Here is a 72,089-nt window from a genome sequence, read left to right as displayed (position 1 = left end):
CTGCCTCGATCAAGTCGGAAAAGGAGGAGGTATGAGCCAAGAGGTGTGAGTGTCAGCACCCCATTTTGGCTCATCATTCCAAACAACGATATTAGTAATGATCCAAACCATGACTTGAGCAGGAATACAGAAAAAGGCTCGACAGAGTAAGAAATCACTATTCATCATCAAGTTAGCCAAATCAAGTGGATGACATGCGCAAGCAACAGAAGGACTCCAGGGGTCACCAAAAGGCAATAGAGTGACTAGAGAGATCAACATTGTCCAAAACCAACATTTTCAGTATATCACATGGACAGTCTTATTTTCTGATAGTTCGCTCAACCAAAGAAAGATAGCCAATATTGGACTCCAAAAATCCACTCCAATGCCAAACAGATGAAAAGTTTCTTCAAACACATTTTGCGAATCATCTGCTCTATACAGAACAACTTTCTGTATACAGACAACTTTTCAGTGGAAGTCCAAAACTGCCGGTTTCCCGGAGAAAAGTTAATTCCAAATGTCAGATATGGCCATGGCCCACAAGCATACAGAGCATGAGCAGTGCTTCAGATTGTCTCTTGGAAGCCACACGGACACTTCAAATGACTTCCAAGTGACAAAACAGGCATACCTCTCTTCAGAAATGCATAACCGGAGACTGGTGTGACGGAATTACAGCAAACGAAGTTCATACTGCATTGCCCTGAAAACTCTAGCGGACATATGCAATTGGGCAAAACAGATAGTAGAACCCTTCTCAGTTTCCCGAGTAACCTTTGAAGAGCAAAAAGGGTCGTTTTCAACGAAAATTCATATTCGGAGGTCCTTTTTATGAAAACTTGACACTGGATGCCTGCCTTACACAGTGCTACACACCCTAAGGCTCAACCTGAAATCGTCGGACTGAACTGCACAACCCGTCCAAGCCCCCTGAGCAGTGCTTTAAGGGTCTCAGACACATTTTTCTAATCCTTAGAGGTCCATTTTCAGCAAATGGAGATCATAGTGGTTTCCGGGTCGCTCGAGCAACTTAGAAAGCAATCTGAGAAATTTGAATTTGGCCTCCTAGGACGTCTTTGGCATCACATTTACAGTACCGGCCTAAGGGTCAACTATTCACATTGATTGACAAAGCACGTCAAAATGATCAACATGACGCATGGATGCAAGATATGCTGTCAAAAGTGGTTAACTTTGCTCTGGTCAACTGAAATGGGCGAAACCGACTTCTGAGCCTCGTACGCCCTCGAGACATTCTTCCATGAAAAGTGGCAATTTTGGGCTCATTAAAACCGTTTTCTCGCGTATATCGACAATTAGACGTTCAATTTCAACTACGAGCTTCGAATGCGCGACCAATCAAGACCCGATCTTCGTTCCGACTTTTCCTCTTGGGCTGTGGGACCCATGAGCTACCCAAGGGCAGCCGCCCCTTGCCCCAAAAATTTTGGCTTCTTCTTCTTCAATGCAAGAAGCCAACTTGCTCTCTTTAGCCAAAATATCTTGAGAAAGTTGAAGACAACACTTCTTCTTCATCAATGCCCTTGTCATCTCTTCATCAATGCTATCCTATCCCCATTCAATCAAAATCCCTCCTTAATCTCTTCTTCAAAACCGCCCAAGCCTAAGCAAAGGGGTTAAGAGCACTTTTCTTCACTAATTTTGTCATTAGCCTCACATATATATTGCATATTTGTCATTAACTTGGTTTTTCCATTTGAAGTCTTTAAGTTGTTGTTTTAGGTCATTTTCGTGAAGATAACTCATTACCGTGCTCTCGGGTGAACAGTACCTGAGCACAGCTGTGCGCCCTGCACGCTCCCGTTCATCCGCCTGCGCTCCACGAGTCCGCCCGCGCGCCCAGCACGTTCGACTGTTCGCTCCTTCCAAGTGCATCCAAGCACTTTCCTTCGTGCACAACCGAGTCACCCGACTCTCCAACCCTTCCCCAACTCTTTCCTCGTATCCCGAGGCTAGGTAAAACATTCTCGACCTAGAGGAGTTAGGGTTTTTTACATGTATTGCATGTTTATGGAGCTATACGGTGTATCAAGCATGCTCACTTGCAAGATTACATTTTTATGCACTTTCCATGTTATATCATGCACGTTTATCCTTGATTTACGTGTTAGCATGTCGGGAAACGCTTAGATCGTAGTTGGGAAGAACATCCCGACCCGGGAAAGGCAAAGAGCTCACGGGTTGCAATCCTAGAGAGGTGACCGAATGCTCTTTTGCTTTTTTTGGGCAAGGAACGATCTTCTAGACTCGATCCAAGTTCGATTCCCCAGCTTCATCGTGTTTTCTCATGGGCATGAAATCGGTATTGTTTTATCGATTCCTTAAATAATATGTTTGTGCATGTTTGCATGTTTAAATGTGTTATTTAAATCATGGCAATATCGACTTTCGTTTAATCATGTCATTTATCGTGTTTGTTGCTTGAGCATGCGAGAAATAATTCAAAACGAGATGGGGAAACCTTGTGGAACCCTATTTGGGCCACGAGACCTCTCGGATTTCTCCAAGGAGAAGTGGCCGAGAGCCTCATAGACTCATACGGGTTGAATGAGGCTTCCTCTCCTTGTTTTGAGTTCGTTCTCGGATTTCGTGCAATTCGCAATTTCAATAACATCGCAAACTTCGCATTGAAACTTCTCTTTTAAGCAATATGCATGGATTTACAATTCGGAGACCCTTTCGGGTCTATTAGGATTCGAAGATGTGTTTGGTCTTTCTTGACTGAATCATCCTCGATCTTTCTAGACCCGTCTTGGTCACCGATGCGCGAATTGTTTTCATAATTAATGCATTCAACAATAACCTTAAGCATTAATTTCACGAACGGGTTAATCAGGACGCTTACATGGTTAATTCACTCAATCTTAGCAACTTTGCACGAACTTGACATTAATTTCTAACTCGCATCGACGAATTACAAAATGGTGTTAGTTCCCTTTTCAAAACCCTCATATTTTCAAATCCATATTGTGTTGATTCCCTTTTCTAAAAACAAATCTTCAAATCAAGGGCAAGAACATCATTTTATGATTTGGCGCCATCCTAGCATAGTTAGGATGCTAGTCGGGCATTTTGTATCAAAACATGATTACCTGACTAATCTCTTCATTTGATCTAACTAAACGCTAGAAATGGTTAGGTGGAACTCTAGGCTCCAAATCTAGAGTCAAAATATGAGTTGGGTTAATTCAGTGGTAATTCGGTGACACGATACAGAACCACTGTAAAAACAATCCACAAAACACGAGACTTGATTACGGACATCCGATATATTAGGTTCTCAAACCAAAGCCGAATGCTAAAATATTAGCACGCGCTTGGTTGTCTAAGGTAGGATTTGCATGCCAAAATACCCCGGATTAACAACTTGTTAAAACACGTACCTTTGACAATAACAAGTACCTTGTCTGTTATTAACATGTTGCGTGTTATCTTATGCGATTGTTTGTCATGCGGGTCGAGCCTGACCCATAGGACGCATTACACTCAAGGTTCAACGCCCTAACTATCGATCACAGGGTCCAACGCCCTAATCATCACTCACAGGGTCCAATGCCTTATTCAGTGAGAGCGCATATCGAGTTTCAGTTCTTCGGTTTTTCCCTAAACTCTCGGTGAGTTGGAGCGGAATAATAACCGAACGCGAGTCGACTGGAATTCGACCATTTGAAATTTGTATTTATTGTTTTCGAAAGCATTGTAAGGATTTTATTTTGTACATTCATTCTGTAAGAATTCCAGTCGGTGAGCGAACGGTCCAAGAGTCGAATTGATCGAATCGGTCTAATGCTTGCCCAAAGGAAAGTAAATCCAAGATCTCGTGGTTCTGGTTCACGTAGGAATTCAACCTCCGTGGTTTGATGAACTGTAACGCAAGATTGTGAACCACTTCCCCGACACACGGGTTTACTTCTCTCTCGGTTTCTTGGCAGACATCATTTAATTCATCGAATTTTCGGTGTCAAAATGTGCGAGCCGAGTGCAACTTAACTCATGCCGTAAATAATAAAACATGCAAGCCTAGCAAGCTAGAGTACCAAAAGGGCGTGCGGGATATAGGCCCACACGTAACATAAACCCCCGAACTCGGACTTTCCGGTTCCGCACAGATCAATACCTTAACAACAACTAGGTGTTCCATACCCTTAGACCCTGGTAACTTATCCGCCCTCGACCTTCGGGTTGTAAAAAGATAAGTGGCGACTCCTTCTCACGCGTGTCCGTCACGCATCCCACGAAAGGTGAACACTCCCAATCCGTGCGAACCAAAAGCGAGATGCGGGCCCCGACGAGAGTCCACATTCGGGTCCGTACAGCTTGGCGACTCCACTGGGGATACACTTAGTGGGTTAGGGCTCGATCCCGTTCACTTACTTGCATGTTCATTTATCGCTTTCTGCAACTTTCCTCGCTTATCTATTTTACGCACTTTTATTTAAGCACTTGCATTGCATATCATACTAGCTCTAGGTACCTATGGGTCGCATCCGACGATCGATGATAGGAACACAAGTTAGACAAGGATACGAAGTAGGAATACGGCGCACGGTTCGACTGTCGCTTAGGCCTTGAAAAGAATCCCGCCTGATTTCAAGGAATTGACACCCTTGAATCGGGGGCCCCCATCCCTAGTTAGTCGCTATCCCGGTAGCACCTAACCATGCATAAACAGGGACCGTCATGCTGGAAAAAAATTACCTTCATGCCGACAACCGACCCCAAAGTTGAGTCTTTGGGTCGGCCTGTAGTTTTCTTTTTAGGTGGGCCTTTTGTTGTTTTCACTTAATGAGTGTTGTACAATGTAAAGTACTCGTGTCATGGTTTACTTTCCTGCACTGCATGCATATTTTCAAAGCAACCTAGGACATTGTATCAGTTTGATTCTAAACATTAAACCAACACACTTTCCATTTAGGTAAGGATGGACCACTCGGATCGCTATCTTCGACTCGATGTCATCGTTACACCAGCCGCGGATATTACTCACATGTGGAGAACCTTTCGCCGAGTTGATAGCGCATTCCTCCGGCTCATCATATGAGACTTACTGTTACTTGCCGATTCTCCCATTGATTGGACCTTACTCAGGTCGCTATCAGTTTCTGGGACACTCGGCGGGTCGTATTCAACTTTTAGGGGACAAAGTTAGCTCCTACGGTAGAGGAATATGCGGCACTCATTCAGCAGCCCATGTCGACTCACGACATCGTGGTGCCTAACCAGTTTGCCACGATACAAAGTAGACTTGCCATCTTGTTAGGTCTCCGTGACGAAGAAGTTCGTCATGAGCTTCAGCACGGATGGGATCATAGAGTTAGGACTGAATGGCTTGTAGACTTCATACACGTTCGTGCTCTCAATGCCACGGGGGAATCCTATCAGCGCGACGCTTGTCACGGGTTCCTTCTGCTCATCTTCGGGACTATATTGTTCCCGTACTCGTCGAACCTCATAGACGGGGCACTTGCCCAAGGCATCCTCCAAGTGGTAGGAGGCCATAGTTATGTTGAAGCCGTCTTGACTGAGACCATACGGTCTCTTGACTATGTACGAGAGGTTCGACGTGGTACAATGAGAAGAGCTCCACACCTGCTGCGGATTTGGCTCCTTGCACACATCATGCCGTTCTGTTCATCCCACCCTTTTTCCTGCATCACCGACGAGTGCTCACTTATCATTCGTCTACTCCATGTATTTCGACCTTCCGACCGTGACTACACCGAGTGGAGACAGTTTATGGAAGGCCTTACACCAACACAGTTTCTATGGGCCGCTCGTTGAAATCCCGGCGGTCCCATGACCATTGGATTAGTCATTTGGGGAGCACACTTATCTTTCCAGGCCGAGTCATCAGACAACTCGGTGGCCTACAGGATATTCTTGCAGAAGTAGATCGCACTCCACACCGGCTCACGTGGGCAGACACTATAGCCTCACTCCCTAAAAGGTTTCTACGAGTTCAAGAGATTCGACGCTTGTAGAGCACGCGCATTGTTCGTGAGCTTTATTTCCTGGAGCATCCCGCTGACGAGGAGCGGACTTTCTCAGCTACCGCAGCATACGTGGCGCAGTTCCATCCGCAGGGACTCGCACCTGTTTGTTATCTTCGCATGGCTCAGATTCCATGGGCACCATAGGCAGACATTCCAGATGCAGAGAGTTCTGTCCAAGGAGCTATTCGCACAAAGTTGCAAACCATCAGGGAGGAGCGAAATCAACTCCGCTGCGAACTTGTGGATATACGTTCAGAGGTCACTGACCACATAGAGCTTCAGAGAGAGTTGGCTCAGACTCGCGCACGCATAGCAAGCCAAGACAGGGAGATAGCGCGTTTGAGCACTATGCTGGACCGAGCGCGACAAAAGCGCGCAAGGTTTCCCATCTTTAGGTTTAGCAATAGACAGTGCCCTTTTGCCCCGCTCGGACCTATATAATGCTCACTCAGTGCTCGGGCATAGTGTCTGTTTAATGTTTATGTTCCTTCTTTTAAAATAGATTATCTATGTAAAATATGGAGCTTGAATCAAACTGATGCAGTGACATTAGTACTTTCAAAACTCATGCATTGCATACATTCTATACATTTCATCGTGTGCTTCACATACTGGTTGATCGACAACAACCGCACTTACACACTTATGGACATAGGTACTAACAACTGGCGTCGCATCAATATCCTACTCGAGCGCGTGTAAGGATGGCAGAAGAACAACAACCCCTCATTTCCGAACAGGAGACTCCACCAATGCCGGCACATTCTCAAACACCATTGACACAAGCTATGCCATCTGCCATACTCGCGGACATATCCACCGCACATTCAGGCATCCCTATCGGACATTTTCCTCTTCCAGTAGCACAAACGACATCCAATTTCGTTGAGTCCACACGTTTCACGACGCTAGAAGGGATGGTCAATCAGTTGGCAACCAACATGGCCACCAACATGGCAGAGCTCATGGCAATTGCTCAGAGATCAGAATCGGGCATCATCGAGCTTTACTTTGACTTCGGAGCGCAGGCCACCTGTAGATCCAAATCCGGTCATTCCTCCGATCTATGTTACGGATTATGAGGACATAGCTTTCTCTACAATGACACATGCACCGGAGGTCCATCCGATCAGTGATCCCCTACCGCCACCACCCGCTCCTACAGCGGTTCCTTTGCCACCAGCAACTTTCTTATCCATGGACATAACCATGCATGCTTTGCCACTGCTAGCTATGCCCCCTCAACTCCCAATCTACATTATTCTACCACCAATGGTCCCTCCGGTTACAATGGCTCAAGCTCCTATTTTCACTATGGATCATTTCCCTTTCCAAGCTCCACAACCCCAAGTAAACTTTTCCTACCCAGCTCCACCACTTCTAAACATTCCTCACACTGAACCGGGCATGCCTACCCAGGCCGCCCCTGCAGCTCCATTGATAAACTTTCTCCCGGAAGCAGAGACTGAGCAGGAGAAAAGAATAAAAAAAAAGTGGAGGAAACCATCAGAGCCTTCCAAACGGGCAATTCCCGTTTCGAGTACAATGATAATGAGAGGAATCTATTTCCGGGCATGCGGCTGCCCCCCAAGATCAAGATTCCAGATTTCAAAAGATACGACGGGACCAAAGACCCTCGGCATCATCTCCGGCATTATCAGAGCAAGATGCTCCCGTCCTGGGATTACGAGGAATTTGTCATTCAGACTTTCCAGGATAGTCTTACTAGACCAGCACTAGATTGGTTCATGGCTTTGAAAGTCGGCGACGTCCCCACGTGGACAGATCTCTACCAGAAATCCCTTGACCAGTATTGGTTCTGCGCAGAGACGCCCCCTACTCTTCTCGACCTCAGCATGTCGGAGATGAAAGAGAATCAGACTTTTGATGCATATGCAACAGAATGGAGGGGAAAAACGGCTAAGCACATTCCTCCAATCACTGAGCGACAACAAGTTAAGCTGTTTCACTCCACGCTCAGGGGAGCATATTAGTCACATCTCTTGGCTCATACCTCCTCCTTTTCAGAACTGATTGAAGTAGCAAAGAAGCTTGACGTGGGCGTCAAGTTGGGGAGAATTGAAGGCCCGTCGAAGAAGAAAGACAAAAAATTGTCGAAGAAGCAAACTGCCAGAATGTCCAGGAAAGGCAAGGATGCGACCATCGGCACCGTCAATTTAGGACGTCAAAACCCGCAGCAGTTTTCAGAAGACTGCACTAATCCATCGCAGATTTCTCAAGCATATGCACTTCCTGTACATTACACGTAAGCCTACCAAGCACAACAAGCCTATCCTTCAACCCCACCGCTTGTCATCCAGCCGTAGCCACCACAACAACCCGCCCTAGTTCAAAACAGTATTTCGGCTTCGAGACCTCCTCAGTCGGCGTATCAGACTTCAGCTCCACAAGTTCAGCAGAGCAATGTTGCCCCACCGCGACAACGCAAGCAATATACACCACTACCAACTACTTTGTCTCATATATACCGGCAGTTCCTAGCAGGCAACAGGATCCGTTTAGAGGCACTCATCCTAATTTTGATCCAATAGTACAGAATCAAAATTTGCGTTGTGAATTTCATCAAGGTGCTCCAGGTCACACCACTGACAATTGCTGGAAACTCCGACAGAAGATAAGGGAGATGATTGACACGAAGCAAATCTCCTTCAATGAGGTCAAACCGTCGAATGTGCGTGCGAATCCACTTCCTGATCATGGATCAAATTCAGGACCTTCCATCAACATAATTAGCATAGCAGCTATCGGAGAGGAGGAGGATCTCCAGGAAACTCCAATCCCAATCATCATCGACTATGCTCCGGCATAAGTCGCAGCTACATACATCCCGTTCGTCATCGAGGTTCCTGCAAATGAGCCATATTAGGACCGCGCGAGTTCCCTAGGATTACGGAGGTGGGGTTGCTAACATGGAGCACAAAATGAGCGCGATGGGCATCACGCGCTGAGGACGAGTTTAACAGAGCCAAGAGCTTACAGATAAAAAGAAGACCCCTGCTGCTGCATTCTCAACCACTCCAGAAGCTGCTCCACTTCCTTCAAAGAAGATCACTGACCAAGAAGCTGAAGCTTTCATGAAGGTGATTAAAGCGAGCAAATACAAGGTGGTGGAGCAAATGGGCAAGTCGCCCGCTCATATTTCGCTCCTTGCCTTGCTTCTGAGCTCCGAGCCGGATCATGATGCAATATTGAAAGTCCTCACTGTTGCACAAGTTCTGAAGGAGACTACACTAGACAAGATCGAGGAGACTGTGAATTCCATCTTCTCGAATCAGATCTCCTTTGCCGATGATGAGATTCCATCTGAAGGTCAGGCACACTTGCGGGCACTGCATATAGTCTGCAAGTGCAATGATCACTTCGTTGGTCGAGTCATGATCGACAACGGCTCTGCTCTCAACGTTTACCCCGTCTCCACACTGAAACAGATGAACGTGGACATGAGCCGCGTTCGTGCTAGCAAGACCACTGTACGAGCCTTCGACGGCTCTAGGAGAGTAGTGAACGGAGAGATTGATCTCCTAATTGATGTTGGGCCTTGCTCATTCTCTGTCACTTTCCAGATTCTAGAGATCCCTAACGCCTTCAGCCTCTTGCTTGGAAGGCCTTGGATTCATGCTGCAGGCGCTATTCCTTCATCGCTGCACCAGAAGCTGAAATTCTTTGTCGAGGGCAAGCTCATCACTATCAACGGCGAAGAAGACTATGCGATCTATAAGGAGATAGCCGTCCCCTATATCAACATTGGGGAAGATCAGAACCTCCCCTTCTACTCTTTCGATACCGTTTCCGTGATTCGACATTACCGAGAAGTCGACCCATCCCAGGCCGATCGCATGATTGGGAAGGTTCTGCTGAAGAACGACTATATCCTCGAAACTGGACTCGGGGCACACGCACAAGGAATCCTCCAACCAATCAAAATAGAGGAATACCGTAATAGCAGGGCACTTAGTTTTCGCCCCTCCTGTCATGAGATCGTGTAGGCTCGCCGTGGAAAGCATCTCCACCGTATCGCTACACATTACGGAAAGGTCTCTAGGGGCATTCCGGTTCCACCGCTCTCGCAGTTTTTCCCCGCACCACCGGTGGTCATGGGAGGAACTTCCGACAGCCCAATCACTGAATCAGATGACTTCTCTTCGGATGCAGTTGAAGCGTTGGCTCTGCCAGCCATATATGCCGTAACTGAGGAGACATCTTTTAGGGTTCATATCTGCCCTGTATGGGAGGATGAAGAGCTTGCTAATTGGACCACAGTCCCACTCTACTCGGCCATGGTAGTCGATGTGTATGACGGTCTTCGTACATAATGCTGCCTGCATGTTGGCAATGCCATAAGCCACATGTCAGAAAAGGGGTTTTTGTTATGGCTTGTTAATAGAATCCCCCATGCTTTCTCAATTTCTGCGTCTAAATTCTCTCTCTTGCTTTCCTTTCCAGCAATTTTATTTCTAAAACAAATCGCTTCCATTTCCAGGCTCCAATCGAATCCAAATCATGGATGCAACGATTCGAATTCACTTGAAACACACCTCGGAAAGTCCCTACCCATATACTTCGGGGAAGGACTTGACGAAGACGGTCACGTGCTCGAGATAGAGGAGAGTTTGCATCGTCTTGAAAACCACCAACTCACCTCAGTCGAGCCAACCGAAGAGATCAACACAAACACTACAGAAGAACCACGCACCCTCAGAATCGGAACGGGTCTTGAACCTGCACAAAGATCCCAGATGATCGATTTCTTGACAGAGTATCAAGAGGTCTTTGCTTGGTCTTACGCTGACATGCCAGGCTTAGACCCTTCAATTGTAAAGCATTTCCTCCCACTCGACACTGAAAGATCTCCGCCCAAACGCCAACACTTACGGCGTCAACGAGCTGATCTTCTTCTCTACATTAAGGAGGAGGTCATCAAGCAGATGGATGCAGGATTCTTGGAGGTATGCAATTACTCTGAATGGGTAGCGAATATCGTGCCAATGGAAAAGAAGAACGGCAAAGTCAGAGTCTGCATCGACTACCAAGACCTCAATAGGGCCAGTCCAAAAGATAACTTCCCGCTGCCCCATATCGACGTCTTGGTGGACAACATCGCATGTCACACGCAATTCTCCTTCATGGATGACTTTTCTGGATACAATCAGATTCAGATGGCTGAGGAGGATAAGATCAAAATGACGTTCATCACGATGCGAGGCACGTTTTGCTACAAGGTCATGCCTTTCGGTCTCAAAAATGCCAGGGGAACCTATCAGCGGGCGATGGTCACTCTTTTTCATGACGTGATGCATAAAGAGATAGAGGTCTACGTCGACGGCATGATTGCAAAGTCCAAAGAAGGTGAAGATCATCTGGTCAACCTCAAGCGACTATTCAATCGTCTCAAAAAGTACAAGCTCCGACTCAACTCAGCGAAATACACCTTCGGTGTTAAGTCAGGCAAGTTGTTAGGATTTGTAGTCAGCGAAAAGGGCATCGAGGTCGACCCCGACAAGGTCAAGGCGATCATGGAACTACCCCCTCCATCGACAATGCACGAAGTAAGGAGTTCCCTAGGACTGCTGAATTACATTGCGCATTTCATTGCAAATTTGACAGACAAGTGCCAACCGCTCTTTCGCTTGCTTTGCAAAAATGCAGCGGTCAAATGGGATGACGAGTGTCAGAAAGCTTTTGATACAGTCAAGGCATATCTGGTTCAGCCGCCGGTGTTGGTCCCACCTTCACCGGATCGTCCTCTCATTCTGTACCTGATAGTACGCCGACAATCCATCGGGTGCATGTTAGGGCAAAAGGACGATTCCTCTCACGTAGAGCGAGCAATTTACTATTTAAGCAAGAAATTCACTGAAGGGGAGTCTAACTACCCTGAAATAGAGAAAATGTGTTGCGCACTCGTGTAGGTCACGCAAAGGCTCCGACAATACACTCTCTACCACACTGTTCGCCTGCTATCAAAGTCAGATCCTTTGAAGTATCTGCTCGACAGTCCGTCCTCCATGAGGAACATAGCAAAATGGCGTTGCCAATTGACAAAGTACGACATCGAGTACGTGTCGTGCACGTCAGTAAAGGGCCAAGCAATTACAAACTATCTAGCAGAGTTTCCGATTGATGATGACACACTATTCAACTCTGACTTTCCAGACGAAGGGATTCTCCAAGTAAATGATGAGGAGGAGGATCTTGGGTGGAAGGTGTACTTTGACGGTGCAGTCAATTCCACCGGGTCCGGTATTGGCGCAGTGTTGATATCCCCTGAAGGACGTCATTTCCCTGTTGCAGCGAAGATTAATTTCCCCTGCACCAACAACATAGCCGAATACGAAGCATGTATCCTTGGCTTACAGATCGCAATTGATCTCAAAGTCAAGGAACTTGAAGTGTTTGGCGACCTTATGCTCACAATCTTTCAGACGCTTAAGCAGTGGAAGACGAAGGATCCAAAATTGGTGTCATACCATGAGTATCTCGAAGAGCTGACAAAAAATTTCGACAATGTCTCGTTTACATACACACCCCGCACGAAGAATCAGTTTGCGGATGCACTCGCAACGCTCGCGTCCATGGTGTGCATTACGAGTCAAAATCTCCTCGAGCCAATCGAGTTTGAGATTACCATGGGCCTCGCCCATTGCGACATGATCGAGGCTGTCGACAGCAAGCCTTGGTATGCAGAAATCAAGCACTTGCTGCAAACCGGCTAATTCCCTGCATTCACTGATCATCATGATCAGAGAACTCTCCGACGCATTGCAGCACACTTCTTCTTGAGCAGTGAGACTCTCTACCGCCGCTCATTCGACGCCGCACTACGGTGTGTCGACGGAAATGAGGCACAACGCCTTATAGAAGAAGTACACGAAGGAAATTGTGGGCCTCACATGAACGGGCTCATGCTTGCAAAGAAACTCATGCGATTGGGCTACTTCTGGTCTACCATGGAGATTGACTGCGTCATGCATGTCAGGCACTGTCACTTGTGCCAAGTCTACGTGAATCATATCAAAGCACCACCCAACGAGCTGCATCCAATGGTAGCCCCATGGCCTTTTTCAATGTGGGGCATGGACGTGATTGGTCTCATCAACCCCAAAGCATCCAATGGACACCTATTCATACTGGTAGCTATCGATTACTTCACTAAATGGATCGAAGCCATTACCCTTGCGTCGGTTAGTGCCAAGGCCGTGGCACGCTTCCTCAAACACGACATCATTGCACGATACGGGGTCCCTGTGACTCTTGTCACAGACAACGCTAAGAACTTGAACAACAAACTCATCGAAGAGCTCTGTGCACAGTTCAAGATCCAACATCGCAATTCCTCTCCGTGTCGTCAACAAATGAACGATGCGGTAGAGGCAGTGAATAAGAACATAAAGAAAATCATGGAAAAAATGACGGTGAATTACAAAGACTGGCACGAGATGCTCCCATTTGCGCTCTTGGCGTATCGGACTTCTATTCGCTCGTCTACCGGGGCAACCCCGTACTCTTTGGTTTACAGCATGGAAGCAGTTCTTCCGGTTGAAGTGGAGATTCCCTCCATGAGGATCCTTGCCGAGTCCAAGCTTCAGGAAGCAGAATGGGCAAAAAACGCTACGAACATCTTAATCTCATTGACGAGAAGCGACTCACAGCACTTTACCACGGTCAATGCTATCAGTAGAGAATGGCCCGAGCCTTCAATAAGAAAGTCCGTCCCCGCGAGTTCAGCCCTGGTGACCTCGTTTTGCGAAAGGTCTTGCATGTCGCCACAGATTCCAAGGGCAAATTTGCTTACAAGTACGACGGTCCCTTCATCGTCAAAGAAGTATTTGACGAAGGGGCAATCATCCTCAATGACATAGACAGAAACGAGAACGCTCTTCCAATCAATGTTGTTGCTCTTAAGAAATACTATCCTTGATGGTATTTCTGTTACACCACTGCAGGTGTTTTCTCAATGTACATTACATTTTATCTTTCATCACATGTATAACCAGTACTTTTAATTTGGGTCACTCACGTATTCTCTTCTTCGACCCTTTCCCTTTCTATAAACTCTTTTCTTTTGAGAGAAAAAAAGAATGAATTTCCCGCTAGGTTGAAAACCTCTTTGGGGCGACCTGGGCAAAAGTTAGGGAATGAGGGGCAGGATTTAAAATCCCGCAAAGGGGAACCGTGGCAAAAGGAGAGCTTGAAATGAAATCCTCGCTATGTTGAAAACCTCTTGGAGGCAATCTAGGCAATAATTAGAGGAACTGAGAGGTGCGATTAGATCTGATCAGGGCGGTCGTAGCAAAAGGTGAGCTCCAAACGAGGGAAATATCAAAATAAAAGACCTCGCTAGGTCGTCATGCGTCCTGCGACCTAGGCAAAAGTTAGGACACCTTTGGCAGCTCGACCATGAAAGGACAGCTACACTCAGTGTGAAGCGACAATGAGTAGTGGTTTTGCAGTCTTCGACGCAAACAAACTCTCCTTGACTCTCTGGCCATGAGACACGTTTCGACGTGCAGTCGAATCGCTGTATCCTTGATTTGGAGAATCCCAAAGATCCCTCCCTTTACCTTTATGCAAATTCCACGGGTTATGCCCGTTCTACCAAAGGCTTTTCATTTCAAATCATAATCTTGTGGGACACGGCCACCCCTTTAAATGGTCTTCAAGTCTAAATCCTCGAAGCATTATTACTCAAACTTCTTTACACATCTCCATTATGACGGTACGGTAGGACTGACAACTATTGTTAGCTCCCATGTTTCCATATGCAAGTATGAGGATAAAAACCCCGAAGGATATCTTCTTTTGACGAATGCAAGTCTGCCTCATGCCAAGAACTACAACTTCAATCCGAGGAGAAATTTGCAGGATAGCATTTCATGCACTCAGTGACATCAGAATCAGATGACAAACAACGAAGCTACCTGTTACAACATCGTCGGCGACGTTGACAAACACAATGCTAAATTGGATCACAATGATTCCTTCCACACCTCCTACCATTCCCAAACACTTGCACTTACTTTATGTCTTGCACATGCCTTGCAACTGTGCCGGGCCACCTCGTCTGTGCACATTTCCTTCATACTTCACAAATCCGTCGAGTCACCTCACACGTGCCTTGCAACTATGCCGGGCTACCTCGTTTGTGCACATTTCCTTCATACTTCACAAATCTACCGAGTCACCTCACTCGTGCCTTGCAACTGTGTCGGGCCACCTCGTCTGTGCACATTTCCTTCATACTGCACAAATCCATCGAGTCACCTCACTCGTGCCTTTTAACTGTGCCAGGCCACCTCGCCTGTGCTTATTTCCTTCATATTTCACAAATCCGCCGAGTCACCTCACTCGTGCCTTGCAATTGTGCCAAGCCACCTTGCCTGTGCACATTTCGCCGAGTTACCTCACTCGTGCTCTTTACAAAAACTCCACCAGGCCTCGCCCGTGCACCCCGCAAGTCCATTGGGTAGGCGCCTATGAACAAATACAGTTGTCAGTACCCCATTTTGGTCCACCGGCTCCAACAGAAGACTTCCGATCAAAGCTCAGGTCACTATTCACGATCGGGAAACCGGAGGCGAACATGCTGGCACAAAGTCATGAATTACAGGAGAGAAGCAGGGTCCACTAGAAAAGCATAGGAGGGCAATCGGAAGAGTAAACAGACCACGAGCCCTGAAGCAACAGAAGCTGGCATTGTGACACTATTCATCACCGGATCACCAAAGCATCGGAAGGTATCCAATATGGGACTCTAAAAATCCCTTTTTGTGCCAAAGTGACCAATGGCACATCCGAGCGCATTTCAGAAGCATCCTGCTTAAGCCGGGGCACCCCCGAACTCTCACAGACTCCTTTTCTAACAGGGCTCTTGGGGCGCCCGATCCACGAACGAGCAAACGACAGTCGGAAATAGGCCTACACATGCCCTAGGACCACCAAGGCCATGGAACAAGTTTCAGATTGCCTTTCGGAATTCGACTTGGTCTCCCGAGTAGACCCCGACTTGGGAAATGGGCCCCTTTCAAACGGAATCTAACGCTCAGAACTCATTCGGTGGAAGGCTGACGTTCGAGCTTCATCCCACTCACTCCCTACAACTCCTAGGACTAGGGAAATCATTTCGCCTCGGGCCAAGCAAGTCGGTTAGGTCTCCCGAGTGACATTTCAGTGGTCGCGAACGTCTCTCGACAAGTCTTCGGGTAACGTTCCTGACAAACTAAAGCCATAACGGTCTCCAAACACCTCAGGACATTCGGAAAGCCCTAAGAAAACCCCAGTCATGGATCCCTGGGTCAGCTCCGGCTATTGGTCTTCAAACGAGGATGACGGGGTCAACAGTTCCACACGGGACAAAAAGCATACCGAGACGAACAATACAGTGCACAGGGAAGTAATTGGAGAACGGAGACGGTCAACCCCACCCTGAATGTCCAAACGGGGCAAAACCGACTCTCGGAGTGCCGAACCACCCGAACATTCGTTCACATGAAATGTGGCGATATTAGGCTTATTCAAATTCTCTTCGTGCAAGCATTCCAAATCCATCAATTAATCGAACTTCAGAGATCGGACGCGCGTTCAATCAAGTCCCGAGCTTCTTCCGGCTTTCTTCCTAGTCAAGTGGGACCCAAGACCTAGCCAAGCCAAGCCTCCAAGCCACGGCTCAACCCCAGCAGCCACGGCTCAATCCCAGCAGCCATGGCTCACCGCGCAGCCGCGACTCTTCCCTCCAATTCCAGCGGCTCAACCCTTCCATGCTCTCCCCTCCACAAAATTCAAATATCCCTTACACTTCTTCACATCAACTCCCATCTTTCCATCAATTCCCATCAACTCCCATCAACCTTCCACTCACAAAACCCCACCCTAATCCCCTTGATATTTTCGGCAGCCATGTTAAGCCCTCCTAAGCACACTCAACTTTCCCTAATTGCCCCATTAAGCTTCCCTTTATAAGCCCTTACACCATTAAGCTTAATCACTTCTTCAACTCCACTCTCTCTCAAGCCAACTTCTCTCCAAAATCCTCTCAACCTCCCCACTACCACCGAACCATCATACCACTCGTGCCAAGGCCAATACCGGCCAAAATCGAAAGAAAACCACCTAGTATTCCGATCACCGCCCGACCCGACTTAAGCCAAATACCACTAAACTTCCTAGCCTACATATTTTTCACCCTCTAAGTCCATTTCCGGGCTTAGAATTTCGATTTGAAGCCTCCAACCTCACATCCGTGAGGACTATCGGGTCCTGAGAACCCCGTCCGGCACATCCAACTTCTTAGACGTGCCATTTCCCTCTACGACTTTGGCAAGTCGTGCCATCACGTTCAAAGGGTTCCTCATAACCCCTACTCTCCCTCGTGAAGAAGTGGTCACAGTCCGAGAGCCATACCAACGTGCACAACCTCCGTTCCACCCGTTCTCTCTTTACCGGGTCCACAGTTTTTTACCAAACTTTCTCTCATCGTTTTGGGTTTGTCCAGGCTTCGGCACGTTTGGGACTGTCCACGAACATCTAGATCTCCCCCTTAGGAGTCTGAGGAACCCGATCTCACTTGGTGCCGTGACCGAAGCTAGCGTGCCGACCCCGTTTTCTCCAAGCTGCCACAGTCGCTGCCTCTCAGGTACCTACTGCCCTTGGTGTCCAGCCGGGTCACCCGACCCTCTTGCCACTTCCCCGACTCTTTTCCTCGAACATCGAGACTAGGTAACACTCCTCTACGACTTAGAGAAGTTAGGTTCTTCATATTTGCTTGTCTAAGGGCGTTAAGATGATCATTAATCGAAAAGCATGCAAGTTAGTTTTTTTTATACGGATCCATGCATTTCCATGCAACCCCCATGCACGTATGTCCTATGCCTTGCTCGTATGCCGTATGAACATATGTATCATGACTGGAAACGGCTAAGATCAAGATAGGAGAGACCATCTTGGCCACGGTTGGACCATGAGAACCCACGGCCTAGTCCTAAAAGGGGACCCGTGAGCTCCCTTGGCTCACCCGAAGCTAGGGTGGCCTCTCCCCTCCCGAAATTAGTCGGTTCCCATATTTTATCGTCATTTACCGCATGTAATATGTTAATATGACGGGAAATAACTTAAATCGGGGTTGAAGAGGCCGCCTCGACCCGTGTGAACCAAGGGAACCCACGACCACTCTTGAGGGGATGTGGCCAAGAGTTCCTTTGGACCACACGAGCCCAAGGAAGTCTCTTCCATTCCGAAATAGGTTGGTTCCCATGTTTCCATGTTTTATTGTTGTATGGATCGATGTCGTTTTATCGATTCCTTCATATCTATATATTACATGTGTTTGTATGTGTGTTTGGTTGCATTTCGAGATCTTGGCAGCGTCGATTTCCTTTCATTTTCATCGAAACATGTGTTGTTATTATGCTTGATGTATTATGTATGCAAGACACGACGGAAATCGACGTAGGAGACCCTCCATAACCCAAGTCGGGTCAAGGAGAGCTTTCGGTCCAACCCTTGGAGGAATGGTCGAATGCTACTTGACCCATCCCGGGTTTAGGACGGTCTCCTCCACTGCTTCGGAATCGCCCCTTGGAATTGAATGTATTTATGTTCGTGTTTTTATCGTTGGCCATGTGATAGTCATATGAGGGATAAGTTAATTTCGAACGATTACCCGTTAAATCCATAATACCCATGATATAAGGCCATCGCCACCGAATAATTTCACAAATGGGAGAAATGGGACGTATCATTCAATTAATTGAATCACTCGGACCAAATAATTGGATAAATTGATTATTAATTCGTAAACGCATCGATGGTTCATGGAACGGCGAAAATGCCCTTTTCCTTAAAAGCTCATAATTTCAAAACATCGAGACGTGTAACACGAATAGAATCATGTCTAGCAAGTACTCGCATACTATGACTCGAGTTCAGGCCCAATTTGAGGCAGCTCGAGTCGAGATGTGCGAGTCCTCTTTAGACCTCTTCGTGTCACACGATCTTTAATTTATATATGAACATCACATGTTTTACCCCTCAAGGGCATAGTCGTCATTCCGTCATTCACCGATATCTTAGGCATTAGGGAGTCGGAAACACCTTGATCTATGGATGAAAAAAGGGCGACCCGTTCGGGTGTGAGTTTCATTCGCACGGCCCATTCCGTCCACTTTCGGTGTTTCTTTCCCCCTATTGTAAATTCGGTGGTGGGCATTTTCACTTCCATTGCAAAACACGAAAAACCGGATTAATTATGCATCTAACTTAATCAAACATTAGATAATGGATAGGTGGAACTCTAGGTTCCAATCTAGAGTCAAAAATACAAGTTTGGCTAATTCGGTGAAACCATAGTGACACATCACTGAATAAAGTTTTAAACAAATTCACACATGTAATCGGCCTAGAACCATATTTCAGCCCACCTCTTTGTTTGCCTAGGTTAGGTTAGATACATTGTTTGCTAATCAACCCCGGTTAATAACTGATTAAATCACGTACATTCGATTTAATATGCAACTTGTCTGTATTTATCTATATTTGTCAATTATTGTCTGTTTTTCATCATTTTTATCAGTTTCCTTTTGTTTTCCATTTGTTTTTGCTGCTTTGTTGCGGTTCGGGTCCGAGCCCATAGGTTACGTGTTGCTCGGGGTCCAACGCCCCAAATCACCGAACACGAGGTCCAATGCCTCCTAACTCACTGAGCGCGTGCAACCTGTGCGCACCTGAATTTTATCTCGTCGGGGCACGCATGCGCGAAACCTATGCAACACGGCTTGGGAGTGTCCACCTTCTCGGGGACGCGTGACGGACAAGCGTGAGAAGGAGTCGCCACTTACTGTTTACGACCCGTAGGTCGAGGGCCGTTGAGTCGCCCGAGTCTAGGGGTACAAGGTACACCTAAATGCTAAGGCAATGGTCATACGGAACCGGAAATTCTGAATTCGGGGGTTCTATTACGTGCGGGCCTATATCCCGCACGCCTTTTCGGTACTCTAGTTTGCTAGGCCTGCCATTTTGTTTATTTACCGCGTGACTTAGGGTTGCACTTGACTCGCCCGTTTTGACACCGTAAAGTCGATGAATTGATCAAGTTGGGCCAAAAGCCCAGAGAGAAAAGTAGGCTTGCGTCTCAAGAAATCGGTTCACTATCTTCGCGTTACAGTTCGTCGAACCGTGATGGTCGATTCCCTGCGCAAACCGAGACCACGAGTGTTCGAGCTTACTCATCTCTTGGTAACAATAGACCAACTTAACCGATTCGACACTCGGACCTCTCGCTCGCCGATCGGGGATCCTTACAAATGAATATACAAATAAAGTTCCTTACAGTGTTCTCTCAAAGAAATACAAATTACAATTGAATAAATGAATCCCCGATCAGCTCGCATTGGGTCAATATTCCGCTCTGGCTCACCGTATGTTTTGAATGACCGATAAATAAATTAAAGCAACGCGGCTCAAAGAGCCGAGGGTCTGGTCCGATCATACCGACGGGTGATAGAAGAATCGATTGATTCTTACTGAAACCGTCAGATCGATTGAGCTCCCGGGTGATATCTAACCGCGATTCACACATCCAATCCAAATCGCCTTCCACATAGGCCATACTTGGAGTGTGATGGTGACTCGAGGCTAGATCCCATTCCGCACTCGGGTTGCACGCGCTCAATAAATTAGGAGGTGTTGGACCTCGTGTTCGGTGATTTGGGGCATTGGACCCCGTGTATTACGTAACCTGAGGGTTCGGACCCGAGCCGTGACAAATCAGCAAAAGCGAATGGAAAATAGAAGAAAACTGATAAAACGGATGAAAAACGGACGAAAACAGACAAATATAGACAATTACAGACAAGTTCTGTATTAGGCCGAATGTACGTGATTTAATCAGTTATTAACCGAGGTTGATTATCAAACAATGTATCTAACTTAGGCAAGCAAAGAGATGGGCTAGGATATGGTTCTAGGCCAATTACATGTGTGAGTTTGTTTTTAAGATTTCATTTCGTGAATGTCACTGCGACTTCACTGAATATGCCAAACTTGTATTTTGACTCTATATTTGGAACCTAGTGTTCCGCTTAGCCATTATCTAATGTTTGATTAAGTCAAATGCATGATTAATCCGATTTTATATGTTTTGTGACAGAAATAATAATGCTAACTTCCGAATCTATGGTAAGAGGATAGAAACACCGAAATTGGATGAAATAGGCCATGCGAATGAAACTCGCACCCGAACAGGCTGCCCTTTTCTATCCATAGATCGTGGTGTTTGGGTCTCCTTAACACCTAGGATATTGGCGGATCACGAAATGATGGTTATGCCCTTGGGCAGTAAAATGTGTGAAGTGCACGTGTAAAATGGAGATCGCGTGACACGAAGAGGTCCGAAGAGAACTCACATATTTCGACTTGAGCCGCCTCAAATTGGGCCCGAGCTCGAGTCGTAGTACGCGAGTGCTCCCTAGACACTGATTCTATTCGTGTTATGCGTCTCGATATTATGAAATTGTGGATTTTGAAAAGGGCATTTCCACCGTTTCGTAATCCGTCGATGCTTTTACAAATTGATATTCGATTTGTCCAATTATTTAGGCTAAATAGTTTAATTAGTCAAATGACACGTCCCATTTCCTTGTTTGTGGGATTATTTAGTGATTATGTCTTCGAGTCACGAATGTTATGGAGTCGATGGGCAATCGTCCGAAACTAACGCGCCTAACACGGGAGCTAACGCGTAATCAACGATTAAACGGAAAAGAAATTACACTCAATTCCAAGAGCCGATTTCGAAGCGACAAAAGAGGCCAACTTAAACTCATAGAGGGTCACAGGGAATTCAGTCATTCCATAATGGAGATGACCGAATATTTCCTTGACTCGATTTGAATTCCGGATGGTCTCTCGTATCGGTTATAATCGTTTCTTGCATGCATAAAACGTCAAACATGATAATAACACATATTCTATAAAGCCGATGCCGCCATGATCTTGGGTGCGCAAACAAGCACGTAATGCAAACGCAAATATCGTATTTAAAGGGAATCGATAAAACGGCGTCGGCTCATGCAACAACATATGCGTGGAGGGAAGACATTACGGGAACCATCTTATTTCGGGGAGGGAGAGGCCATGGTGGCCTCGAATGAGCCAAGGGGAACTCACAGGTCCCTCCCTTGGGACTAGGCCGTGAGTTTCCATGGTTCAACCACGGCCAAGACGATCTCTCCCACCTTGACTTTAGCCGTTTCCCGTCATGCTAACGTGTAATATGTGATGAGCGAACATAAAATGCAGGAACCAACCAATTTCGGGGAAAGGGAGGTCACGTTGGCCCTGGATGAACCAAGGAGGCTCTCGGATCCCTTCCTCGGGGATTAGCCGTGAGCTTCGATGGTTCGAACGAGGCTAAGATGGTCTCTCTTACCTCGCCTTTCGATTATTTCATGCCATGATATACATGCTAGAACAATATTCGAGTGTAACAAACGACATAAATATCCATGAAAACGAATAAAGGTCGGAACTTGCATGCAAACGAGTGTTATTCATCTTATCACTCCATAACAAGCAAATATCAAGAACCTAATTTCCCTAAGTTGTAGAGGAGTATTACCTAGCCTCGGAACACGAGGAAAGAGTCGGAGAAGTGGCAAAGGGAGTCGGGAGACTCGGCTGGAACGAACAGACCCGAACCGGTGCAGTCGGGTCGACCGGCAGACCCGACTGGCAGTCTGGCTTGTCGGGGCTGTACCGGTTGATCGGGATGGAATTTTCGCACTGGGCCAGTTTCGTTGGATTCCCAAGAGACTAAGGATCGCGCCTGTGGTGCTTTCAGGAGGAGAGCATGCGTAGATTTTTTGGAAATCAAAAACAAAGTCGGATTAGTAAAAAATGACAGACCCAATCGGGACGAAACAGACCCAACTGGCACCCGATGAAGAAACGGGTCTACAGGAGGTTCCCGGTGGTCTTTTGGTGCAAGATCGGTGGCATTGGACTCCTAACTGAATACTCGTGGTCTCGGTTCGCGCAGGAAATCGACCACTACGGTCCGACGAACTGTAACGCGAAGATAGTGAACCGATTCCTCGACGCACAAGTTTACTCATCTTTCGGATTCTTGGCCCAATTTGATCAATTCATCGACTTTACGGTGTCAAAACGGGCGAGTCAAGTGCAACCCTAAATCACGCGGTAAATAAACAAAACGGCAAGTCTAGCAAACTAGAGTACCGAAAAGGCGTGCGGGATATAGGCCCGCACCTAATAGAACCCCTGAATTCGGAATTTTTGGTTCCGTATGACCATTGCCTTAGTATTTAGGTGTACCCCGTACCCTTAGACTCGGGTGACTCAACGGCCTTTGACCTACGGATCGTAAACAGTAAGTGGCGACTCCTTCTCACGTGCGTCCGTCACGCATCCCTGGGAAGGTTGACACTCCCAAGCCGCGTTGCATAGGCACGCGCACGCGTGCCCCGACGAGATTAAAATTCAAGTGCGCACAGAGCATATGATTTGCGAAATGCGTTTAAAGACACTTTTCATCTGTTTGGCATTGGAGGGGATTTTTGGAGTCCAATATTGGCTATCTTCCAATGATCGAGCGAACTATCGGAAAATAGAACCGTCCATGTGATATATTGAAAATGCCGGTTTTGGACATTGTTGAGCTCTCCAGTCACTCTGTTGCCTTCTGGTGACCCCTAGAGTCCTTCTGTCATATGCATGTGTCATTTGCTCGATTTCGCCAACTTGAGGATGAATAGTGATTTCTTGCTCTGTCAAGCCGTTTTCAGTGATGATGCTCAAGTCGTGGCTTGGATCATTGCTGATAATGTAATTTGAATCGGTGAGCCAAAATGGGGTGCTAATAGCCAATATTCCACTTCGATTCACCGTATGTTTTGAATGACCGATAAATAAATTAAGACAACACGGGCTCAAAGAGCCGGGGGTTGGGTCCGATCGAACCAATGGTTTGTAGGAGAACCGATTGATTCCTGTCATAACCGTTGGACCAATCGAGCTCCCGGGTGATATCTAAACACGTTTCATGCGTCCAATCCAAATTGCCTTCCACATAGGCCATACTTGGAGTGTGATGGTGACTCGAGGCTAGATCCCATTCCGCACTCGGATTGCACGCACTCAGTGAGTTAGGAGGCGTTGGACCTCGTGGTCGGTGATTTGGGGCGTTAAACCCCGTGTATTGTGTAACCTATGGGTTCGGACCCGAGCCGTAACAAATCAGCAAAAACAAATGGAAAACAGAAGAAAACTGATGAAATTGATGAAAAACAGACAAAAACTAAGAAATACAGATAATACAGACAAGTTGTATTTTAAGTCGAATGTACGCCGAATGACACGATTATTAAACGGGTCAGGTTTTGAAAACACAAACACAACCGGTTTATATCCGTGTCAACCCGGACACGACACGTTTAAACCTGTTTATCGAAACGTATCATAATAGGTACACGTATCCATACACGATACGATTATAACTGGTTACCTGGACACGTTAACACGACATGTTTATTCGATCAACCCGGTTACCCGGACACGTTAACACGACCTCTTTATCCGTTCAACCCGACTACCCAGACATGTTAACACGACCTATTTATTAGTTCAGCCCGGTTACTTGGACACGTTAACACGACCTGCTTAAATAATCATGTTGTTGCAGCTTCTTAGGTAATCAGAATATATCCTTGTGCATGGATCATCGTACTGAGTCCAACATGATTTGCTCTATAACTACAATTCATCATCAGCTAGTGAGCATACTCCCCATAAATTGTAATTGCAGATAAAGCCTTCAAGAGTGTTGTTTTATATCGTTCCAGAAGCAAAGCAATTCTCGACATAAAGAATTATACATGAGCGAAAAAGCTAATCTTTTTCTCAATCCCACCTCTTCCAATAACTAGGAAGAAAAACAGGGCAACTCCATTCACTACAAGCGCGAATCACTTATCCTCAAATTCGACCACAGAGCTAATAAACAGTCGGCAATTGTAACCGAAGATTCATATAAGACAATGGACCTGAAGCTGAGGTGCTTTATCATTGCTAGACATTACATCGGGCTTCTAAGGTGAACTTCCTTTTTCACTGGATAGCGGCATTCTTTCGAGCAACCGCGTGACTTCTTTGACCCCAATTGCAAATTGTTGCTACATAAATGGGAGAGAGATCATGCAAACGACAGCATCGCCAGTAAAACAAATCATTAAGCAGAAGTTTAACAGCTACTTTCAACCATATCTTCTCGGGCAGAACATCCCCATCTGAGGCTCTTGCTGCCTCGATCTTCCTGCACGGTAAGAGAAGTTACTGTTCACAAAATTACATAACAATGTAAGAGGAAGAAGAAAACCCATAAATTGCAGGGCCCAAAAGATTCGAACTTTACTCTTGAATCGATTTTCAGCAACAGACCCAGGCGGTCTCCTTCATAGCAGCTGCAAATTCAAACATCGAAAGCCCCGATTAAGAAATAAACCCACGTCGATGAAGAACTGAAGCTAATGAGAGGTCACGCGGTCGAGGTGAGGTCATCTTCGTCTAAGGTCGAGGTGAGGTCGTCTTTGTCTGAGGTCGGAGATAGGGCTCGAGGGTCACAGTCGCGGTCGTGGGGTCGAGGTCGCGGGGCCGAGGTCCCGCAGTCGAGGTGACTCAGGTGAGGTCGTCTTCGTCCGAGTGTTGTCACACGGAAAGGAAAAAGGCAGAGGCTGGATCTAGAAGGATTCGAGGATACGAAGGAAATTAGGTTAGCATTACATAAGGATATTTTGGTAAATTCAGTTTCATAAAAGGGTTAACGGGTTTTACGATTAAACACGTCTAAATAAACAGGTTTAATCGTGTATAATCGGGTTACACGGATTCAACTCAGTAAGACACGCTTATTAACTGTGTCTAAACGGATTGAATCCGTTTAGACCGATTATCAAAAATACCCAACGCGAACTCGTTTAACTTCATATCGTGTTATCGTGTTGCGTCAAATATTGCTGAGCCTAGGGTCACCGCCTCAATTATCTACAACAATGAAATAACTTTGGGTATTGGAAGGCTTCGACAAGAAGCAGGAATGGAGCTGCAGACGGCACGTCCTGCCTCCGAGTTGGGGCAGTGTCACTAGGGGCGAGAGAGTTTTACTCCAAGGAACCACCCGCGCTGGAGAACTCTGGTTCAGGCCAGACATTCTTTCACAGCCGTGTCAGTTATTCTAATGCAACATCAACAGTACTAGTGCACGAAGAATTGAGATACCAAGGCTATATGAATCTGTAATTCCAAATGACCATCCGAGCGAAGAGATTTATCTAAGTTGGCCGGGAACAAATTTCACGGAGCACATAGAGTCTGCATTGACATAGAGATGTAGTTCTTTTTCATTTTTCTGCTCGAAATAGATCTTTTTCATTGAGCACGAGAACGTTATTGCTGTTTAACTAGCTGAGTTGTTCTTTCCAATTTAGGGAAAACAACCCTTTTGCCCCCTAAACTATGGGTTTGGAGCCTTTTTGGCCCCTAAACTATATTTTGGGCACATTTACCCCTCAACTATTGAGAGGGGAAAACGTGCCCCCCATCGTTACAATTTCTGTCACAATTGACAGAAAAGTCACGTGAACGGTACATGACCGATAAAAAAAAGATATACTGACTTTAAAAACGAAAAAAAAAAAAAAGAGCTTTGCAATCGTATTTTGCAATTGGGATCTGGGTTAGAAAGGGGGTCGCCGGAGGCCATCAACTACCCCTACGAAGTCGTCGGCTTTCTCAGTGGTCATCGGAGATCTCATAGGGGTGATTGTTGCAGCCGACAACCCTCCGATGGTGGAGGGGAGAGAGAGACAGGAGCCAGAGAGAGGAGAGAGAAACATATGTGGGCATGGAGGGGGTTGTTCCACTAAGAAGTGCTTCACAGCAAGATGATCGACTCCTTCTCTTCCTTCTCCTCATCTGACTTCCTTAATGCCTCCTTCCTCTTGGGCTCTTATCATCTCTGATTTCTTTATTGGGATAAAGAAATAGACAATCTCTCTTGACTCTCCATGCACTGCAAAAATCTTTCTCTGCCACCAATACAAATTCAAAATCCATTTTATTTGCCAAGCAAAGCTTAAATCCTAATCCCATCAAATCCTGCCCACTTTTGGCCTCAATCATCTTCCTTTCAGCTCTTCACTCGAACCCCCTCTGCTCTTCTCTGGCTTTGTACTAATCGTTCTTCTTGCACGTAACCTTGATTGAATTTTCTTTTTTCTTTTCAGATTTTCAGTTGCAGAAATATTTGATTTGGACATGGGTTGATTATACAATGAGAGAGATTTGTATCATTCAGGCAAAGCTGTGAAGTTTTTTTTTTTTTTTCTCTCCAAAAAATCGAATTGTCTTTTTTTCTTTTCTTTTCTTTTTTCTCGGTCATCTGCTGTTCACGTGACTTTTCCATCAGGAATTGTAACGGTAGAGGGTACATTTTCCCCTCTCAATAGTTGAGGGGATAAATGTGCCCGAAATATAGTTTAGGGGCCAAAAGGGCCCCAGACCTATAGTTTAGGGGGCAAAGGGGGTTATTTTCCCTTCTAGTTAATGATATAATTTGTCAATATTATTATGTGACCGATTTATGCAAGTTATAAAGCATAGTATGCAACTATTTGCATCACTACTAGAATAGTTCAATTTAATTTTATTGCACTTCAGCCTATCAAACAATATTTCCTTTGACACTTTGAATACTCCCCTAAAACATATTTAATAAGTTTTTATTTTCCAGCAGAAAAGAGAAACTTATTCATGAGATTTATCAAATACCGCCTTAGCGTGGTTGAACCGTTCAATTGCTTGCCCCGGAAGAAAGTAAAACGGTCACTTGGCTGGTATGAACTCGAAAATTAGTTGCGAAGTTACTCTTGCTTCTTGAACATCGACGTGCTTCATTCTTTCCCAGAAGAAGGAACCCAAAAGGGCAAAAAAAAAAAAAAGATCTTGAAATGGAATGAGAAAGTAATTGCAACCCATTCCATACTACTTCCAAGCACTATATTTATTATAAGCAAAGCTTTATTTTGACTAAAACCAATAACATATATAGTGCAAATACAAATGGAAAAATTTTCGTAAGTACAAAAATTACAAAGTACAAGAGCCGGCTCCTGTTCCCTGACTCCTCCACCTGTGGCATCGAGTCGGGAGATCTACTTGCTTCACAATCCCATAACTGTTAACAATGGCCTAGTCGGAATACTCCTCAGCTCCACTGGATTGCTCCTCCATCATCTCTTGAGGCCGCGCATACCTTTCTGCATACCTTTCTGGCGACTCGAGCCCCTCATCATCATCCATTCCCCTCGTCATCTTTGCTTTCCCCTTTGAATTCGAATAAACCTGTAGCAAGAGCAACAAAAGGTTAGTCCATAAGCGGATGAACTACAAAATTTAACATATACATATATTTAGACATTAAACACATATATGCTAGAAAGACTTGAGAAAGTTTCTTATGACCCAGTATTCATACCCCCGACTCCTTTAGCTCGATTGCAGTGACAGTGGGCCGCTGCCTCACGGTGATGGAGGCAGGCACTGGGAAGTGCTCCACTTCATCAGTGGATCTTCCCTCCTTGGCCCTCTTCTTCCTCAGAGTGAGCTTCGTTGGAAGAGGCTGCAATGCAATGTTGATAAGAGATTAAGCCATCATATGAAACAGCAATCAGATAAGAGAGAGCAGTCTCAAACGACCAGATTGTAGATTCCACTCGGACGAAGCACGTACCACATAGCGAGCCGCATCATCATCAAATGACACGAAATATGTTGTGGGGTCATCGGCATCATCACCCCGTACCTGTTCCATTGATTTCACAACTAGTTTAGCAAAAGCAGTACCATATAGTATCTCCTTTACTATTTGAACAACCAAAGATTTGCCAACATACATCCCAATTGTACTCTCTGGCCCAGGAATAGTTGATATCTTCCTCTTCATCAAGCATATCTTTGGCTAACTGCAAATATGAGGTGCAAAACAAACATTTAGCAGAGAAAAGCTTGGGATTCATACTGCCAATTCGTACAAGTATCTACCTCATCAGTACATGGGACCATGTATGCCAAAAACTTCTCTGGATGGGCTGGATCAGAGCCATTTGCCATGTAACTCTTCATAATGGCCTGAATTTCACAAACAGAAAAAGTCACTTAATTCCATTTGCTGTCAGAAACTTAAACTACAAAGAGTCCTTTGGCACAATTCACAACAAAAATTGCACAACTTACCCTTGATTCGTGTTCATCACGAACAGCAAGGTCCAGCTTACTGTAATTTTCTGAATCAGCTGTAGGAGCATTGTCAAATGTTGCCAGGACAAATTGATCATTGTACCTAGTCCATGCAGAGTAACAACCAAGTAAATTATACAACTTGCATGAAAATTAAAAAGGACAGTGTATCTTACAACTGCCATGCCGGAATAGCATACACACTCCCAGTGGGTCCTTAGTTTAAAACTGTTTAATTATCTCTAAATTTAACAGGCACCCCATTTGCTCATCATTCTAAGCTCTCAGTGGCCAGAAAACATTCAATTTCAACTCTTTGCGACAGACTTTACTACCGAACTATAAATTCAGAAATCAACCATGGTAATCTCAACTAATTACGTTAGTAAACCCTTGCACCAATCTTTTACATGTGAGTTGCATTCCCCCCCTTAGCTAACTGAAAATTTAATCTGGTCATTCTGATCTCATATGGATATCATCTCTATAACACTGCACTGACTTCAATGTGAACTGTAATCGACTTCTTTTTACAATTACAAGATACACCATAGAAAGAAAACAATGTATTACTTATTCTTTTACTAACAATCAATATACATAGTGCGCTGCAGTAACTTCTTAACAAAGTCTAATTCAACATTTGCAGCCCATATTTCAATTTTCCACAAAATAACAAATGAAAGGTCAACAGAATTTTGCTCTCTAAAGGACTACACAGGAGGATGGCATTTTCAAGTGATGGTTTTTGGTATTCTAGTGTTATTCATAAATAAGATCTCAGATTACTGTAAAGGAAATGATAAGTTGCCACTATCTTATCTTCTTAAAAAAACCATATCAAAAAATGGATTCAATGCACTGTACATTAGATACTACTGAAGCACATCAGATCCTCCCTCACATTTCAAGGCAACTTAACATAGCAATAACAGTGGCCCATCCCAATACATAATAGTTAAATGAAGCATGAGTCCTTTCCTCCACACAGATGCACTAATAGAAATAAAAGAACAGAACCAAAAGACATTTATTACCAACTAACAAGACTAGAGGTAACATCTTATGTACGCAAGAAAGCCATAAAATAATTCCATCGACTAAGCCAGGACACAAGCATAAAATGAAGACATACCGATCAAAATCAGGAAAAAGGGGCAAAACTTCAACTGGATAGAGATTTTTGTTAGTAGCATGCACTGGGCGGGATTTACAGGCCTCAAATGATGCCTCAATGTCCTTAATCTGTCTTTCCCTGGAATCACATGATTATCTTAGTACAAGAAACTTGAAAATTATAAATCTAAAAATTTAATAATTAGAAAGGTAGAATAATACATAATGCAAAACAACAAACCTGTTATTAAGATTGTCCAAAATGTTGCGGCCTCCTTTCAGCTCTCGCAATTCCTTGGCTTGTTTCTCAGTTAAAGACTGCAAAAATCAGAGCATTCAGCATATGTATCATTTGACTGGATTAGTGATGTAGGAAAGGCCATATATTACCAGCTTTGCTGAATCCAAACTAAGAGGAGAAATGTATTGTGTTTTCACAAGCCAAGAAACGCCCTTATCGGTAGGCCTATCTTTCTTTCTGATGCCGTCCTTCTTTATTGGGGTCACCACATCATCATCTCGCAGCAATTCTTCATCTTCAGGAGCAAGGGGTGGCTTTACAGATGGAGGGCTGACAAAATTGATGGAGAATGATCAGATCTAAAATGAAATAGAAGACTGAGGTTGAACAAAGAAAATTAAGTCAGTAAAATACTTACTTGTAGACACTAAGATCAAGCAGATCAAGTGGTATTCCAAGATCTGGCTCAACATACAGCTGAGGCTTCCACATCTTCTCCAGGGATGTGATGGTATATTTAGTAAATCTGCAAAATAAATCAGAAGCTGATGATAAGTAGAACATGAATTTGCATCTGACTCGAAGTAATCAATTAATAATGAGACATGAAAATATTATGTAAATCAAGCATTCAATATCACTAAAATGCTGAAGAATAACTTCATTTAAAATCAAAGGTGATATGTTCTTCTGCTTATCAACTACCAAGCATCAGACTAGCTTCAACATAGATCACCAACTTGCAGCATGCTCAAATAATTCCAACAGCAGTTTCCTCCTTTAGTACTTGATTAATGTTCATCCAAGATAATTTTGTGGGCATGCATGACATAAAGAAGGATCCAAGCAGCTCATTGTGATGGAAGATTTGAAAAATTACCACGTGTAGAAGCATACACATTGAAAACTATAGAAAAGCATGGACCACTAAACAAAACTTGAAAGCAAACAACTTTACGTACCGGTCTTTATCTTTCTTCATAGACATAAGCTTCATCTGAGCACTTGGGTCTGGAAGTTCATTTCGGAATCTTAAAAAGACAACGGCCCGAAATAAGTCAGTGTTTTCACGTATCTAAAATAAAATGAAAAACATCCTAACCTAGACATAATATGCAGAACTGCCTATGAAGCCCCATTGACTATCATTATTTATATTTATATATATGTAAAAGAAAAAGCTTTGTGTATCTGATCCCACTTTAGGATGCTGTTGACCGTATAAAGACGGAGATTTTTCTCATCAAGTTATCCAGATATTGATAGAACAGGAGAAACCGAATTGCCCATATCTAATCTGCAATTTCTAACAGTATAGGCAGTTGAAACTGCATCCAAGGCCCTGTCCTTAGTAACTGTGCTTCATCAGATACAATGCAGGGCAATAATGCAATCAATGAAGGACCTCATAAGATAGCTTCAGGAGAACCAATAAACTCTACCTCTTTTCAGCTTTCTATCGCTTCTGCTGTATGTTTCATGTGCGAGTTCAGCATTAGAGTGAGCATAGTTACTAAGATCACCAACCGAGTATTCAGACAAAAAGTTGGTCCCAAGTGAACCAAATGAAAGGTCAAAGCACTTACTTCATTTTGCACAAGAAGGTAGTTGGCTTTTTTAACCTATTTTCATTCCTCTCACTGCTCAGCAATGGAGTTGCTCGCTTGTCACCCATACGGGATCCAACAATTGAACCGTGGCCTTTCCCAGAAGACATGTTCTGCGTCTGAGTCTTTTGTAAGACCGAATTGTGCTCCTTTAACTGCTGTCTATGCTTCTCCTCCTGCCTTAGCTTCTCATACTCTCTCTTCTTCCTCAACCGCCTTTCTTCCTCAGTTTCCATCCTCACCGAATTCCCATTAGGCCTTTTCACCCCAGGAGCTGGGGGCTTCATTGGCTGTTTGACAGAAGCACCGTGACTCAACCGCCCTGATTCTCGCTCCCTAGGTACCGCTCCCTTGTCATGATCATACGGCCTCCTGCCGGGTGCACTGCTCTCTTTACTCTGTGCAGGTGGAGGCGGAGGTGGTGAACTTGGGGGAGGTGGGGGAGGGATCGAAGAGCTAGGGGGTGGGGACGGAGGGGGAGGCGGCGGCTGTGGCGGCTCCGTTTGGGAAGTGTATTGCGAGTATTGAGAAGAAGAGGGATAGTACATGGGTGGAGGTTGCGAAGGCGGTGGCGGGGGTGGAGGTGGATACGAAGAATCTGGTGGAGGCGGAGGGGGAGGTGGCGGAGCATATGAGTAATGCGGCGGCGGCGGAGGCTGTTGGGGTGGTCTCGAAGAAGAATTATAGGGCTGGTGATGGTAATTCGAATTGGGCGGCATTTGGTAATTAGAAGACGCATCGCTGCCGCTGCCGCTGCCACCGCCGCTGCTGCCGTAACCCCAGCCACGTGAATACTGACCTCTCGGCGGGGGTGGATGCGGTGGCGGGGGAAGAGAGTTCTGGTTCGGGGGAGGAACAAACGATGACTGCTGAGGATACGGCCTGTAGGAGGCCATTGATGGAGGCAGTCGACCCACTGAAGTTCGCGAGGTCCTTACGCAATTCGTTGAGGTAGAGGCCACGCTCTTATATATTAAGATCAACAATGGCAGCTTCCCCGCAACTGCGACATCGGAGCTTCTCGCCGGCTTGTCTTCGGACCATCGCCACCAGGGGAACAATTAATTGGAAATAAATCGAGCCAACTGGCCAAATCAGGGCCTAAAGAATCTGCGAACTTACAAAACCCTAAGATGAAGACTGTCACCTCTTTCACTTCTTCAACTTGGCGATGACGGAGCCGCTGCCGGAAGTGGAGGAAGGTGCAGCTGCAGTTGCAGATTAGAGGAGGTCGTCGCCGGGGAAGCAAGTGAAGGCCCGGGAAGTTGAAGTGAGGGACGGGGGTCAGCTTCCTTCACGCCGACCGGAAGAGGAGCAGTGGCGAGCTGCAGAGGCGAGAGGAGCTGTACGGATGGGTTCAGGGAGACGAAAATGGGCTTATTATACCTTTGCGGGCCTTGACGATTATTAAAAAAAAAAAAAGATGGAGATAGCGGGCCCAAATATATGGTCATCGATTTTTTTTAATTTAATTTCAATTCTTTGTAAATTAGCATGATCATTAATTAATTATATTATATATAACAATAATTATTTTTATAATGGGTCTTTGTAAATTGTGATCATTAATTAATTATTATATAAAGAAAGTCTATGATATGAAGTTATAGTTATTTACTTTATGGTAAGACATTAAATTCAATAAAAATTGTTAATGTGGATTTTATAGCTAATTTATTTTACACTATATAAATTTTAATATGGTAATATCAAACTTATGAAACACATAATTATTTGAGATATTATTAGCTAAAGTTTATGTAATAAATTCATATATATATATATATATCAATTCATTCACCATTTTAATTTCCGAGAGCATAATTTTAATTTAAAGATCTAAAAAGTCAAGCATCCGATTTTTATTTGATGGAAGTACAAACCGTAATCTCTTTCATGAATAAGGTTATCTTATATAAGGTTATTTTATATAACCCCCAAGAAATTAGTGCGAGTGAAGATGACGTGCGTACACTTTCTGAGTAGTTCAAAGGGTCGTATATTCGAAGCCCCCATGCGCGTGCGTAGCCCTTGGTGAGACCATCCATACGTGTGTTTGCACATGAACTTACCCGATTCTATGGGTTTATATAGTATTTATGAGTCCGAGAAGAATAAATTTCATTATAAAAAAAAATATCTTATATAGATATTTTTTAGTAAGAGGGGAATATTTAAAATCCTGAAAAAATTGGAATCTTAATCTATAATACTTATTGAACCCCTTAGAGGTATCATTTTCAATTTTTCAATTTTCAATTAACAGCAATCTATAATACTTATTGAAGTTGAAGAAAAACTCATTAAGCAACGGACAGAAGGGAGACTCTACAGAAAATCCTCGAGAGTAGTTGGTTCTATCCGAAATACATTTATTAATAACATAATGACCATAAAAGTAGTGTTAACAATAATTTGATGTTAATAAATTAAAAATTCAATTTCATGATTATGTGGGGACAATCGATGGAACACATGTAAGTACCAAATTATCCATTGCACAAGTGTCTAAATACCATGGTAGAAAGAATTAACACACATTGAATGCGTTAGCTGCATGTGATTTCAATATGAAATTTACTTACATCCTACCTAGTTGGGAAGAGACTGCATCAGACTCGAAAATCATGAAAAATGCATTGACAATAGAAAATATTAAAATTCTTGAAGGCAATCAAATATTAAATATTGTCTACTTGACTATAGTAATCTCTGAATAGGTAAATATTATCTTGTCAGTAGTGGATTCCAAATGACTCGAGGGCTTACTCCACCTTGTAAAGGAGTATGATAGCACTTGATCATCTATTTTGTAATATCTATAGCTATCATCCCCCCGATAATCTACTCTCATCCATTTCCTGGGTTATTCTTTGTTTCCACTTATTCTAATGTATTTTCTAGTATTATTATAACCTGTATTTCTAATGTGTGTTTATCTTGGAATTTGAGAGTTGTAACTTAAACTATTTTGAAAATATCAAGGGATGAAAATGTATGCACGTAAAGGGAGGCACCAGAATCTTGAAACCCTGTTATGGATGAAACACTTAGGCTACGTTTGACCATCGGATTAGGGATAGGATTAGGGATGGGATGTGTCAGGATTTAAAATCCCATATGATTATAATATCTTAATCAAATATTTGGAATGTGTTTAGGTTTAGGATTATGATACTCTAGGTAAATGACTAACTTATTCCTTACCTATCAAAAAAAGACTAACAAATTCTAACTTGTATGATTTTCCTTTTTGTTAATCATAATTATTATGGTCGACTTATTTGATTATCTCTTGAATTGGACTTGTACTACTTCCTTTTTAACAGGCTCACCCGGAAACTGAAAAATGGATGAACAAGCCTATTCCACATTATGAAAATATGATAATTTTCTATGGAAAGGATAGAGCTACTGGGGAGCATGCTAAAACCCCGCAAGAAATGAGACATCGACCAGGCTCTATGATAGTAAAAGATTTCATGGACACTATAGATGGAATTGACTGTATGGTTTCTTGAAATGAGGCAACCCTCGAGAATTCTGAGAGTGTGGCCAATGATAATGTGGACTCTCATATCAACTAGAGATGCAATCAACAGCTGGACATGGTGCTAGTAGTTCAGTCTAATAAAGCAAATAAATCGAAGCGGAAGAATGATATTCAATACTTTTTGAGTTCAATGTCAATGACGGTGTTTACAGGCACTCGAGAGAAAACTGAGCATTTTAAGGAGGCTTTCCAACAACTTTCAATGAAAATAACCCTCTATTTATAGGAAAAAAATGGAATTATGGGTCATTTTGTAAATAACGAAACATCTAAGGTAAAAACGAAAAATAATTTCGGGATTTCAGTGGTCCAAACGATGACAACTGCGGTTACTATCCATGCCCAAGCTTCCGGACGCAGGCACTGCCCACGACTCCGCACAAAGATGCAGGTGGCGTCTGCGCTCCCTTCCTAAAACTCTCGTTTTGGCGAAACTCAGATCAACTACTTCAAACTGAACTGGTTCTCTCAAAAATAATAACATGTCCGCCCTCAAACTTGTTTAAAAACTTCATTTTCATCCTTTTCGAGATTTAGAGTACATTTTGAGTGGAGAAAAATTATCGAAAAATATCCTCGGGTTTATAAAACACCTCTTAATTGAAAATTACCCCAATATGAATATTTTCGATACATGAGAATACCGATTTCTCCATCTTGAACCCTTGTCCAGTTAAATAGAACATAGAAATCAAAGGTTTTTAATAAGAGAAAATTTATTGTGCTTTCTTATATAAAAAATACGAGCAATTGGATTTTAAATCAAGGTTCCGGAGAGTGAACATCACATTTAGAAATCCGTTTTACACGCGTGTCCCAGAAAAAAAAAATTACCAATTAACTCATATAAATTTTAACAATAGGCAGGGACAATCAAAATTATATACTCAGTACTCGATGACTTATCTGTTTATTCTCGATAGTCTGTCTTCCTACGGGCGATTCTCAAATGCTTTGTCGGTTCTTTGATTTGATGTGCTCCCCGAACGAAGCTTGGACCATAAAGAGGTGCTTACGAGCCAAGTAAAAAGAGGTCACCTCCATTGAAAACATCCGTTTCATTTCAAAACATCCCAAAATCCCATCTCCGATACCAGAGCTTCCTCATCAGAAGACACAGCAAAAAAAATGCGGAAATTTGGTAGCGAGTGGTTTATCTCCAATCCAAGAATCATATCAAGATTTAGTTTTAGATCCATCTCTAACTAATATAAGAAAATTTGAGAAAAGAATGTCCTTGAGGATGACATGTTCATGGAATATTAAGGACTTCCTGACCGAGCCATGGACTTCGAAGGTAACCAGTCCAACAGAGAGATTGTGAAGGCTGCAGATAACACATTTCCACAATGAGATGTCCTCTGAACCGAACCTCCAAACCCATTTTCAAAGCAAGGCCACATTTTTAGCCGCCGTAGATACAAGCCCGGCTCCCCCAGATTCTTTTGCAAGTTGGATATTGTCGCAATGGACCAAACTCACTTTCTTTGTATCCGAACAACTCCCTGAAGGGAATATTTTCCCAAGACCATTGCACACAGACTTTGAGGCGGAGAATATGGAGAGAAAGTAAACGAGTAGACTGTGGAGAACTAATCTGAAGAGATTCGGTCTGCCTCGAATTAAAGAATTTTCCTTTTAAGCGGAGAACCTGCTTTTAATCTTATCAAATACGGGTCTTTAAATGCAGAGTTTTCGAGATGAGACACCCAAGGGTAAACCAAGGTATGAGATTGGAAAAATATTAGCTCTGCAAAACAGATCATTGGCCAAACAAACAGCGTGGTCCTGATCGACTCCAATACCAATGAGTGAACTTCTGAAGAAGTTGACTTTAAGGTTGAAGATCAATTCGAAGCATCTCAGAATGCTCTTGATATTGTGAAGCACATTAGCATCATTGGGGCTCTGTATCGGTGGCAAATTGAAGCAAGGCGATGCTAAGATTAGAGTCAGGTAGGTTGATACCTTTTATGAAGCTCAAGTCCTCAGCTTTTTTTTCATCAATTTGATAGGAGCATTCGACAGTTAAGTTGAAGAGGAAAGGCGAGAAAAGGGTTCCTTTTCTTAGACCCCTCTCAAGAGCACGGTAGGAGATCCGTTCACTGGGACAACAATTCCTGCAGTCTAAAGGCACTGTGATCGAGAAATTGCCAATAAGAGACGCAAACAAAAGGCTTTTTCGGAAGTCAATCTTGAAGAGAAAGCCCTTTTGCTTAGTTTTCTTGATATATTCGATCAGTTCATCAAAACGCTGTCGAGGGTACTTGCGACCCTTCATAGAAACATGATGTGATTCACTGATAAGGTTATAAGCATAGCGCTCAGCACTCTATGAGACAGGATCTTGGCAATGATCTTATAAAGGCAAGACTGATAAGAAGAAAGTCCTTGAGTGAAGAGGCTCCTTCAACATTAGGCATGAGAGAAATGAAAGAAGAATTAATTCCTTTTCACAAGAGCCTAGTAGCATGAAAATCTTTCACAACAGCAACAACATCAGGACCAATAAATTTCCAAGAATGCTTGATGAAGGTAAAGTTCATACCTTAATCTAAAATTGTCTCGATCGATAATATACCTAAAAGTGTTTATATAACATATTGCCTTCTGTTTCGTTTTTCCTGATGCCAATCCATCGTCCGTGTGTTAATTACATAATTTACCATATTGAAAAAAACAGCAGGTTCCCTTCTATTTGTGCTTTTCCCCGGTAAATTGAAGGTTTGTTAAAGAAAGGTTACAAAAGCCACATAACACCGCTATATATCCGACAACAAAAACAAAACTAATTAGACAGGCTAGGCAGTAGGGATGGCTGTTCATCCACCAAAATTTGCAGATCTATGAAGTAGGTTTATCGCACATACTCGAGATAAAGCATCATTGGAAATAAAAAACCTCCGACTGAAAGCGAAAAGGCGGAGCTCGTCCCACTCCTCGAGACGATTGAAGGTTCGACTTAACTACGTGCACTTTGCTTACACCTTTTTTTTTGTTCGGCTGAACTGCAAGAACTTATCTTTTGTTTTTTGTTTTTTGTTTTTCTTTTCCTCGGCGCATGAACTTATCTTTTATCGAAATGATTTTTCAATTGTAACATAGTGCAATGATTATTCAGTTTTGGCCAAAACAAGAAGGTTCAAACTCCCATTCTTCTTTATTCTTCTTTATTCTTCTTATTTATTTTTTTTAATACAAAGAATGTCCATGAGTTTAGAAAGAGAAATTAGAAAAAAAATCAAATAAAAAATTACAAGTAATCTCTTTCATGAGAATTGAATCGGCGGCCTCTAGATTATCAAGGAAAATATTGTGCCACATTGCACGACACTCTGTTTTTTTTTCGTTCATTAATTAATTTTTATATATTTTGGGGGTTTGTGAGTTGGTTTTGTCATACACGTTCGTACATATCATTGGAATGAATTGATACGTGTGATATAAGCCAACTTATATAAAAGACACATAAGGCTGTGAACTAACTTTCATATCGATATATCTCGGGTCATAAAATGCAAGCTTATTACAACGTGAACTCAAAAGTGTACTAAAGCGCAGTATGTATTTTCTGCATATATATATATATATATATATATTACATATATGATGAAAAACTATATAACTAGAGCAAATTTCACCACTGAAAGCTCGACACGTAGCATGTCCGATGATTATTATCCATTAATTCCTTTTCTTCTCTGTTTTGTTCTTGTTTTCCCCTTTTTTGGTGGGAATCCTTCTCCTCTCTTTCACTTGGGGCGAGAAGCGGCCTGGCTGGGCCCGGCTTGTCTTGCTAGCTGCTCCATTGGGGAGGAAACCCAAAGGAAAAAGAAGGGAAAAATAATATATTATAAGTATATATATTTACATGAAAATAGTAATTAAATGATGAGCATTTATCAACATACATATATAAAAGAAAATTTTTCTTTTTGCGCATGGCAAATAGCTAGATGGTTAAAAATTGATACCTGAAAATAAGCCTCAAGTCTCTTCTTTAGTGTCGCATATTCTTTCTTCATTTGCTGGAATGTCCTCATGCATCTACCCATGTGTCCTCAAAAGTGAGACCATCATCTTATATCCATATTTTCAATTAAATTTATAGAGCTACATATATAGCTTAAAAAAGTGTTTCAACATTTCAGAATTTCAATTTAGTCGTTCTGAAGACGTATCTAGGTAGATTTCAATTCATACTCCACCATTTAAATGTATATAGTCATTTATGTTCTTCCCATTACAGCCAGAAAAAAAATTTAATTCAATACAATTTTGGTGCATCCAGACTACATAAAATGTCACATATTCTACCCGTCTAAATGATTTTAAATGAATTTTCGTTCTTACATTTTGCCAAAATATGTAATGTATATACTTATAATTATTACTTAAATATAAGGATCTACAAATACCTTTGACACAAATAAACGAATTTTGCGATATATTACTCAATTTCCTCTTCACTCATCATCTTTTCTTTTGTAAAACTGAAGCCCCTTCAATTTTGACTAAATAAGAGAAAAATATTATCACCTCCTTTTAACGGGTGAATCTCCCTACCTATACATTAATAGTTAACAGTATTTCGTGAAGTTTTCTATCATTGCTATATACTTGTTTTGACATGTTATTTTCCAGATGCTCTTCTCTCATACTCCATTATTATTAAATGATAATTTTTGGATTGAAATATATAATAAGTACTTTGATATTTCGCCCGAGAAATATTTTGGGTTTTTTAAAATGACCCTAGAAAATCCTGTAAAAACCCTATAAACAAACAAAGAGGTTCTAGTGGATATACTACTATTAAAAGACATAAATATATATATATATATATATAAATTCTATGATTTCTATATTTTATATATGTTATTATCTATTCTAAAAATACACATGATCGTATAAATAGTATATGAGATTATCTTTACATGCAATGCAATGCAATGCAGGTGATTTTGTTTTACTATAATTTATAAATTAATTTATTTACTATATTAGAAAGTCGTTTTTTTTTTATTTGATCCAAGTCCAGAACTTTTTTTAAAGTAAACTGGAATCAAGTCGAGAATTTTGATCAAATGACTGCATTGCAGGGATTTGTTTCATTCCATGCCCCAGTATATAGATATTTATTTTAAAAAGTATATAAAAGAAAATGAGGCTCTTTAAATAATATTAAAGAAAATAAAGTTTTGAGAATAACGGTATATAATTAATAAATTACCCTTCTCCATTTTCTGCTTTGCAGTATTCCCGGAACTGTGTGCACTCCGCTTTCACCTTTCTAGCTCCAATGCTGTCAAGAATCGAAGAAATTAATAAAAAAAATAACAAAATAACAAAAAAAATGTAAAAGAGTCTCTCTGACACGAGAGAATATACCTAATGATATACGCAGCTTTCACAACAAAAATCTAGCAAAAGCTACATAATATTTATAGAATGTATATCCTTTCTTTTTATATAAAAAGTGAAAAAATATATAAAAGGAAAACTAATTAACAATTTATGTTACCTTGAGCTACTTCCTTTGAATTGATGCATGAGGCTATCCAACTTGTTAAAGTCAAGAGGGCTCTTATCCCTGCATACGTTAATATTAATTACGAAAACTAATGTAACATACTTTGGTGCATGCAGAACCATGCCAACTTAGTGGTAGTGCTTCTTACAGTGCCTGCTCTATGCTAACGATTAGCCGGGCTGAATCTCGGTAGTATAAGGTCACCACCTCTTCTACGAAGTTCGGGTTTGTGTCATCCTGTAGCTCCTCTAGCTGTACGAATTGTTCATCAATGTATCCCTACAAAAAGTACCATTTTATTAGTCATGCAATATATACAAGGAAAACGCGACAAAGCGAGATGTCCTCAAACTATGACACATTAGTCGCGAAGCTTATCTAATACCTGACTTGAGAATGCAAGTGGAAAATCGGTCTATTGTTTACATACTAACCTGGTCGAAGAGGGATTGTCTCATCAGAGCGACCTGTCTGTGAAACTGATTTCTCTGATCCATCCTTCACGGGCTAAGTTGAGAATCGTATGAAAACTTAATTATGAGAATGGGGTCTTGATTTTTTTTGCGACCGATGACACGGAAAGTGAGAAACGGGGAAAGGTTTTGGCAACAATGTTTTTACTGCTAGGTAGAGGACTGGGACAATATGCAATGCTATGCGATGCGATGCAGTGCAAAGGGGGCCATGAGGGGTTTATATAGGAAAGCAAAGATAGGGATAGAAAGAGAGAGAGACAAGGGAGAAGGGAGGAAAGGGGGAGCGCATCTATGTGTCGACATTTGTCTAAAAGGGTGTACTCCAATTATTAGTAGCACCGCAATTGTTTCTTATCGACATATGCCCTGTCAGTACGCTAGCTGACGATTGAAGCGTGTATTAGGGATTCCACGATCCCATATCAGAATAATAAAGAGAAATCATCGGATTATAAGATAGATATCATCATCTATCAACTTTTGGATTGAACATGGGTTTCAATCACTAAAAAATCTAGTGGAATTTTAAGACCATGAATGGAAGCTTCAGCAGCAGCTCCCAGGAGAAATCAACTTAAGGAGTGGGAGCCCCTATTCGACCTTCCGATGGCTCAGTCTGGCGCTATATATACACGAGAGAAAAGGAGGAAAAGCAATAGAGAAAGGATACCTCTCTGGCTTACTCCAGATACTAATCCTGGCCGCACGGGCGTACGGTGTTGTTCCTTGACAGTGTGCCTCATACTACTTTATAGTAATATATCATACATCGTATTAATATCCATGGTACTTGGAAGCACATATATACGATAACTCTATACTGAGCCGTGCGCACTTCTAGTTCATTAGTCGACCAACGAGCTCAGTTGTTCCATGGCATGTAATTCCATGGTCCATAGCTACAGCACTGTAGCTGCACTATACTCCTTGACCGTGGTACTCTGTTCTGTTTAAAGGAATGGGCGACCACTTCAGTCCTATACATATATACATATATATATATATGTGTGTGTGTGAGAGTGTGTATCCATATCACTTCGATAGATAGTTAATAACACATGTTCCTTAATTACTTGTCTACTACATTTTTGTCATTCTAGTCCTGAAAGAATAATTTTATTGCAATGAATGATTATTGTTATTTAATATTGTTTTTTGAGTGTGAGACGGGAGGGATTATTGCATGGAGATGCCTCATATGGCGTGGCGAGACCAAGTATTATGACTGGACCATATATCAATCACAATCACATATGCAATAGGAAAAGGTCTTGTGTGTAAGGGTGATATCATATATCACAAGACAATATTATTTTGCCAACAATGAATTATTTTTGTTAACAATAGATTTTTTTTCATTTTTGTTTACATACTAAAAACCAAAATGATAACCATTTATGACTTGTGACATTACCACATGGTATCACCATTGCATATAGGATTTTCTTCATTACAAGACAATAAAATTACCAAAAAAACCTTGATTATAGAGGTTACTCAAATATCGTTTTAGAGAATAATAATTACCGTACACAAAATCCAAAAAAACTTATAATTGTAAAATACTACAGATCAAAAGATTATGAGCTTACCAACAAAAGTGTTGGTTGAGTGGTAAGCAGCTCACCCCCGTAAGGAGGAGAACACAAGTTCGAATCCCTAGAAGCGCACTTGTTGGGAGGGAGAATAACCTTTAATGCTTGATCTCCCGACTAGATTAGTCAAATCCCATTGAGTTCTGAATACCATAATACACATCGTAAAAAAAAAAAAGAAGGATTATGGGCTTTTCTTGTAACTATATAAAAAAAATATCATGACAAAGAACGCCAGCCTTTCTCAAAGACCAAAGGAGTGGAAATGAAACCCTAGCTAGATAGTTGACCTAAACAAAATGAAGGTTGGGCTGAGCTTTCTCCTCTTCTTTTTACCTTAGGGATTTAAATATGTTTTATGCTACTTTTAGCTCAATGTAATAAAATTAGTCATGAATGAAATAAGTATGCAATATAAATAGTATGTAATAGAATTATGATTACATATAAATTTATTTGTTTGGTTGAATGTAATAGTTATGGATTTTGAGAATTATAATTTGAAAATTTGATATGAGCGAATGGATAGAGATAATTAGGATAAAAGTACAAAATTACCATTCCCATACAAAGAACAAAATACCCATATCCTACAAATGTTAAAATGTATTAAATATAAAAACTATTGCAATCTTAAAATTTCTGCCAAAAAATAAATATTAAATAATATTTACTAAAAATATAAAAACCTTAAATTTTAAAAGAAGGAGGAGGAGGAGGAGGAAGTAGGCAAATAGTGTAGTTCGTCTTCCTCCTTAGTTTGCCGGAGCTTAGAGTTTTGGTAAACTAGTGGCTACCCTGGGCCACCCAAGGTTCCAAAACACCATGGTTGGGTTCATGATTGTCTCTCTAGCAGCTACGGTCCCCTGAGCCCTAGGTTTGCCCAGTCCAGGGCTTGGACCCCGAGCCCAGCCATGATGTTCCCAAGCCTTGGAAGCCTAGAGCTCGGCGGAGAGCTCAACCCATAGATCTTGCCCATGCCAGATTGTGCCAACGAGACTAGATATGGTCACAGCGTGGCCATATTGGACTTGGTCGACTCGAGAAGAATTGGGAGAGGTAGGTTGGGTTGTCAGAAGAGGGTGCTCGGCAGTGGCGGCGAAGGGATGGCAATGGTGATGGCGGGACGACGACAATGGAGGGATAATAGAGGAGGTGGTGGCTAAGGGTTGATTTCAAAAAATAATGAAAGGATGATGGTATATTGGTCATTTAGGTTTTATTACATATTTGCAATAACAGTTACACAGAAAGAGGGAGAATGACATTTACATATCTATTACAGATAGGACCCTTTATTCGTAATTCGAATTTCAATTGCGGACACAAACAAATAAAGTAATCGATATTACGTATGTAATAAATAAGTAATATAATTCCTATTATATTAAACCAAACGCATGCCATGAAATTTGAAATCATTTGAACTAGAGAAGTACACATGCTTTTATCAGGTGTTTTAATTGATTGATCATCCCCATGTGGCTTAACCAGAGCCAATCCTAGCACGCAAAAGAATATCAATGTCAAATCACTAAAAAGTATGATGTAACCAGAAAATGCTAAAAGGGATGAATCAGAATATTGGGAAATAAATAATTCCTGTTCTTTTCCAAATTGATTAATTAGAAGTGATGAGCCACCGATTCTCTTGTGGAAAATAAGAAAGAAAAGGTATCCAGCAATCGAAAGCATATATGTTTAGTGGATGATGCATATTAGTTATTCTCAACCTCCCTATCACTTGTTTTTGTTGTCACTATCAGATGATGTGTTTCCTTCATTTAATACTTCATGCTCGAGACAGCACAACTCTTCTACATAGTTTGGATCTAAACACGTGTCCTCTTTCTTACATATATATATATATATATATATAATGGAAACATGCCTTTTATTCAGGTTTCTTCTAGGATCATGTTTTTCTTTTTCTAGATGAATAAGGGAATCGTGTCGAAGAGAAAATTAAATATAACATAAGTACGAGATATAGAGATCTCAATTATATGTTTTAGAAACATAGAGTTTTCTTTAATCATAAGAGAGGTTCATGAGTACAGTATAAGTATAAAAAATAAATTAAAATAAAATATATATATATATATATATATATATATTACTGTGAGGATAGAATTCACGACTTTTTGTATCTGTATCGACTCATTATAACATTACAATAAGACCCATTCCTCAATCAAAGATAGTTTAAATTGTTAGGAGTTGAGTGAAGATAATTAATACCCAAAAATAGCGAAATAAGTCTCGGTGCAAGTGCAGTTCGTGCAAAAATTGCCCTCTCTGTTGTTGCGAGGAATGTAATGACATCGCTAACGAGAGCTCGAAGAAGTTGTGCTCTAGACTCCTGCCCCAATATGAGCTCTCGAACAGAAGCTGAATCCGCTTCCCGGAATCAGCCTCTTATATCCAACCGGCCAAGCTAACTCAAATCCCGAATGCATTTCCCAGAGTTCAGCAAGCATAGAAGACCCAACACCTATATTTTGCATGAATCCACACACCCAATTACCGTGCGTGTCCCGAATAAATCTACCCGCCCCTAAAATAATGCATCATTGAAACGGTTTTTGTAAATAGACTGTTCGTTGTTCGAATTATTGAAAAAATTTTAGATGCCAAATGTCCGTCATCTCGTGAAGATAAATGAATTTGCAAGACTTCTTAAGTTTGCCAATACTCCCGGTTAGGAAAAAAATCCGTGACCGACCATATCAACTAGATTTCATGTACTTTAGCCATGTCAGCAGGGAAACAAAAGTAATCCTGGGAAAACTTAAAAGTGACACGAATGTGGCAAAACTTGTGGATACGACTCGGGGCAATCACAATAATGTTAATAAGGTAATAAACTTTCCAATGTGTACTGATCCAAGAAAAAGAAATTAACTTTCCATTATGAAAACATGAGACATTTATATAAAGGAAAAGAAAGATTATTAAAAGAAGAAGAAGAAACCTAGCTAGTTCTACTTGAATGTGGCTAGTCAACTGCCTTGCATTGTCTATTCTTGGTTGACCTTAAAATTTTTTGTAGTCAAAAGCCGCTACCTGTCATGAATCAGATTAAATTTGCCCACAACTCAATTATTGGCAGCCTTGATTCAAGGTCGCCCTCGAATCATCAAACTAAGGATGAGTAGTCTTCATGCAGAGTAATAATTGGACTTCCCATGGCAAGCAAATTTTGTCCTTTCCATCGACTTTAAAAAAATATATATATCTTGTTTGCAAACATTTTGCCCCATTCTATTCATGAACAAATTATTTTAGAAACCAGTAGAGTAGGGTAACATTTTCTGTATTTTGCCCAAAGCATGAAGGAGTTTTTCACGAATCAAATAATATATTTTTTCACTGCAAGAATTGAACAAATAACATAGCTCATCCATAACCCACAGCAAAAAAAAAAAATGACATAGCTCATCAACAAATACACGGGATTGTGATATCCTAAATTTCTTTAATTTATATGTTGTATAAGGTTAGTGAATATAGGGACCGGGATCGATACGAGCTTCGCCCTCACCCGCCTGATATGTACAAAATGGTCTACATATGACAAGAGCTGGCCTTGACTCTGCAATAGATTCATGACACATGGAAGAAGTTGTCCCAATATTTTTTTTTAGTTATAACGGAGGTCCAAAATTTCGTACAATGAAATAAAAATCTTAAATAATTAATAAAGAGTACAGATAATCTTACTAAATATCGAATCTGCGACCACTATATCAACAGGCGAAGGCGTGCGCTACTGTGCTACACTTTCTTTTGATAATATTTTTGTTCTTTGGGTTAATGACCCGAAAAAGCATGAATTTTGGCTATTTTTTAATTTTGATGAACTTTATTTTTTGACAAAAAAGTTCAAACTTTAATTTTCTTGTCACATTAGTATATGTGTCATTTTCCATCCATTTTGCTGACTTGGTGGAAAACGGTATCTAAGTGTAAATGGCGTCATGCCATTTCAACAAAAAAATTTAAAAATTAAAGGGAAAAAAAAAGAAAGAGAATGACATTGATCAGAGAAAGGGTAAGCCATCATCACTAAATTGGGGTCGCCAGTGACCCCAAAGAGCATAGACGATCCTGATCAGGGGAGTGGAGGACGAATCGTAAAATTAGGAGTTTTGTTAACTTCGGCGGGTGAAGCCTCGATCCCTACCATCACCCTTGGGGATTATCTCGATTTCGGAGGATAGGGCATAGATCTCGGCTACCACTCCCCTGTTGTTGACGTCACCAATGAGCCCGATCGAGGTTATGGTGACTAGCTGAGGCTCTTACTCTTTCTCTGAACAAAGCATTTATCTCTCTTTTTATTTTTCTTTAAATTTTTATTATTTTTGCTAATATGGGATAAGACCGTTTGCCATGTAAGCACCTTTGTTTGCTGCGTCAGTAAAAATAATGAAAAATGACACAGATATCCAACTTGATAAAAAAAATTAAAGTTCGTATATTTTTTTTATCAAAAATCAAAATTCGTGTCAAAATTTAAAAAAAAAGAAGAGTAAATTGACAAATTGGTCTTCTAGAGATGCATGTTACATTAAATTTGACCTCAATAAATTTTTTTACATCAAATTGAACATTGAGAGATTAAGTATACATCAAATTGAACCTTGAGAGATTAAGTGTACATCAAACCGAACTCAAGAAATTTTTTACATCAAATTCAACCTTGAGAAATTAAGTGTACATCAAATTGAACATTGAGAAATTAAATGTACATCAAATCCAATCATAAGAAATTTTTTACATAAAATTGAACATTGAATGATTACGTGTACATCAAATCTGACCTTCCGTCAAAATGCAGTCAAAAAATGAATGGAAAAATCCGATCTGGCATTCAACAACTAATTTGGCATTGTTTAATTGTTTTCTTTCATTTTTTTAATTATTCTCCATTTTTGTCTGACTTAAAAAAAGTATTTCCTATTATTTCTTCACCTTTCAGTCGGAGGCAAGAAAAACTTCCTCCTCTCGGCGTGTCCTCCTCAATCGTTGGTGCTCTTAACATAGACTCATCAATCGCTGCAGCCGTAATCTCTCTGTCACCCTCTCTCTCCTTGTCTCTAGCTCTCTATACCAAGAGCACCAGCGATTGAAAAGGACGCACCGGGAGGAGGAAGTTTTTTCCACCTTCAACTGAAAAGTGAGGGAACTGTAGGAAATATTTTTTTAAGCCAGACAGAAATGGAGAATAATAAAAACAAATGAAAGAAAACAATCAAACAATATCACATCAGCTGTTGAATGTCAGATCAGATTTTTCTATCCATTTTTGGATGGCATTCTAAGTGAAGGTTAGATTTGATGTACATTTAATCTTTCAAGGTTCAATTTGATGTAAAAAAAAATTTAAAAATCGGATTTGATGCACACGTAATCTCTCAAGGTTCAATTTGATGTACACTTAATCTCTCAATGTTCAATTTGATGTAAAAAAATTCTTGGGGTCGGATTTGATGTACACTTAATCTCTCAAGGTTCGATTTGATGTATATTTGATCTCTCAAGATTTAATTTGATATAAAAAATTTCATGAGGTTAAATTTGATATAACATGTATCTCTAGAGGACTAATTTATCAATTTACTCTTAAAAAAATGATCAAAGTGAATGTTAGATTTGATGTACATTTAATCTCTCAATATTCAATTTGATGTAAAAAATTTCTTAAAATCGGATTTGATGTACACATAATTTCTCAAGGTTCAATTTGATGTACACTTAATCTCTCAATGTTCAATTTGATGTAAAAAAATTCTTGAGGTCGGATTTGATGTACACTTAATTTCTCAAGGTTTGATTTGATGTATACTTAATCTTTTAAGATTCAAGTTGATATAAAAAATTTCATGAAATTAAATTTGATATAACATGTATCTTTAGAGGATTAATTTATCAATTTACTCTTAAAAAAATGATCAAAGTTAATACTTGTTTGAATCATTAACCATTATTCTTTTGATCAACCAAAAGAGAAGACCGTGATTGATTGATCGATTGATGTGTCCATCTCTCCCAAGTAAATAGACAGAGACCGAGAGAGACGGAAAGGAGAGATTGATAGATGTTCTCTCTTCTCGCTGGCCTCCCTGCACAGATTCCGTGAGTAAAAAGTCAACCCCTGTTACCTGTTTTTTTTTTCCCCCCATGAGCAATCTTTTATTCCGAAAGTCTATTGTGTCTTAATTATTTCAGAGTTGAATTGAGTAGCAAAACTCTCACAGTGTAAGTTTTGCCCATTCATAATGTTTAAATTCAAAACTTTTTTTAAAAAAATAAATATTAAATTATTTGAATATTACTCTATATCTGACTTCTTACTTTTATTACCAGCTTTTATGATTCACTTGCTCCTCATCAAGATAAATCCAATGATAGAGATTGAATAGGCAATCCATAATTTACGAGGTGAGAATGTGTGCCAATGTATTAAATTCCCTTCTCAATCCTAAACTTAACTTATATGGACTTAACCATGAGATCATTCTAAGCCTTTCCTTCTTTTAACTTTAGCTGAATTGAAAGCAAGAGTATTCGAAGAAATTCGATCTCATCCCGCTATTCGCTTTGTTCTATCCACAAGTAAATGAAAAGAAGAAGAAGAAGAAGAAGCTGAAAGCTCTATACAAGAGAGAATCATATGCCCATTTTCCTCTCACCGATTGGAATGACGTAGCTATTAGCCGTTCAACTATTAGCTTTACACGATCAAGTAGCTTTTTCACGTACACATGACTAGTTATCATGAAATGAAAGTTCCACTGCAGACTCCTCTCTTAATTACGTATCATCATAAACAGACAAGTTCAGTTCTATTTATGGCATTGGATCCTCGTAAGCTCTTTTTATTAGAGACTAGTTGAAGTACAAGATTATAGGAATCGCATTCATAAATATTAGAGCAACAAATTAACTGCGAGTTCTCTTAAGATACTTAAGTAGAAGAATAGGTAATTAACTTTCTCTTATCCTTCTTCAATTTTCTTCTCTTTTTTCTGATTTCAATTTTCCAGAGAAAGTAATAGAATATGCTTTTACGAATTTCAACTAAAAGAATTTTGGTGAAATGTGGAAAATTTTCGCGGATCAAAGATTAGAAGAACAAAATATAGTCAACTTATTTTCTCTCAATTATATTAATACTATTTGCTATATTTACTACTTGTTCTATGATTTTCATTTGCATTTTCTTCTAGAGTTAATAAAAATTCTTTATTTTTCTGAAATCAATTGATGTAAAATTGATTCAGAAAAAAGTCCAAAATTTATTACACTTCTCTTAAATAAAAGAGAAGTTAGATAAGTAAAAAAAAAAACATTTTAGGGAGAAAGTTTTTCCAAGAAATTCATTCCATTTTTCAATAGGCGATTAGGTTTTATGCAATCTCATATTTTTTTAGCAAAATTTTGCAGCTATTGGAAAACATTTTCACAAGTAAGGGCCCTACGTTTAACATGCAGAGTATGCGACCATGCTCTGGTGAGTGGAGAACAAGAAGAGAATAGCAACGGCGAGTCAACGATAACCAAGCGACTAACTCCAAAGATTGGGCTTGGTAACTGTGAGTGTGATATCCATATTTTCTATTTCAAAACTGCTAAATTCTCTTAAGTGGTGTGCCAGAAAGTCTCTTAATTTAAAATCTGACTCATATATTGAATAGTCCTTAAATATTATATGAATTACAACTCATGTTATTTTGAGTTGAATTTTAAATTAAGAAGATTTTTAAGTTGATATTAGGAAGATATAACAATACTCTTTCCGTTTAACTTTAAATCCTCTTGGGATCAAGCAGCAGAGTTCACTTCCAAATCCCCTAGGCCGAACACGGATGGTCTGCTCTAAGCTCACTCGGAAAATTAACTAGTGGAGATGTATCTAAGTTGACACGGACACCGACTTACCAGGAAAAAAAATGTACTTTAACCAAATGATCGGCCCAAAAGAGGAAAAATATCATAAATCCCAAACAAAAAATATCATAAATCCCAAAGAAAAAATATCCTCCAAATAATGATTGATATGAAGAACTTTTCCCTTAATTTCCCTCAGTGGTCCTTGTCTTGTCTCTTTGTCGAGCAAAGATGTCGAAAAGGGGAAACAAGTGTTGGAGGAAGAGTTCCTTTATTCCTTTGCCAAGCCTCCAGAGAGTGCGAGCAGAAGACAAAAACAATTAGAGTAAATTAATGATTTGATCCTTCAGCGATACATATTATATTAAATCTGACTTCGAAATTTTTTTATATCAAATTGAATCTCGAGAAATTAAGTGTATATTAAATCCAAACTCAAGAAAATTTTTACATTAAATTGAATCTTGAGAGATTAAGTGTACATCAAATTGAACCTTGAGAGATTAAGTGTACATCAAATCCGACCTCAATAAATTTTTTACATCAAATTGAACCTTGAGAAGTTAAGTGCACATCACATTGAATCTTGAGAGATTAAGTGTACATCAAATCCGACCTTCCGTCAGAATGTTGTCAAAAAATGGATGAAAAAATCTGATATGGCATTCAACAGCTAATGTGGCATTATTTGATTGTTTTCTTCTATTTTTTTAATTATTACTCATTTTTGTCTGGCTTAAAAAAATATTTCCTATAGTTCCCTCACTTTTCAGTCGGAGGCGGGAAAAACTTCATCATCCCGGCGCATCCTCCTCAATCGCTGGTGTTCTCGGCGTAGACTCGTCAATTGCTGCTGCCGTAATCTCTCTGTCACCCTTTCTCTCCTTTAGAGATTAAGTGTACATCAAATTGAATATTGAGAGAGGCAAGGAGAGAGAGGGTGACGGAGAGATTACGGCGGCAGCGATTGGCGAGTCTACGCCGAGACCACCAACGATTGAGGAGGATGCGCCGGGAGGAGGAAATTTTTCCCGCCTCCGACTGAAAAGTGAGGTAACTATAGGAAATAATTTTTTTTTAACTAGACAAAAATGGGGAATAATAAAAAAATGGAAGAAAACAATCAAACAATGTTAGATCGGCTGTTGAATGCCAGATCAGATTTTTCTATCCATTTTGTGACGGCATTCTGACGGAAGGTTGGATTTGATGAATACTTAATCTCTCAAGATTCAATTTGATGTATACTTAATCTCTCAATGTTCAATTTGATATAAAAAATTTCTTGAGGTCGGATTTGATGTACACTTAATCTCTCGAGATTCAATTTGATGTACACTTAATCTCTCGAGGTTCAATTTGATGTACACTTAAACTTTTAAGGTTCAATTTGATGTAAAACATTTATTGAGATTGGATTTGATGTACACTTAATCTCTCGAGATTCAATTTGATGTAAAAAATTTCTTGAGGTTAAATTTGTTATAACATGCATTTCTGGATGACCAAATCATTAATTTATTCAAATAATTAACATATATATATATATATATATTACCCACTCTATATAATATATATTTGCGGCTCCCTCCATTACTTGGTAATGTTAATTTTCTTTTGTGAAAATGTGGTGGTCACACCTATCTTCTATCCCTTTGTTAAAAAGTAGGGTAAGTTGTGGGTGGAGAGGGATCAGAATATGTTTTCGGCATTCTTTTCTTTGACACACAGGTTTTGATTCTTTTGCTGCCCATCGCTTTCTCTTATGTTGATAAGAATCCCACCCTGGAGCATGTGATCGCTAGTCTAGCCTTACCCTTAGTTCCGTCCTCTATTTTTTTGCTCGAAAGTCCTGGCTTCTATATGGAGTACCAAAATTAGAATTTTCATGGGGACCAGGATGAAAAATGGAAAAAAATCTAAATCTATCATCAATTAAATTGTAAAATTGCTATACGTAGTACCAATATGAGTTGATTCAAACAGTTCGACTTTTATTCCTTTTAAGGAATGTATCGAATTCGATTCTTGCAAATAGAAAAAATCTATACCGAGAGAGCTTTATCCTCTTAGAGAGTTGACTCGGCACAAACTCAATTAGTCAAGACTCATTGAGTTTCCGGATACCATAATACATATTAAAAAAAAATGCTATATGCAGTGCTTTATTTTTTCTATCTACACATTATACTGAGCCTACAAATGATTGGATCCATATCCAATATCTAAAAGTTTAAACTGTTGGGTGATGGTACTCAATATTATTATTAATTTAATGGTTTCTCCGTATTTTTCTAACATGGGATCTCTGGGATCCTTAACACGCGTCCTCATGCACAAAGTGGATGTGAGTCATACGAGATGTCAGTCAGCATGCTTGTATTGTGTAAACAAGGCATGTAAAGTGTTGCATGTTATGAGCACGAAGCCGGTCATAATAAATAGCACATTGGGTTAGACCTGCATACACGAAACTAAACTAGATGCATAAGCAGCATGCTGATGCGATCCCTGAGCCTAATTTTGCTACCATATAAATTTCCACTAAGCCTACAAGTATTTATAGACTTATATCTAACCTACAAATTCAAATTGCTACGTCGTGGTTCCTAATTATTTTATAAACTCAATAATTTCTCTTTATTTTTTTGCTATGCAATCCATATAATCCTTAACTTATACCACCAAAAAGGACTTCAGACGTCGAGAAAGGGATATTATACAATGGCCGCCATTTCTAATAAAAATCAAGATATTTTATTTTTGATTCTTTAATAATGAATATCTCTTTATTTTCTTTTCCTTAGTCGTTTGCTAGACTTGGATTCCTAGACTTGGACTCTCTTGTAATCAAAAAGGACTTCAGCCACCGGTTTTAACATGAATTTTACTCGACCATATTCCATCTTGATTGCGGACTCCATAAGGAAGTGGCGGTCATGTCATTGAGAAAAAAATGCTCAATGACTTCGTCGTCTTCAATACACGAATCATTTGATATGAAAGCAATTTACTAGATTAAGGCCTCAATTCATGATGAAAACAAGTTGAAGTTACCAGCTGCATCACTTTTTCCCTGCATCCACAAGTAAGGACACATAGTATTGGAAGCTATGGTTATCAAGCGGGGGTTCTTTAATTGGGAACTGTTCGATTCACATGACTTTCGGTTATTAAGAAGATATATGAGTGCAGTAAAAAAAAATTGAGCACATGTAGTCCCAGTAAAACAAATAGAAGCTAAAACTTCTTTATTATTAAGTGAGAATGTATGCTACTGCGTACGCTCTCTTATTTTAGACTTAGATGACTTTACTCTTTGAATTGAAGGAAACAGAAGGAAAGCAAAGGGATGATAAGGAAAGTTATATGGGAGTTTTTCAAAATTCTATACAACTTTTTCTTGGTTTCCCCTCTAATCTGAACAACCCAACGATATCACCAATAAAGATTGGTCAAAATAGTTCGGAACTTGTTCCCTTTAAATAAGATCTCGGGTTTTGAGAGTCTTGTGATTGGAGAAAATCCATGATCGAGAGAGTTTTACCTCTTAACAGACCGACTTGACTTGAACTAGATTAATCAGAGTCTATCAAGTTTTTGGATACTAGGATACACACGCAAAAACAAACTAATAATTTATATATAACTAAAATTTACATAATAAATGAGATTGGGTGCGTAATAAATGCTTAAAAGAAAATTTTAAAAAATTTGGAAAATGAAAGTTAAAAAATAAATATAATAATTAAAAAATAATAATAAATGCAATTAATGTATCTAATTCTCCAACTCATTATGTGATAATTAACATAAAATTTAAAAATGAAAAAATAAAAAGCAAAGTATAATAATTAAAATATTTAATAAATGCAACTAAATGTACCTAAGCGAAAATTTTTGTTGTGATTTTTTAATTATATATAAGCGATAAATGTATATAAATAATTAACTTAAGGGTAAATTACAAAAAAAAAACCCAAATTTTGTAAAATGTCTCAATTTTGTCCTAAATTTTGTTTTGTAACAAAAAAAACCATAAGTTTTCTAAAATGTCTCAAAAATGACCTCCGTTATAACTTCCGTCAATTTTTGCTGCTGATGGTGGGTCCCTTTAACAGTCCACGTAGGTCACACGTAGGCAAAAATTGACGGAAGTTATAACGGAGGTTATTTTTGAGACATTTTAGAAAACTTATGGTTTTTTTTGTTACAAAACAAAATTTAGGACAAAACTGAGACATTTTACAAAATTTGGGTTTTTTTTTGTAATTTGCCCATAACTTAATGTGACATTATAAAAATTGAGCGTAGCTCATAGAAATTGATATAAAATTTTTGATATTCTTACGAAAATTAATGAAGCATACATATAATTTATAATAAAACTAAACATAAATATGTACGAGTATATTGAAAAATAAAATTCAACATGTTAAAAATAAGAATCACGAATTATAGAAATGATTACTTTTTAATAAATTTTAAAACAATAAAATTCTAAATTTGTGAAAGAAATTAAATAAATTTACAAGATAGAGTAAGAATGTTGATTATAAAATTATAATTGAACTATTGAAAAGAATTCATACAACTTTATTGAAAATTATTTTTAAAAATTGATTTTTGAGAACTTTTATTTTAAATAATAATAATAATAAGTAAATTAATATCTTAAACTGTGATAATTATTATTAGTATAAAATATAAATATAAGAATAGAAATGCGTGCAATGCACGGGATTGAACAATAATATTAATAATAATTTCCTTGGATATCCAACAGAAAACCATCCTGTTCCGATTCCTTTGTGAGTGGTTCCAAATTTTTCTACAGTTTAGAATCTTTCAAAAGTTAGAAAAGCTCCTAAAATGATTTGAGATTGTAACATAGCCAAGTCTAGTCCAACTGCACATTCTGTTTGCATTTAATCGGTTCTACTTGTCCAACCTTCATCTTATTTTATCCCACGCGTGTGCCGGAATAATTGACATATTATGTATAGCATATCACTAGTTCATTTGACAATTTTTTTTTTCCTAGAACAACAGACACCAAAGTTCCATACGTATTGAGAGAATAGATTGGACTATCCGCCCACAATTGCATTAGTCAAAACAACATACAGTAAACTCATTCATAATCGTGGATTTGTACACCTATATGTGCTATCCTAGATAAGATGTGGCAAACCATGGATTCTTAAGGGATGAACGAGCAACTACCAATCAAACGGTGCTACATCGTGAGCGATCGAACTCTCAAAGAAAATGTAAAATCTGGGAGCTATTAACACCAAGAAGGCTTAGGAAGAGGAAGAAACGATAAACATAATTCTGTGATAAGAAAGCAAGGGATGTGATGGACGGTAGTTGTGTCACAGTCTAGTAAAAAGACGTCGGTGTCAGGATTAAAGAATCAAAAGAATAATCGAAACTGCTGGGCTAAGCTGATCTTGGGAGGCTGGACCTTCTGGAGAATTTTGTCTTTAAAGGAATAAAAGGAACACAAAACAACAAAATTCCTTATTCCTCTCGTGAAGGAATAATTTATTTTTTTCGATTACTAAGAAAATTTATGACCTAATACAATAATAGAAATAGCAAAACTAAATAAAGAGATACGGAAATTTCACTGATAAGAATCATACCCAAAACCTCAAGATTTTGGATGATAACTTGTGTTACTGCATCAAATTTCATTCTTTCATCGATGGAATAGTTTGCCCATGAGAATAAATCCAAATTTGTGGGCAATGATTGATGTTCTTTTTTGCCTTTTCTGGTTGATGTGATTTCCATGCAAGAATTAATGAATTTAATTTTGTTTTAGCTTTCCCAGAGTTTTGTTTTTAATTTAGTACAGGATATTATTCTTCTTGTTGCAGCATAAATTCTTCAAATCATCTCCTTTCTTTTGCTAGTGTAACTCCACGTGAAAAATCGTCTTTTATTAAGAATATAAGAAATGATAGGACTATTTCCACCCGTTTTATGGCTAATCCACCCTTTTTTTTATTCATCTTATAAAATGTCCCAAATACTTATTAATTACAATAGGTAATATGGATAAAGGCCCTTTAATTCACTCTCTAAATTTTCATCTCTTCAATTCTTAATTAAATGCATACAACTTACTTTCCATTTGAACAATTTTCCTCTATTTATTCTAAATATCCACTACTTCAAAATTATTTTACAGATATTTTTTACTTTTGTGCACTAGATAAGCAAAAAATATAATTTTAGAGATATTTTTAACTTTTGTACGATATAATATTATCCATATAACCCGAAATTCCATTTATTTAATATTCCATTGTCCATTTAATTTTAATTAAAATTAAAATGTAAAAAAATCAACTCTTCATATTCAAATAAAATAATTTTCTTAACAAATATAAAAATACAACATCAATTAATAAGAATATATATTTAAACTTATTGGTTTTTAGATTGATTGGGATTATTTTATTTTCATTGATGTTTATTTTTTCAGGAAAAAGGTATATAAGTAATGAGTTTTTTTCCCAAATAATAGATTTATATAGTTATACTCATATAGTTATGCTTTTCAATTTTCGTTTTGTTAGATCATAAGCTTTTTAACTAGTGAGATATCAATTTAAATAATATTCATGAATTTATGATTACAAGACGAAAAATATAACATTGAATACACCACCGTCAATTATCTTCCTTGGAGCAAGAACACCGTGTCATAATGGGAACACATGTTCTAAATATTTATTTTTTCTACTTTTAAGTAAATATTTAATTTTGTAGATATAAATATTTTACTGTGTTATTAATATTTCTAACCAAGTAATAGGATACTAGAGAAAATATATTTTACACTTAGAGGTAGAATTTTTTTCCTCATTCATTATAGAATAATATGAAATTTTTTAAGTAATATGATGGGTAAGTCCATTTTTAGAGTAAATGTGAAAAAAGTTTCAGATGGGTAAGTTTAATGCATTAGATAGTGATTTAAGGAGTCTATTCATATTTAATTAGAGTAATTAATGTGCTATAAGGATATTTTGGTACAATGGATAACAAATGGAGTGGATTAGCCAAAATAGGGGTGGAAATAGCCCTAGCGTATAAGAAATTAACATTATGGAGCTGACAGTAGTTAGATATATGAGACAGAAAAGTATTTATATAAAATTGTAAATTATTTTATAACGAATTTTAAAGAGATTTTAAGGCATTTAGATCTATGGGACATTGGGAATCGATATATAAAATAATAAAAATAAGTTTTTAAGATGCTTAATTTGATTAATTTCTTTTAAAAAAGTAATTATGTCAATAAATTATTCATTATATTATAAATCATACCAAATTCTGATATAAAAGTGGTTGTGAGAAACAAGGAAACATTGGAGCTTATTAGTTGATTAACATAAGATAGTGATTACATAACAATGCCTTAAAATAAAGTTTATCTTAAGAAAAGTTAATACTTTTTAGTATTTTTCATTAAATTTTTACTCATATAATCTTTGCATAGATCCTAGAGTGTTTTGGCAATTTGACAATACTATTGTTGAAGGTATGCACGTGGAAAATATCTGACTTAAAATGTATATACATTTTAAAATGTCATAAAAAAAAGTATGCGCCATTATGTTACGCAGTACATACAATAAATGATGATGAAACTATAACATACCTCCTAGTGCAAAAATCATTTGACGGATATGTAGTTGTGTACGTGTGTGAAGTATCAAGTTTCATCTAGACCAAGACAAATTTCTTGCTTAGAAACATCTAGGTTTGCAACTTTGCATATTTGAAGTATGTGAACAGAAGTAAAACTATTCGCATGTAAGAAACCTTCTGTTTTATCGTTTAAAGAAGCTCAGTTTGCTCAGACCTTCTAGAGCACAACTTATTTATACCATAAAAGTCATGTCTGCATAATTTGAAAGGAGCAATACATGTCCAATTGACATGGTATATGTGCACTCATCATTTTGCTCATTATTCCTCTGAAAATGTATATCAACCTACCAATAAGCACTTCCTTATAACCGTAAAATGAAATAATTAAGCCAAAGTATAGAAAGGAAAGGTGCAGGTGCTGTTCCTCGTAGTGAAAGAATTCAGGTCTTATGAATAATGTTAATAATTCTCAGAAAATAAAATAAAATAAAAATAACTGAAAAAAAATGGAAAAGCAAAGGTCATGTCATGCACTATCTTCACTTACGCAAAACTAATATTTCTTAAATGATAGGCTTATCTGCTAACGATTATATTTTTTCGTACTTCACAAAAATAGAAATTTACACATTCAAAATCTTCGCGAATTTTTTTTAATTGATAAAAGAAGAAGCTCACCAGCGACCAATATTATATACCAACTGTTGGAGCTTACAATTTCGAGGTAATTGTTAACTCTATGAAAATAGAGTTATTCGGTACCTTTCACGGGTTTATTTAGAGTTAGTTTCTCGAGTTTATATTTGTTTTAGTAGGTTTTTAGCGTAATTCTTTTTAATTTGCATTTTGGTAGGATTTTAGAGTATTAAGTGATTTTCGGTTTGTTTTAGGTAATTTTGAAAGTTAGTTTGTGAATCGAATTTTTGCATCCTCTAAATTTTCGGTGCTTTGAACAGGTCAAACTCAAGCAAATTGGTGAATATTGTGTATGCCTTGAAAGCTCATGTAGTTAGGGAGTGTATCGGTTCAAACGGTTCGTCAATTGAACATTGGACGAGGAAGAAATAACCGAAAGAATTTCAGCGCGCGACCAACAAGTACTGACTCGAACAACCCTAGCCCCGGAAATAGAGGGCTACGACCCTTCAAATCAGTTTAATATGACCAGAACTTCTCCTTTTTAATTTTTTCGTGGGTCCCAAGCATTCTTAGAGGAGGAAGCAAATGGAAAGTGTTATGGACTTGTAATTCGGGTTGAATTCACGTGCGATCCTCGTGCCCTCGAATAACCTACAAAGGGGGGAGATTGGGGTGGTGACTTGATTTTTCTCTTCGACGTTCAAGTCAACTAGGATTCTTACGAGAGTAGTCGTATGTAAATTGTAGATAACGGACGTACTTCGTTATTTATAGATGATCGTAAAGATACTCGTTACCTTATCTAGTTAGATCTTTGATATATTAATCATATGTCATATCTTGACAAATCAAGAAAGTTATCTGGGCCCTTAATGCCACCTCAAGCAATTAGTGTGCTCCGCTTGGTTGAACCAGGAAGCTTCGTTGGGTAGAGAGGAGCTTCGCACCTTAATGGGCTTCGCGGGCCCTCACGACCCATTAGGAGTCAGGCCCATAACTTGGTCCTTAACACTGCCCCCTACTTGGGCACGTGCTTCGCGCATGCGCGAGGGTTAGATCGCTACACGTCGCAATATGATTTGCAAGTCATACCCCACAACAAACACAAAACCACCACTCCTCGACCGTTATAACAAATTCATCTCGCCGTTTGATCAGAGATTGATCCGCATTGCAAACACCCCTAGTCATCAGATCAAACGTAGGACAGAGACCCTCACCTGTTTGATCACGCGACGCTTTGACTTCGTGGCTATCAAAGGGGTTATGATGGCAACTGTGCTATCACGTTGCCCCAGCCGCACGAATCTTTCAGCTTCCAAGGTCTATAAATACCACTGTATTCAACATTCCATTCTCACTTGCAATCAAACGTGGAAGCTCAGCCAATTTGCTTTCCCCCTCCAAATCTGCAGAAATTCAAACTTCTTCCTCAACCTTCTCTTCCCATCATCCCAAATGGCCAAAAGCAATCCTTCAAGAAACACTGGCAGTGCCCCCGCCAATACCGTTGCTGCAGGGACCTCCACTTTGTAAGCACCTCGTCCAGGCCCGAGCTAGGTCTACCATTCAGGAAGCACATGAATCAGAGAGTAGATGAAAGCACTCGATGATCGCACGTCAAAAGGTGGACTTTCGAGATAAACATACAACTCCTCAAGTGCTAAGTAATTAATTCATATATTCAATGCCTATTTTTAAAATAGTACGGGTTAATTGAAAGAATTTTATCATCCGGAGGAACGCGTGTAAAACGAATTGCGAAATGTGAGACTTTGTTTTTACATCCCACTTACTCGTATTTTTGATAAAAGACATACTATATTTTCTCTAATTAAAACATTTTGATTCATATAATTTATTCAACAGGACAAGGGTTCGAGACGGAGAAATTGATATTCTCACGTAGAGCACAATTTTCATGTCGGGATGGTTTCTAATTAAAAAATAATTTTATGAACCCGAGGATATTTTTTTTGTTAAATTTTCTCCACTCAAGTGTGCTTTAAAATCCCTAAAAGGGTGAAATTGAAGTTTTTAAACAAGTTTGAAGCCGGACATGCTATTATTCCCAACAAAACCAGTTCAGCTCGAACTAGTTGACCTAACTTTCACCAAAATGTGAAATTTAGGGCAGAGGCACGATCTCAATCTTCGTGGTGCGGGTAGCAACCACATATTGTGCCTTGGGCTCTGTTACTAACCGCGCCCAAGGGCTAGTGGCCATCCTCATCCGGATGGCTAGCTGACACGTGTCCAATCTCTGAAATTTTCAAAAGATCTTTCATTTTGACCACACAGGCTTCATTATTTGCAAAATGATTCTTGACTCCCCATTTCCTATAAATAGAGGGTTATTTCTGAAATTGAACTTTCGGCTATTCTCAGAGTCTGCCAAATTACTGACCCAAAATTCCTAAATTAAGACTAGGTCTTCCATAATTAGTAAGGATAAACACGATTAAGCCCTGATTAGGCTATTGGAGCCCGTTTTCCCGAAGATTAGTGGAAGAGCAAGGTAAAACCCGCTTGACAGAGGCTGGCTAGCCTCCAACTGAGCCTTTTGGCTCGTGTTTGGGTCGGATCACTCCTCTTCTTTGACTATTTACTTCTGATTTTGCAAATATCTCCTAAAATCGAGATTTTCGGTTACTTTTATGGTGATTAATCATAGGTTAGATGTAAATACGTCCAATATCATGTTAAAGGATATTTTTGTCTGTGATTAGGATGTTTATGAAGTTTATATACACTAGGATGAGCTTAATCGCGTCAAATATGCTTGATTTTGCTTAATTAGTGCTTAATTAAGATTACTTGAGTAGTGGCATGTTAATTAGGTTCTAATTCAGCTTAATCTTGTTCAATTACTCGCGGTTACATTCTGGTCATGTAGTAATTAGGTCCAATTCATGGTCAATTGGGTGTAATTTGACTCAATTTGTGTGTAACCAGACTAATTATGGGCTTGGTTACGAGTAATTAGGCTAGATTTTGCTTAATTAAGTGAAACTGCCATGGAATTGAATGCCGTAATATTCTGTAAATTATAGTAAAGTTAGCTTAGGTGAAGCAATTACGGGAATTTTGGCTTAATTAAGCTTAATTTGCAAGATTAGGATCATATAAGTCGAAATTGACACTTAAAATCACCTAATTAGCATGAAATCAACATTGTATGCTTGCTGTACTTTTCGGGCTGAGTTGAATGGGAAGCTCGATTCCTTGATTCCTTGGTTAATTAGGCTTAATTAGTCACTAATGGTGGTAATAGGTGGCTCTCTTAGCCTAATTAGGCTAGATTCTGCATAATCATTGTTAGTTCTTTTCGATTCCTTCCTTAATTGATGTGTAATGAATGTATGATGGCGTATGTGGTGAAGGTCGAGTGAGTTTAGGCATAGGTAGATGCCAATTAGACTCGATTTCACCGTATGGAGTCCAATTAGGCTTAATCAAGTGGAAATTAGCAAAAACTAGGGCTTGGCCACTTTAATTGAAGTCTAATTAAGCTAATTTGATGTGTATAGGTTGGATTGGACATGTACAAATGTGGCCAATTGTTTGTGAGTAATAATTGAGTCAATTCGAGTCCAATTTGCAAAATTTGGGTCTAATTAAGCTTAACCGTGTAAATTTGGAATAATTTCACGAGTTGGGTTAATTAGCAACTTAATCATGAGTTCTAAGACTTAGGAAGGTCTTTTGTGTCCTTCATGAGATGTCATTAGGACTCTTAGGGACTAATTAATTGGACAAGTGTTCTAATAGGATTAGTTGTCAAGATAATTAAATAAAAATTCATTTTGTGTGTAAATTGATTAAACATGGTTAATCATTTACAGCAACACACAATCATGGTGATTAAGGGTAATTAACCCACTAATAGAGTCTTCGGAGCCAAATCGAAGGTCAAATTGATTTTGAGATGATTAGGATCATTTTTGTTGATTTTTGGGATTAATTGACTAACTCTCGTAAATATGGCAATGTTAATCAAAAATTAAAAAAAATCAGAAAATCGTAAATAAAATACGTAGAGATAGGAAATAAAGTTAGCTTTTTCTAAGTTAGGAATCCTAGGTTCATTTTCCTCTTTTTTGGGCCCTAGGCCCATTTTTAAACCCATTGGCCTACATCATGGACGTTAGCCTGAATGTATGGTCCATCAGTGTATGTTGGCTTGAATATATGGCTAATTTATTTTGGTTTGAAGGTATGGTCTGATTCGTTTTTCTTGACCCGAATGCATAGCCTATCTTTAGAGTCGGACTGTATAATTCTATATAAGCATGTGTATTATACGTAGTCTGTAATTTATTCCTTATTCCTTTTGTATATTCGAATAAAGACCACGACCATAGGATTAATCAACTCGACTTCAAAAAGATAAAATAGTGTTAGAATTATTAAGAGTTCAAGAGGGTACTGAAAATATGAGTTATTAGCTTGTGTGCCTTTAATCTCGAAACAAAGCCCCTAGACTCATTTCTCCAGTTGAAGACTGAGTCAAACTTAAATCATCAGGCAGTTAGTACCTTCACCTTGTAGTTGACTTAGGTGGCTCATTGATCACATAAACGATGTAGTGGCGAATCCAATCCCGATTGGGTCCCAGGCCAAGCGAATTTACTGAATCTCGAGTCGACAGTGAAGGTCTAAAAACCATATCGTGCGACAAACGTCCAAGGGCGGAGATAGGAAGGTTTTTGAGGTCAACCAAATTACCAAAGACGAGTTCGTGAAGGTAGTCACTGAGGGCCTCATTTCCAATGTCAAGAATCCTCAATTCCTTGAACCTCATGAGAAGCCTAATCAAGCCCGTCCAAGAGAGATCGTGATCTGGCCAGACCACATCTCTGTCGGGCTTCACTTTTTGCTCCACCAATGTGCTGGACATATGCAAGGAATACATGATCGCTCCCACCTAGCTCTCCCCCAACGCACGGAGGATCTGATTTTCTAAAGGCGAAGGTATTCACTAAAAGTATTCGCCACTATTGTCGGCTCCAACAACATTAAGGGGGAGTTCTTTCTTACTCCCTGAAAGTCCGAGGTCAAGCTTTGCGATGAGTTTGAGCGAACCATCTCAGACTGGTGGAAGAAGTGGTTCTTTATTTGGCTACATAAGTTGTGGCAAGAGAGTGAGGCTTGGGAGTGGCACGAACCTATTTCTGATGACAACAAGCCTCACCTGCTAACCTCTGTCCTGGAGACTTCGCTGGTCCCAGCCATTGAGACGACATCGCTCCCGTGAGAGACGATGAAAGACAAAAACCTCGTCTCCTCTCCATAAAAAAATAACGTCACCGCGGAGGCCATCCGAGCCGCTTAGCTTATCATCACGCATCAATGGGTCATAACTTGGGTACGTACTAACACTCTTCTATTATATTTGTTATAGGTCGCTTATCATCTATCTCGCACTTATTACAAAGCTTCTAGGCCAAGACGATGATCCCAAGTCAATTCCAACCTTCGCCCTGCCTCTCGCTCTTGCCTCCCCACCCAATGAAGTGTCGTCGTGAAGAGACTAAGCCATCCAGAGCCCCAACGAAGAAGAGGCTTGGGACCCCTCTGTGCGGACTCGAATATGCTCTCGTCGGGGCCCGCATGCGCACGCCTTTGTGCACGGCTTAGAAATGTCCACCTTCCCGGAATGCGGACGAACATGCGTGAGAATGAGTCGTCACCTATTATTTTATGACTCGAAAGTCGAGGGCTGGTAAGTTACCCGGGTCTAAGGGTAAATGATACACCTAGTTTTGCTAAGGTACTGGTCGTTGCGGAACCGAAAAATCCGAATTCAAGAGTTCACGTTACATGCAGGCCTATATCCCGCACGCCCTTTCGGTGCTCTAACTTGCTAGGCTTGCCGTTTTATTTATTTATCACGTGGATTAGGCTGCGCTCGGCTTACACGTTTTGACACCGTAAATTCGATGAACTAAACGATGCAGGTTGAAAAGCCGAGAGAAAGGTATGCCAGTATGTCGAGAAATCGGTTCACTATGGGAATTCACCCATCTCGATTAGTTCGATTCTCGGACTGTTCACTCGCCGACCAAGATTCTTACAGAAATGAATGTACAAAATAAATGCCTTTATAGTGCTCTCAAAATAATACAAATTACAAATTGCAAATGGTTGAATCCCAGTCAGTTTGCGTTCGGTTATTATTCCACTTAGACTCGCCGTGAGTTAGGGAAATACCTCAACTGAAATTTGACTTCACATTCAGTGAATGGGGCATTGAACCCTGTGATCGATGTTTAGGGCGTTGGATCCTAAGTGCAATGCGACCTATGGGTCAGGCTCGACCCACATGAACAGCCAAGAGCATAAAAGTAACAAATAACATACAAATAATAGACAAGGTGTTTGTTATTGCTAAGTATACATTGTCAGCACCTAATTTCGGTCCATCGGCCCCGAGGGGGGCAAAATTGTCATTTCCCAATTTATCACCTTTTCTTAAAAAAAATTAAATTAAATATGTTAAAGAAAAAAAAAGAAGAAAAAGAAAAAAGAAAAGAGTCGGGCAGGCTGGGCAGGCCGGGCAGCGTTGACCGGCCCGTGACCGCCGGCCCTAATTTTTTTTTTTAAAAAAACAAATCGGGCAGGGCCGGGCAGCGCTCGCCGGCTACCCGCGATCCCCGCCAGCCCGGAACTGTCCCTAAATCGCGGTTTTTCGCGATTTTCTCTAAATCGGCTGAAATCTTAACGGAAACGGGGAAGAAATTGCAATTAAATAAACAGAAATGGAATTCGGATAGGAAGGAACAAGACCCATCGAACGAAATCGAAAAATTGGCTCTCGTTTCGGGGAATTTGGAGATCGGATAATTCGGGGAACCGTCGCCGGAATACCGCAAAAACTCCCCGATTCCGGCCACTTAAACTCCGGTGAGGCCCAGATCGACCACGGCGAAGTGCCGGCGGCGCCCAGAGCTACCTCCCGCGTCCATTCCGGCCGTCGTCGCGGCGTCCAGGGGCGAGAACCGCCGCCCTCAGCCTCGTCGCCGTTGTTGCCCCCAATCCCGGCCGCCCTTTGGCTAACGGGCCTCGGCCCAGTTCTTTTTTTCGCAGGCCCAACCCAAGCCCAGCCAGGCCCAACGCCCAGTCCAGCCCAGCTTCTCTTCGGGCGATTTCTCCTTCGGGGGGGGGGGGGGGGGGGGGGGGGATCCGAACCGATTGTCCGGCGATTTTTTTTATTTACAGAGAAGCCCCTCAACTTTCCGGATTAGGTAAATTCTCGATTTAGTGGCATGATTGGGGCTCATTTCCTGAATATTATTGCTTGCTTGATTGGATATAATGTGAATTGAGTGTTCTTGGGTCGCGTGGGCATCGGATTTGTCCCGAACTCGATTTTACGAACTTTCCATTTTGTTACATTTCTGTCCAGAGGACTCATTTTATTTTTTTTAGATCTGCCCCGAACCCTAAAATTTATTTTCAACCAAGTCCCGGTCATTTTATTATTTTTCAATCAGTCCTTGGATTTTTCAGAATTTCTCAAGCGTCCTAAAAGACTTTCCAAGTTGTTTCAGTTTAGTCCCTAGGCCATTTTTCACCCTTTTCAGATCTGCCCCGAATTTCAAAATTTCTTTTCATTCCAGTCCCAGTCATTTCACTATTTCCCAATTAGTCCTGGAATTCCCAGAATTTTTCAAGCATCCCAAAAAACTTTCAAAGGTGTTTCAGTTTAGTCCTGGGGCCATTTTTTTATTTCCAGATCAGTCCCGATTTTCAAATTCATTTCAAATAAGCCCTAGGACACTTTCAGTAATTTTTTACACAGTTCCCATTTTTTAGAATTTTCAAATCAGTCCCCAATCTTTTAGAATTTTCAGATCAGTTCCCAATTTTTTAGAATTTTCAAATCAGTCCCTGCTCTTTTAAAATCGTTCAATTCAGTCCCCTGGACATTTTCTAAAATATCCTGCCCTTTTCTACTTGAATCACCCACCGACAATGCATGTGCTCCATTTAAATATTTCAATTTTGTAATTATGTGAGCATGTCGGAAATTAGAGTTTATCGGGCAGTCAACTAATGGCCATCTCGACGGCTCGAAATCCGTAGACTAAAGCATTCGGCAAGTTTTCTAATTAACCTAAAATTCTACATACGGAATAATCGGGACGTTAAATTTGGCTAAATTAAATCACTTGATTTCTTTAGATGGATTGCACGAATTGATTAATAATTTGTAATCGCGTCGACAGTCCAAGAACTGTTAGTCATGCCCTTTTCAAAATTCACAATTTCAAAAGCACCGAGATACGTACAGCGTAATCTTGATTTTCATGCACACACATATTTACCGATTCAAGGGTATGATTACTGGTTCTTGTCCTGCCGTAATCCTAGCGTAGGTTTGTGTTTAGAACGGGTTAAAACATAAAAAAAACATATTAATCTCAAACTCGGCTTAAATCAAACATGGGCAATAGGCAATTAGAGGGTTAGGTTTTCGGGTTTTAGGTTAAAATACTTTTAATCTGTAAAAAATCATATTGTCGCGATACAGAATAATCTAAAAACAACTCACACATTCGAGACTTGACTATGGACATCACGTCTGTCGGGTCCATTTAAATAATGCTGAATGCTACATACCCTATTCATCACCCTTTTGTTTGTTTTAAGGTAGGATTTGTATGCCAATATACCCCGGTTAATAATCAGTTAATTCACGTAAATTCGGCGATAACAAAACCCCATTGATTGTTTAGTTGAGCTTGTTTGTTACATCTTTTGCACTTGATTGTTATGCGGATCGAGCCCGATCCTTTAGGAATCGATTCACACTGGGTCCAACGCCCATAACCGTCGATCACGGGATCCAATACCCCCATACACCGAGTGCGCATTTAATTTAATTTTCGGTCTTTTCCAAACTATACGGTGAGCATGAGTGAAATCATGGCCAAATGCGAACCGACCGGCATTTAGTCATTATAGCTTGTCTTTATTTATTTGAGAGAACAATGTAAGGTTTTATATTATACATATATTCATGTAAAATCCCGGTCGGAGAGTAGATGGTCAGAGTGTTTCTTCGAATTTACGGTGTCAAAACGCGTAAGATGAGCGAAACTTAATCATGCGGTAAATAAATAAAATGGCAAGCCTAGTAAGTTAGAGTACCGAAAGGGCGTGTGGGATATATGCCCACACGTAATAGAACCCCCGAATTCGGAATTTCCGGTTCCGTACAGACCATTGCCTTAACATACTAGGTGTATCCCATACCCCTAGACCCGGGTAACTTGCCGGCCCTCGACCTTCGGGTCGTAAAATGGCAAGTGGCGACTCCTTCTCATGTGCGTCCGTCGCGCATCGCCGGGAAGGTGGACACTCCCAAGCCGCGTTGCATAGGCGAGCGCATGTGTGCCCCGACGAGACGAAATTCGGGTGCGCACAGCTTGGCGACTCCACTGGGGACACTTAGAGGGTTCGGACTCATTCCTGCTTGCTTTGTTTGCTTGTTTATTTATCGTTTTTCGCAATTTCCTGCTTATTTACTTTACGCACCTTTATTTCTTGCATGCACATTGCATATCATACTAGCTTCTAGGTACCTATGGGTCGCGTCCCACGACCGGTAATAGGAGCATAGGTTAGATAGGGGTTCGAAGTAGGGGTACGGCGCGCAGTTCGACTGTCGCTTAGGCCTTGAAAAGAATCCCGCTCGATTTCAAGGAATTGACACCCTTGAGTCGGGGGCCCCCATCCCTAGGTAGCACGGTCCTTGTAGTGCCAAAACCATGCATACCGCAGGAGCTCCACGCCATATTCCAACCCAACTTTAGTAACAGTTCATCGAGTCGGCCTGCGCGCCATTTGAGTCATTTTTTGTTTTTGAGAGAGATGTACGTTGTATACATTAAGCCGTAGGCATTTATTTTCTGTACCCATGCATCATCTAATTTCAAAATTAGGCGTCATTTGTATTAACTAGTCCTAAATCGGTTTTCCTTTCATCTTGGTAAGAGATGGCGCGCTCGGTCTCCTTTCCACACCTCGACAGGATCACGCCACCACTCGAGGAAATCAGTCACATCTGGGCTCATCTACATCAAGTCAACCGCAATTACATCAGTACCTTTGTTGGGTATATACCAATGCTAGCCATGTGCCGAGTGGATTGGAACTTCTTGGGAGCAGTGGTGACATTTTGGGACCCAGTCCACGCCGTTTTCAACATCCAAGGTACCGAGCTCACACCTACCATTGAGGAATATCGCACTCTCGTCGGAAGAATTGCAGCCACCCGCGACATTGTGGAACCTAACTTCCACACCACCCGACTTGTTTTGATATCGCGTCTACTTGGGGTGCAAAGGTCTCAGCAACAAGCCGAACTTGCATATTCCAGTGGCACAGAGATAGTCACCGCGAAACTACTCCGTTTTATTGAAATACGAACGCGCGAGGTTCAAGGGGATCTTTTACAAAAGAATTTTTGTCATGCAATCTTATTCTTAATTTTCGGGACTCTATTATTCCCTCGCTCGGCCGGTCACATTGACGCAGCCTTAGCTAGCGTTGTCCTCCAAGTGGTTGGAGGTCGCGAATACGAGGTGGCCTTGTTGGCCGAGACCATACGATCCCTTGATCGCGTTACAAGAAAGACCGATCGAAGGTTGAGAGGGTCCCCAATCCTTTTGCAAATTTGGCTCCAAAGCCATGCAAACCCCTTCGGCCTTGTTCGTCCGGTTATGTTTTTCACACGTCCAGAGTCTATCATTTCGCGGTTACTACCTCTGTTGCGTGTGGAGGAACGCAAGGTCTCCGAGTGGATCAAAATTTTTCGCGAAATAGCACCAAAGGGCTTTAAATGGCGCGCCGCGTGGATGCCACCCGGACCCATGACTCTTAAATGTCCTGATTTTAACGGAGTACCACTTGTGAGCCATGCGGGGTCTACCACCTATTTTCCGGCGCGAGTAGTGAGGCAGTTAGGTGGCTTACAGACAGTTCCCAAAGGTACGGCGCGAACCGAGTTCGAACATACTTGGCGGGAGGACCAGACGTCCATAGATCGCCTAAGTGAAATCGAACGGGTTATGACCACATGACGGACTACGGTCATCGAACATCTTTACTTCCCCGAGCACCTGACCCAAGATGAACGGGACTTTCAAGCCACAGAGGAATATATCCTCCGCTTTTATCGATGGGGTCCATCAGAGAATGACGATTTCACAGATTCCCCTCCGGTAGAAAGTAGCACATCATCCGGGGCACCGGTACCGGACATGACCATAGCTGAGCTCACCAATCTCAGGGTTGAAAGGGATCGCCTCCGCCGAGAGATCACCGAGAAGAATGAGCAGCTGGGCAATCAGCACCAACTACAGAAGGAACTTGCCCAGACCCGCGCCCAACTCCAGAGGCGTGACCAGGAGTTGGCGCAAGCGAACGCTGCTTTGGAAAGGGCCAGGAAGAGGGCCCGTGTAGGTCCACGTACATCCTAGGATAGACACCTCAACCAGGCCCTCACCGGTGCTTTCCATGGTGACGGTGGCTTGCACCTCGGGCACGTTGGAAGACCGACTTAGGACTATCTTTTCAAAATTTGTATTGCACTTTGAACCATTCAGAGTTAATATGAATGACAGCATTAGTTTTTGAAAATTCATGCATCTCATGCATTTCTTCTTTTATTCGCTGCTTTGCATGTTATTTTAGAGATAATTTCTTACATTAAACTCACGCACTTATGGAATTCAGGTGTTAACAACTGGCGACACCTCATCGATATCCCACTCGTTTCCAGCAAAGAATGGCAGAAGAAAATCAATTAGCTGTCTTTGAGGAGGATACGCCTATCACCCCAATTCATTCTCAAGCACCGACTATGCATGCGCCACCACCACACGTGTCTCCTGCAGGCGTGCCACCAGCACATTGGGGAGCTTCCCCGACTCATCTTCCTCCACCTGTATCCTCGGGCCCACACCCGGTATATTCAGGAGGGCAGTCATCTTCCGCAGCTGATGATCGTGCACGTATTGCAGTACTTGAGAGCACGGTCAATCAACTGGCTGCTACCATGGCCACCAATATGGCCGAGCTCATGGCCCTACTTAAAGGCCCAAATCGCGCTTCTTCGAGCTTCACCCCACCTCCTGGGTACGGGCCAGCGGTCGATCCAAGCCCATGGGCCCAGCCGACCTTGATCCCCGATAATGGAGATACGTCTGCCTTAACGATAGTGAACGCGCCGGCGGCCCATCTGGTTAACAATCTTCCAGCACCACCTGCTTCAGCGACAATGTTGGAACCACCTACGCTCGTACCTCCACCGATCTCCACATCAGTCCCGGTTCCGGTTTCTGCGTCGGTCCCAGCTCCGACTTCCGCTGTCCCACCGCCAATCATATTCCTGCCTACAACTGCCCAGGCTCCTGCTCACACTGC

At 40.7% G+C, this 72,089-nt stretch overlaps 3 protein-coding genes and 1 long non-coding RNA gene across 4 annotated transcripts in view; 1 reads left to right on the top strand and 3 right to left on the bottom strand.

Moving 5' to 3' along the window:
* Positions 1-24,828: 24,828 nt before the first annotated feature.
* Positions 24,829-25,784, bottom strand: LOC116199074. Its single transcript, XR_004155460.1, has 2 exons — positions 25,441-25,784; positions 24,829-25,341 (listed from the first exon to the last, which is right to left on the bottom strand). It is a non-coding gene; the product is annotated as an uncharacterized LOC116199074 (long non-coding RNA).
* A 2,281-nt stretch (positions 25,785-28,065) lies between these two features.
* Positions 28,066-33,657, bottom strand: LOC116200197 (protein PAF1 homolog). The gene is made up of 13 exons (XM_031530955.1): positions 33,433-33,657; positions 32,265-33,318; positions 31,641-31,709; positions 31,097-31,204; positions 30,828-31,008; positions 30,679-30,755; positions 30,457-30,576; positions 29,319-29,424; positions 29,127-29,213; positions 28,979-29,047; positions 28,816-28,887; positions 28,561-28,704; positions 28,066-28,427 (listed from the first exon to the last, which is right to left on the bottom strand). Exons 2-13 carry the CDS (start codon positions 33,179-33,181, stop codon positions 28,275-28,277), a joined length of 2,103 nt encoding a protein of 700 aa, XP_031386815.1. The 5' UTR covers positions 33,182-33,318; positions 33,433-33,657; the 3' UTR covers positions 28,066-28,274.
* Positions 33,658-39,386: 5,729 nt separating this feature from the next.
* On the bottom strand, positions 39,387-42,048 carry LOC116199122 (histidine-containing phosphotransfer protein 4). Its single transcript, XM_031529417.1, has 6 exons — positions 41,806-42,048; positions 41,520-41,650; positions 41,363-41,431; positions 41,072-41,143; positions 39,813-39,885; positions 39,387-39,638 (listed from the first exon to the last, which is right to left on the bottom strand). The coding sequence occupies exons 1-6, from the start codon at positions 41,866-41,868 to the stop codon at positions 39,591-39,593; spliced, it is 456 nt and encodes a 151-aa protein (XP_031385277.1). The 5' UTR covers positions 41,869-42,048; the 3' UTR covers positions 39,387-39,590.
* A 28,876-nt stretch (positions 42,049-70,924) lies between these two features.
* LOC116200427 (proline-rich receptor-like protein kinase PERK2) overlaps positions 70,925-72,089 on the top strand; it is a 1,322-nt gene continuing 157 nt past the window's right edge. Inside the window, exons 1-2 of the mRNA XM_031531274.1 lie at positions 70,925-71,122; positions 71,446-72,089. The exon at positions 71,446-72,089 is cut by the window's right edge and continues 157 nt beyond it. Of these exons, the coding sequence (XP_031387134.1) occupies positions 70,925-71,122; positions 71,446-72,089 (842 nt within the window). The remainder of the gene's footprint in view (positions 71,123-71,445) is intronic.

This window comes from Punica granatum, chromosome 3 (genome assembly GCF_007655135.1).
Source record: "Punica granatum isolate Tunisia-2019 chromosome 3, ASM765513v2, whole genome shotgun sequence".
Taxonomy (NCBI): domain Eukaryota; kingdom Viridiplantae; phylum Streptophyta; class Magnoliopsida; order Myrtales; family Lythraceae; genus Punica; species Punica granatum.
The sequence above is the reverse complement of the archived record's forward strand: the minus strand, read 5'-3'. Positions and strand labels throughout refer to the sequence as shown.

Coding starts and splice junctions, on each gene's coding strand:
- LOC116200197 (XM_031530955.1), bottom strand. CDS start 33,181: ATGGCCTCCTACAGGCCGTATCCTCAGCAGTCATCGTTTGTTCCTCCC. Junction 31,205..31,640: donor ATGAAGAAAGATAAAGACCG/GTACGTAAAGTT, acceptor TTTATTTTGCAG/ATTTACTAAATATACCATCA. Junction 31,009..31,096: donor CTTGATCTTAGTGTCTACAA/GTAAGTATTTTA, acceptor CAATTTTGTCAG/CCCTCCATCTGTAAAGCCAC.
- LOC116199122 (XM_031529417.1), bottom strand. CDS start 41,868: ATGGATCAGAGAAATCAGTTTCACAGACAGGTCGCTCTGATGAGACAA. Junction 39,886..41,071: donor AAAGCAGAAAATGGAGAAGG/GTAATTTATTAA, acceptor ACACATGGGTAG/ATGCATGAGGACATTCCAGC. Junction 39,639..39,812: donor GACTTGAGGCTTATTTTCAG/GTATCAATTTTT, acceptor CCAATGGAGCAG/CTAGCAAGACAAGCCGGGCC.